Consider the following 72,089-nt stretch of genomic DNA (forward strand, 5'->3'; position numbering starts at 1 on the left):
TACTAAAGTATACTAGGTTATCATAGCTCATACTTCCACTAAAAAATCCTTGGACACTATTCTAAATACGAATATCGCAATTTCATCTCAAATATCAATGACTTTCATAATCTTCCAAAATCGCTGGTAATGAAGAGCACCTAACATCGACAAATACGTTCATATGTCATTCTAAGAGATATAGATCACAATAAGATTGAACCCATCATTTTATCGGAGAGTATGAAAAAACCTTAGAGTTCTATATTTTACTTGATCAAATTTTTCGTACAAATATTCAAATCACTCCACCCTTATTGATTTTTGTACCGAAAATGATAAATATTTAATTTTATTTATGTATCAAAAAACAAAGTAGCAACAATCACTTTATTTATATATTACAAGATGTTATTGGAGACATTGTTAAGACCTGGTTCAAAAGTCTATTTCAAATAAAAGACAAATTCATTATAATAATTATAATGTGGCAACAAAGTAATTTCGGTTTTGTAGAATGAAATAACATAAAATAAACAACACTTTTTTCTAGCTAAGAATAGTTTTTAATTAATTATATATTTTCCATTTTACTCAATGACCTTGTAAAATTCGAAATAAATGGTAATCAAGGCTGTATGGGAGGGGTGGCATCACTTCCCAAACAAGCTCCAATAGTTTTCCAGGAGTTACCAAAGATGTGCGAGGCCTTACATTATCATGGTGCAATAGTAAACCTTTCCGATTCGACTATTCTGGCCATTTTATTTGATTGCTTCATCCAGTTTCATTAATTGTTGACTGTAAAGATCAGAATTGATCGTTTGGTTCATTGGAAGCAGCTCAAAAATACAACACCTTTGAAATCTCACCAAACTGACAGTCTGATCTTTTTTGTTGTTTTCCATCTTTCGATTTGGTTTGTGCTGGTCCATCATGTTTGCTCCATGATCGTTTTTGAACTATGTTACTATACAGGACAATTATTTTCAAGAATGGGTCAGTTTAATTTCAAATATGAAGCTTCTTAAGTAGCCCAAGATATTTTATATGTTTTTCAATTGTTGTGTGCGATACATATAGCGTCTTTGCAATATATCGAAGTTATATGACGATCTTCTTCAATTATGACTTTGGTCATCAACAACTTCAGTTAGCCAACCAGAACGCTGCTTACCCTTGAAGGGAAAATCTGCAGAACAGAATTTTTTATACTAATTCGGACACGTGCAATCAGCATCATAAATTTCACAACAGCTTTCTTCCATTGGAAATAAAAACGTGAAATATGCCGAAAAATGCTCGTTTATGCACTCCATTTAAACTTAACTCAAAACTTTTGATAAAAATCACGCACTACTCGCTTCTAAAGTTACGTCAATGTGACCAGTATCACGTGACAAATGGCAAAGTACAGCACAAACACATGCAGGCTAGTCAAAAAATAAAGCAATGCTCTCTATCAGTAAAAATCAAAAGTATTTAATTGCCAACCTCATAATACCAACCTCGATAGGACAAGAAAAATAGAAACTCCAATTAACATGATTGAACAGTATTTTGAACAGTAGAAAAAAACTACTAACTTCCAAATCGTCAGATAATATAAAACCAGTCATCCTCACAATGCATTCTTATAATTCAATTACAAACTGGTCAGTTCTTCATACATCAACGAGAATATATTGAAAAATTCTTAGCCTACTATAGAACCAAACAAAATTTCAATGTCAAAATATTTTATCACTCAACATATTCTCCTTTTAATTGGATACATTCATTACAGCGAACCGGCAACGTCTCTAGACCCTTAAAAAAATGTTTCTTCTTGCTCTGAAAAACAGACCAGCACAGCTTTTATTATCTCCTCGTTGGAAGAAAATTTACGACCTTTTAAACTTTTTTTCAGTTGAGGCAAGAGATGATAGTCTGACGGAGCCAAATCTGGTGAATACGGGGGGTGTTCTAGTAATTCAAACCCTAAATTACGAATTTTTTGCATGGCAACATGAGATTTGTTTGCAGGGGCGTTGTCCTGCAAAACAAAACACCTGGATAGCTTTCCGCGTCTTATCTCTTTAATTTTTTCCCGTAGAGTGGTCAAGAATGTCGAATAGTAATTTCCAGTTTCTGTTCTACCCTTATCGAAAATATCAATCATGATTACTCCATGGCAATCCCAACAAATCTGAAGCAAGAACTTTTCCAGTAGATTTTTGGAGACGAAACTTCTTAGGTCTTGGAGAACCAGAGTGTCGCTTTCAGCAAGGCTAGATGTATTTGAATCTAAGTTGAAAATTTTTCATTTTATACAGGGTATGTATAAAATGTGTTCAAAGTTCAACTTCATAAATATGAAATTACGTTATTTTTTAATTAGTACCACCCTGTTTTATCGATTTAAATGCATTCAGGGGTGAAAAATAAGGCCAATTCATACATACTTTTTTAAACCTAAACCTCACCGTTATGCAGATATTAAACTATATTTTTAGAGATGCAGGTGAGGACTAAATTTTATGTTGACCCGTTCATTCAAGCACTAAGAAATATTTTTTTTGTTAAGTTATGTAAAAAAATCAAATCAAATTGTATTTACTAACTCTATTCCAGCTTTTAGTCTTTTCCGGGATTTTTGAGGTCTTAAATTATTATTGTATTTTTTAACAAACCTCGTGGTTATAAAAAGCTACTTAGTCTTGGGTTCACCACACTAGGTTCGTAAAACACCGTATGTGTTTATTGAATTTGTAACAAAACCATATCAGTGATTCCAATTGTCCTGCAAGCATGTTATTGCATTTTTGTCTTTGAGGCAAAGAACCAGCTCTGACTTCTGTAACGCGCTAATGGTCGAAATCAAAATTGTCTTCAGCAGGTATATCTGTTAAATTTTGGAAAATCAAAGATATCTCGAAGAGATCAACACTGAAGATACATATGGAAGAGTTTTAAATACAGTTATTGAAGAATCTTAACATAATCTATGTGAATTTAGTTAAGTAGACTTTGAAATGTACCAAAGAAGCCATCGTTAAACTTCAAATTGATAACTGGATAGAGGAGAAAATCGGAATATCTTATTATTGTGGAATTTTTCATTGAGGTATATTCACCTGTGTATTTTTTTATCATTAGGAGTACAGACACACAAAAAATGTACTAATATATACTCGTATTACTTTGTAATAGTGAGAAAATTTGGAGAACCCCTTTGTCCTTTGATGATTTATATCAATATTCACAAGAAATACAATACCTATTTCACTGTTTTTCAGTAATTTTGAAAAGTAACCAATGATTCCCTGTAATAAATTTTTATCACAAGACAATTGAATGTAGCAGTAACAAACCCTTTAATTTAGCAAGTGTGCTGATATAACTAAAAATACAACACTATGCGGTACCTTAACTAACCTTGAAATAATCTTCACAACAAAACCGATTACATATTATCCCTGTTCATTGCATTACACCTCTGTTTCTGTACTTTATCTCATTTTGGCACACTAATGAATACTTTATTTGTTGTAATTTTTGTGGTATTTTCACATTTTGACAAAGTATAATATCCATATTTGATATTTTGAACAGGCATTTCTAAAAACACGTACAGCAACAAATGCGCAATAATAAATAAGTTCTACGGGAATCTATTTCTTTAATCTGACAATCGGCGCTGTTGACGTAGTTTACCGGCCGAGCTGCTACAAGGAAAACGAGTGGAGGGACGTACTTATTCAAATTTGATCATTTACTGTGAAGTAACAACTATAAATGCTGCAAATGTCCTCTGTTGACTTCCATTCTATGATACAACCTATTTTCAGATGCTTTTAAGTCATTTGTATATATTTACGATGTCAGTAATCAATGACAATGCCCTGTCGTAAGATATGCAACTGAAGTGCCATTTATGTTTTATTATTATTACCAATTCTAAGCTCTGAAAAAATTAGTTTCAGTAATATCAGAGTTACATTAATTTTCTGAGACTTTTGTGTACGTAAATGGATAGAGATTCTCTTCAAGCCAATAACTATAGTTATGTCTCTTAATCAAGTTAACATTAGATTACAAGTGGAAAAAATACATTGAATTATGAAAGCTTGCTTTAAATCAACAAATTTCTATATTTTCACAAACCAAGTATCGGTATCATCTTTACAATTCGGCGAAAATTAGATGCTGATACATTTCAGTAGTTTCAATTCACCCTGGACGTTGGTATCCGAATTCTTTGTTTGAAGCTTTGAACTATCAATTTCTTAGTATTTCGCTGATCTCAGTTTTTTCTCCGACCTATTAAATTGATTAATCAAATCTTCTTGCCGAATGTTTAACACATTGAGTGTTTTGATAGTATAGCTTGAATATTAATATTTTTTCTACAGTGGAGTATAATATAATTTTCGTTATTGTGACAATAAATTATCTTATGTCTTTGATAATTTTCGAATAATAAATTGATATTGGATATTCATGAGTTTGTGAAGGTACCACTTTCCACTGGACCGACATGTGTATATTATGAAATTGTACCACCGACGCTACATCCTGTAACAAAGCAAATCTATACCATTATTCCTTCATTTTCTTTACTTCTGGATGAAATTATCTGATTCCTTAATTGTCTGTTATTATCATTGTGTCTTCATTTGTTTATTTTAATTTTGAACAGTTAGGTATTATCTTAACCTTCTGTTTTCTTCGGTAATTTTTCCCCATTTTTTATTATAATTATTCTCAGCTTTTCTTCATATGGAATACTTTTTCACTAGCTACTTTCATCTCTCTACACTCTCTCATCATTCAGTGGGTTGTAATTCGTTCACATCCTTCTACATTTTTTATTTCTCCTTTTAACGCTTCAGTATCATACTTCTGTTTCCTATTTGCTATTCTTTTCTTTGGCGGTTTTACTAACCGCTGAACCAAATGTATATCCTTTCATATTTCTTAGTAGTGCCATGAAATTTCTGTTCATAGAACTTTATTCTTTTTATTATACGCTTCGCAACAATGTCAAGAGATGTTTGATTAGAGACATTTAATTTGACAAAAATGTTGTTGTGAGAGTAGTTGAACTATTACATATGGTACAAACAAACAATACTATTTATATATCAGGATGTTTCTCTGGAAATTGCAATTACGAGAAAAGTTGCATTGTTTTATTAATATCAAAAAATAATAATCATACACACAACCATATATTTATTATAACAAATTATTCTGTAGTTTTAGGTTGATTCCGTTCATTCTACGAAATTTTATAAATGGTAGATGTTACTATTATTTCCGTAAAAAAAACAAGATTTCCACTTAGAATACAATAATTATCAATATTGGAAAAAATATATATTTTTTAGAATCTGATTATTGTTTTGTTCAATTCACCAGATGTTATAAGTTTGTTATATCTTTCTTCAGCTATTTTATCCGAAAAATATAAATTTTCTGTACATTCAGCGTTTCTAAGTTTCACGTCAATAAGAATGTCGCTTAATCTTGCCCGCACTTCACTTAATGGACAATCTAAATCGCATCCTCGAATGGAAACTGGTTTGAAATCATTATTATTTTTACTAAAGACGTTCACGTAAAACTTTCCATTTTTCTTTCTCAATTCGAAATATATACTGCTTGCAAAATCTGGTGGGTAGGGTGGATCGAATGCCCCCAAACTATTAAGAATCATAGCTATATTAGAGTCGTGAGCACTATAGATTTTGTACTTTGGATTGGTAGCTTTCACTTGAAAACTCTCAAAATGTTTCAATATTTCATTTAATAGCGGACCACCACCTGAAAAACAATTTGATAACTTCGATAAATTAAACTATAATTCATGAATAAATTTATTTTGACTTATTTACTAGAGGTTTCATGGATTTAAAATAATACAACAACATTTTCATCAAAATTGGATTGGCCAAAGATATTGATATCTTATTTATCATCACCTTATAAATGCTACAGGATCAAAATTTATTTGAATCCTTCCGTATATATTGTGGTGGTTGCAAAATCACGATTTAGCGATACCACAACTAGCGTCTTCAGATGTTTATTGAGGCAACAGGTTCCCGATAGGACTCCTGTTTATATTCGTAGATTATTCTTACTTACGTTGATTTACTCAGCCTTTCTTCTCTGATTATAATTTTCCAGGAGAATGTTCGCCTGCCTCAGCTCCTGTAGGTTGTCCCACTAATTGGTTTTGCTCCTATCTACTTTTTTCCAATACTTTTTCTGTTGATCTATATATAGCTGATACCACAAAAGGGTTCAGATCAGCTTATTAGCTATTTCATTTCCCTTTACTCCCGTGTGTCCTGGAGTCCATTGTACGGTAACTTTTTTGTCTTGCCTAGCTCGTTTAATTTTTTAGTCAATTCCAAACGATTTTTCTAGTACTATATGGAGAGGTGGGAGATTTAGAATCACTTCTAGTGCAACTGTTGGGTTTGATTTCATGGCCTTGGTTGCACGTATGCAGATCAGTCTTTGTTCTACGAGCAGTTTTATTTATGAATACGAAAGGCTTTCTTTAAGAGAGAGAACCAAGCTGCAGGATCCTTTTATAAACGATGTAATTCGTCTTGATTTAGACTACTTCAATGTTCCTTCAGCTTTCAGTCTTATTCAGTGTCTGTTAAGGGGTAGCTGAATTATTAAATTCCTAATGATAATATGTGTTTCTAAACACTTCAATATACTTGTTGAAAAAACATGTACAGCAGATGACAAAAAAAGCTGCACTTGAAGGAGTAATGCCTGAATTTAGATATGCTGGAGGCTATGCTCTCAACAGAGACCGCCTGGTCAGCAACGATACGTTTGCGACTTGGTTGTCAAAGAAAACTGGCTCTGAAGTGAAAAAAAGGAAGAATGAGCAAAACTGCGAAGAAGGAAGTACTTAACGGAAGAGCTGGTTAACGAGCAGAGGCCAGAGATAGAGAAAGTTTTTTAGTCGCATTGGAATTGTCCAGTATACCAGATAGAACACGAATCTTAGAAAATAAGTACAACCAAACTATAAAAAAACCAAAAAACACACATGCAAACTGGACATTCTTGAGTAAGTCAACCAGTTTTTCAACTTAGGGAGGACACTACGTTTTGGTATTGATTGGCTTAGAAAGGATAGAGTTGAAGACATTCTTAAAAAGCAGAGATTTTCAAATTGTTTTGAGGTCCAGCATATTTTGATTATTTTTTCAAAATTCACATGTATATCTATGACTTTGGCCGTTGATTAATATTATAAAGAAAAACAGAAAGAATATACAGTAAAACCGAATAAAACATAATTACCAGAAAATTCTCTATATACCTCGGAATAGATGTGATTCAATAGTGAGTGTTTTCTTCTTTTAAGATTGGCAGGCCTTATTTTTGAAATATTGAATTTCAAAATAATTATATTTTGATATATCGTATATCATAAAAATGATCAAATTTATTGAGAAATGTTGTCCTTATCCTATTTTGCCCCCTAATTTGAATAATAATTTTATATAAAATTTTTACCCAGACTATAAAATACGTAGACTGAGAGATATAAAATTATATATATTAAGCTTACCTAATCGTTGAAGTTTTGTTGTGTATGAAAGGGATTTAAATGAATAACCACTTATATTTTTTAAGTACTGAGGGAAAACGATATTACTCCAATCAGGTATTTTGAGCCCAACATCAGATTCAATTTTCAAACAATCGTAAATATCACTTGCTTCCGATAAACTGGTTATATTATCTCCTGATTTTTCCGTTAAATACTTATAAATAGGAGCATATAATTTATCAAGAGATAAAAAATATGTAGACGACAGAACATTCGCCCATTCTTTGATGAAATTTGGACAGTCTGGAAAACTTGAAATTACGTTGGCATCAGCCGGATGGATAGGAATCGGTTGCCAATCTAAACGTGGCTTCCATACCTCATCACCTTCTGCTGGATAGAGACCATAAATATTAGCTTGTGCTGACATATGAGTTCTATCTACATCTGTCGTTTGTGCATAAAATACATTTTTGTCATAAATCAAAGATAACCAATCCTTATATCTGTGTCTGGAAAATTGGCCTAATTGATATTGTTGACGTTTTCCTACCTAAAATAGAACATAAAATTGAGATGATAGAAGAAGTCACAACCGATTAAAATATGTTAATGCTAATAAGTAATTGTGAATGCAATAACATTTATTACGGAAGATGAGGACTGGACCGTTATTCCTGACCTGACCTAGAGATCGCGGTTGTTTAAAAAATACCACTATACCCAAACTATACAGTACATGTTTCAAGTTTGATGACTCCAAGGTGATTAGTATTTCTTTGGCAGTCATCAATAAAGAATGTTTCCAGTGAATTTGTAAACATAGAAAAAATTCTGGGTGAGACTACTCCTTTGTTATCAACAGTAAAATATTGGATAGCAAAGTTTAACCGAAGCCGTATAACCTGTGTGGAAAAGCATCGCAGTAGTCGACCAAATGAGGTGACATCTGTATAAATGTTGAAGAAAATCTACAAAACGCTAATGAATGATCGTGGACTGGAAGTGTGCTAGCTAGCAGACATAGTAGGCATTTCAAAAAGTGCGGTATATCATATATTAACTAATTTGAAATAAAAATTTGGAGATGAGAAAGCCGCATTTGTACACATTGGAGAAAAAATACAAACAAGATGTTTCCATCGAGTGTTTGGCAATGTTTCACATAAACAAAGCCAAATTTTGAGGAACTTGACGATTATTATTATAAAAAGGGTATAGAACTTATTTAACATCACTGGCAGAAGTGTATGAAGTTAAAAAAAGATTACGTTGAAAAATAAATATATTTTTTTCCAAAATTTTAGGGTATTTTTGGGCTGGGTACTTCAGGTACCATCCTCGTATATCTGTTCTTGCTATCATAATTTGAAGATTCTACATAGTTTTTGCTTAACAGCCATCATTGTGAGCCTAGCTAAGTGACTTTTTGTGTTGATTGAGCATTTTTGCAAAAAAATACAGTACTCAAAACAAGGTTGAATTTGATAAATAGTGTGGGCCGATCTTTGACCAGATCTGCAGGAAATTATAGAAGTCATGAGTATAGTAAATAGCTCAATTGCTCCTAATTTGAAAGGTCACTTGGATAATAGAAGAACTACGCATTTGCTCATAATCTAATATATATATATATATATATATATATATATATATATATATATATATATATATATATATATATATATATATATAACAACAGCTTTGATAGAGACGTTAAACCTGAATTCATTTTAGTGAAGTTGATCAGTTTTGTGGAATGGGAGAATATATTAGAAAAAAACTTATAAATAACATTTTTTATAGGCAATAATTCCAGTTTTTTCTAAACTATTCTATAAAAACTCAACAATTACAAAACATAGCTAATTGTGTCAATGTCCGTTGTGGTCGAGACATAATAATTAATGTAAATAATTGAATAAATAAATTATTCTACAATATCACATTCTCTAGATTTCATAGTAAAAAATAGCAGTATAGTGGAATACCTGCTTCGATTAAATTTTCATATACAAAAAGTTAATCTTAATCTATTAACTTATAAGAAAATGTTTAAAAATTGAGCTTTCAAAGACCCAGAGCTTCGGCAACTAATATTAATCAAGGTAATATTTTCTAATGTACAAAATATGTGAGTTATATTCTGGCCATTGGTTTATCTTATAACTTTAGTACAATCAAAAATCTCTCCAAATCTCAAAAGAAAACTGAATGACCAAAAGAAATAAAGACTCAGTATACGACAAGAAAAGTAGTCGGTGGGAACAATGTTTAATCGGTGTAAGTAGGCACTTCGGACGGATGTAAATTTGTTGTCGAGGTAATGCCTTTACCTAATATCATGTAAATTTGTCTTGTCGCTGGTGTTTTTGTGTAGTACCAATAACCTAACCTACCTCATCCTAACCTAACATAACCTAACCTAGGTACTATTATAAAAATGTTGCTTCTGAACAATAAAATAGTCAAAGAAATTTGCATCATTTGTTTTTGTCTATCTTTCCGATAAAAAAAACTGGTGGCCAATTCACCAAGAGGGATTAAATAAACCTTTAATTTCGAGCGACCAATTTACATGTTATATTAGTAAAGCAGGTAATATCAGCAACGAGACACTTTAAATAACAAAAATTCTCATAGAATTGAATCTTTTCAGATGATAAAATTAACAACAAAAACTGATTTGGGACTTCTTCTGACAAGATAGATACGACTCTAGATGTTATATATGATACCAACACATATTATTGATTATGGCAGAATTATATAAGATAATAGTATTATATTCACTGCCATCTAATTATCAATTAATGATAACGCTTAACTTTTTGTGAATATTCTACTGTTCATTCAATCTAAACTTTCCGTGCTTCTTCCCAAACCTCCTAATTTGGTTCATCGTCGCAGAATAATAAACTATTGCTGTAGAACGAGGTAGACTGATTTTTCTTATACGATCCTTGTGTTTTTTCATTGAGGCAATTGATTTTTTACGCGTGAATAATTTTCGGTACTAACGTGAGCTGTAACTAACGTTTCATTTGTCAGATAATCGACAAGCCTTTAATTTCTTTAAAAACTTGAGTTTTATTTTCATCGTTCATAGTAAAAACTCCAGTCAAAAATTTGATTTGTTTTTCTTTAATGTTACCTTCAATACACCAAAATAAACACGTGTATTCAACAGAACTATTTGAATAAGGCTATTGAAAGAACAGAAATTATAGAATTATTCTATGGGAGCAACAGAGTAAATAGATGTCATTCAAAGCCATGCGTGTAAACTAAGTGAGGGACTAAGTTACAATAAGCATGAATTACTAGAGAAATAAGAGACATGGTTAGATCTTTTCACATAGATGTTTGACGGAGTACATACATACGTGGGATATGCGTTCATATTATATATAGTGTAACTTTTTCAACTTTTAGATTCGTGGTATCTCAGAAATGCTATTTATTACCGAAATAAGTATAAAGCCGGTACCACACAATGCGTCCAATGCTTCCAATGCTTGGACGTTGGTATGACTAGATGCTTCGTGAGGTCGTCGAACGCAATATTTAGCTTCCAACGTTGGCATGGAAAATCGGTTTTTTGACATTATAACGAAGTTGGAACCAATACTTATGGTACAACTACACACACATCTTGTCCTCTTGTCCTCTTGAATGGTACGTGTTTTGTATCAAAAACCAAAGCTGCCAATATCATCCAGTTTATTTTGAAAGAATTTGTGTGTGGTGTATGCTGTTCATCACTTTTTTGCTACGTTTTCACTTTTTCAGGTATGTTTAGGTCAGGTTGGAACCTGACATGGAACTTTCGTTCAATGTTCAGCCAATATTGAAAGGTGAATGTTGGTACAAAAGTTGGACGCATCGTGTAGTTGCAGTACTGTATCCCCCAAACTTCCTTCCAATGTTCAGCCGTACGTTTGAAATGTAATTGTTGGCTCAAACGCTGGACACATTGTGTAATACCGACTTTCTTATCACAAATAGGATTGATGAAGATGTCAAATGGTAAACGCAAGGTCTCAACCAAAATTTTTTGTTCTAATTTCATAGTAATGATTGTTCACTATAATTTTGTCAAACTATTACAAAAGGACGCAAACAGTATCTATAGTTCCTTAAAAACATCAGGCAACGTTTTCTTGTAGTATGAGTATGTGGTCTCGCGTTCCGTATAAGAATTTAACAGATGAATATTTCCACTTATGGACTTAAGTCATAAAAACATACATAAAAAAACATTTTACAGAAAGATGTTTTATAATACCTATTTCTAAATCGAACTATAAAGTGTAAAAAAATTTTTATTGAAGATATTGTATCCCACTATATTAATTTGTTTGAAAAAACCATTATTCATAATATAATACCCAGAACTGTTTTCGAAAACCGCTTTCGGCGTTATCGGTTAACGGTCATCACTGTGTTTCTTCACTTTGCTTAGCTTTGTACATCCCAACGCGTCGTCGCCGCCGTGTCTGACTCGCTATACGACATATATAAAGATATTAATTACTGTTTGACTACTATAATTATTATATTATTATTTTTAATCTGGAAGAAACATGTATTAAAACATTATCGTAAAAAAAATTGGTCTTATACTGTAGTTTTAATTCTCGATCCGTGGCATAAGTTACAAATAATTGATATGAGAAAATGAGGCGAAGTTATAAAAGGGACTATCCAGAACTTTCAGTATAGGAGTGATTTTTCAGATGTTGACAATAGATTGGTTTTAATATTTGTATGAAGTAAACTGATTTTGTTGTTGGACGAATGTGAAGAAAAACAAATTAAGTAACTAAGGAAAAGTTGCATAAATATTATTCCAAAAGTTCTACATTTCATGGAATGATTTGCAAGAGTTTCTTTGTTTTTAAAAATGGTAAAATCATTAAGTGTAATTACAAGTTGGATGGTGCGGCTGCTTGATACTGATCAAATGCTCGATCGTATTAAATATTTTTATATCTTTGAACATATCAAAGTTAATATTTACGTGGCTATGTCACAGATTAATTTGTCATTCGCCGTGTATTGTTTATAAGAATTCGAAATTCTAATCGAAGGATCTAATAATTTGAAAATTCAAACAATTAAAACAAACTAGAAACTTTCAGATTAAAAAATGAATTTATTTCCTTAATATTTCTTAGCGCTCTTGATATATGAAGTTGCACATATCTATAAACAGATATTTCAAATTCTTCTTTTTTCTTTCATCGCCTTATCCGATATCAACAAGGATATTCTTATCTTGTTTACTGTGTTTCTAAATGGATCAACGATGACACTCCAAACCATTCGCGTAGGTTGAACAACCATAAATGCCGTTTCCTCCCTGGTCTCTTCTTACTACTTGGAAATCATCTAAAAAAACCTAAAAAAACGGTATTTGTCATATGTTGATGTGTGGCCCATATACTCCAGTTTTCTATTTTTTTGCTGTGAAAACGACTTCCTCCTTTTTCCCTAGTCTCTGCATAACCATGTTGGTGATATGCTGAAACCAGGATATTTTCAAAATAAGCCGATATATCCACATTTCAAAAAGTTACAATCTTTAAAGTAGCCTCGATTGTGTTCGAAGCCTATAGAATGCATCAGAAAATGTGTAGCCCTAGTCTTAATTTCAGTTGTAAAGCAATATCTTTGCTGTTGTATGTTGTTAAATGCATCTTCAGCTCTTTCTATACATGATCGTTTTTCTGATACCTGGTCTCATTTCGCGTTTACTGTGCTTCGATATATGTGTTTCTACTCTATCTATATCTCGAACGTTGATCGTTAGACGCACTGGAAGTTGTTGACTTTTGTCAATAATCATATGTTTTTTTGATTTATTCAAAAAAGACCATATTCTTCACTTGCTGCGTATATTTTTTACATAATATTTTGTAGCTCTACATTGTTATTTGCTATAATTACTGTGTCATCGGCATATCTAATGTTATTTATTACTTCTTCGTTGATTTTGATGCCATCTAATATCTCCATCTGTGCTTTTCTAAATATTTTTTCGGAGAAAATGTTGAACAGGAGAGATGACAGAATGCACTTCCCTCCTGACAGCAATGCGGATCTTTTCCTACAATTACAGTGTTTCTAAATATCTCAATAAATTTTTCATATTTGACGTTATTAAATGCCTTGGAGAAATTGGTAAAGCACAGGTTTAAGTCTTTGTTCATATTTATACATTTCCGAATGAGAACCTGTAGGCTAAGATGGCTTCCATTGTACCTAGTGCGCTACGAAAACCAAAGTATGTTTCACTTTTTGCGTATATTCGATTTTGTGTAATTTTGGTAAAAACCATCATTATGTGATTTATCAGGCATATTAGACGGTATGGTTTACAGTGCTTGGCATCTGGTTTTTTGGGGATAGCGATAAAGGTTGAGTGCAGCAGCAGTCTTCAGGAATATTTCCTCTATCATAGATGGTGTGAAAAAAGTGTTCAAAATATCAAGAAACTTTTCTGTTTCGCATATTAATTTCAACATTCTACCCTACAACAGTCAGGGTATAATCTAGGAATTCTTGAAATCATAGAACTGAAACCATATCATATATTCATTCACCCTTTAAAATATTTATCATCTAAATGATTTCGTGAATGTAATATTAATGAGAAAAGCATCTATGATAATATATACATTCATAAAATCATTATCAGTGTTTAGTTTGATTAAACTAGTAACTAGAGATCATATTATAAAGTGAAAAGATATGAAAACTAATTGACATTTAGAAATATTCCGGTTTTATGAATTGGAAAGCAATAAAAATTTGTTGATTTAATTGGAATAGAAATTCCATGAATAGTATTGTTCTAATCACGTGTTTTCTATTTTAGAACTCCAATGCTTTCCCCAGTATACTGTTGCATAACGCTCGATTGTTTGTTCAAAGTGAATTAAAAACTATAACATTGTTCTTGATATGACATCATAACGGATATCGCAAAAACTTCATGTATCGAATAGAATTTCTGTCCACACTTCTATTAAGTAACATTCGTAACCGTCGCGTCGATGTTATTGCAAATCAAACAAATTAATAGTCTTTATTCTACCAATCTTCAATCGAATGGAATATATACAAGTTTATTATTTCTCAGACTTTTTGATCACATGTTGTAACCATCAAACTCCATAAACTCCACTTTTACCAATCATTTGAAGTAATAATTCTGTTTTCTCATTTGAAGTAAATTGTATCTCCAAAAGACTAAATGCAACATATTACTTACTCATTAACGTTAAGTACCAACATATTAGGAACCGTTTAAACCAGAGATATTCAAATTAGTTTCGTAAGGGAGTATATGAATGAAAACTGATTTAAGGAGGTTATGAAGGCCTGAAAATTGACCCCTACTAGTAAATAACATTCAAGATGAAAAGATGTGTGCAATAAATGCTATTTTACACGAGGGCTGCTACTTCAGTTTTGAAATAGATAAACAAAAAAATGGATATTACGTTTTTCAAAATCTTCTCCATTGAGATCAATACATTTTTGAAAGCGTTGCAACCAATTTTCGAAGCATTTTTTCCATTCTGATTGAGGTACCTCCAAGGTGATTCAAACGTTTGAACGTATCAATCGCTTCTTCAAGTGTAGAAAAACATTGACCTCGCAATTTATTTTTGATCTGAGAGAATAAGAAATCATTGAGTACCAAACAAGAAATGTACGGCGGATGACCACCTATCAATTCGATGTTTTGACTGTTCAAAAACGTTTTTGTTTGAACTGATGTGTGAGAGCCTGTGGTGAAGAATTATTAGACTTCTACGATTGGTTTCCCTGATTTTTTCGAATACTTCTGGGGAACAAATGCTGTACTATTCAGAATTGACCGTTCTGTGTTGGTATAGTGGAACGGCGGTCACATATTCAGTTATTCTGAAAGAACAGTCTCTCTCAGAACTCTTTGGAGCGATTGATACCTCCGAAACATGTGATTTGAACATATCAACTGCTTTTCTAAGTGTACAAAAATTTTGACCACGCAATTTATTTTTGATTTACAGAAATAAGAAGAAATCATTGGGTGTCACACAAGAACTGTACGGCGGATAACCTGATTCGATATTTGAGAGCTCACATTATCGTGGTTCTCTGATGGACCCACACAGTCGATATTTGTTTAGTTTCGGATTCATATGCAACGCGATTGTATTTTTTCAGTATTCCTTTGTACCAATCGACACGAGCTTTTTTTGAGTGATTCTTAAATTATTACGGGGTATCCAACGCGAACAAATCTTTTTGACAGCCAAATGTTCATGCAATATTGAATGTATGCGACTGGAACTAATACCAACGATGCCTAAATGTCACGTCACATAACGATATTGCGCACAGCATCGATGATTTCTAGCACAGCTGATTCTGGACGACGTCCACGAAATTCATCTTTTATGGCCCTTCCACTTTTTCGCGAGAAACGTAGGGAGAATTTCTCTTGGGTTCACACTCTCACACAATTCTCACTACAGTTCTCACTTCAGTTCTCTGCTCGATAAGGATGGGCGCTGAAATGACTGCGGTAATTTTATTGTTATGCGCATTTGCATATTATAATTATGCGTATATTAAAGAGAAAATAATGATTAAAAAGAAGTGGCGAAAAATCATTCAAATCGGCAACTCGCTCGTTACTGAGAAACATGCGAGTGTTGAGTCAATAAACCTTCTCGCCTGTTCTAGCCTGTTCTCACGTTCTCGCGCTGTTCTTCACCTTTGCCTGAGAACGCCGGAGAACAGCGCGAGAACTTGAGAAAAATACGTAAATCGGTTCCACATTAGCATTTCTCACATGTTTCTTGCGTTCTCGCGAGATTCTAGCGAGAGTATGGAAGTGCCTTTAGCGGAGTGCGACCTCGATTGAATTCGGCAAACCACTCAAATAGCACTTGTATGATAGCACGTTGTGAGAACGTTGACCATTAAAATTGTCAAACTTTATTATGACAATATTAGATATGACATATTCACATCATTGTTGCCATAAACCAAAACTTGAGTAGCAGCACTTTTAAAAGAGAACGGAATGGGTTACTTCTGCACACAGTGCTAGCAAGAAGCTCCTGCTAATCAAGATTTCTAGTTCCAAATATGTTAAAACTTGTATGAGAAAATCATGAGAGCTTGGACAACAACTGAACAAATGTGGAACAGTTATCTATTTTGCAATGTTCAACAAAATTAATTTTCTGTTGAAGTATTTCAACTTTATTGAAACAGAAGAAAGAAAATCGACTTTTATGGGTGGAATATCATGTAGAAACAATAAGTGAGCTGAAAAAATATTCACAGTCAATCAATTTGTTGAAATACGCAGAAATGCTTTAAGACGATTTTATTCATATCATATGAACACATTACACAAGTTAACTACTCAAATTTTTAATTTCACAGCAATGTTAGAATTTAATTCGATATTGCAAGAAAAGTTGATTGTCATTAGTTCAAAGAGAAGATTAAACAGAAGCTCAAACAAGACTATCAGAATTTCTTATTGCTGCGCAACATTGAATCACAATATTTTTAACTGTAAAACATTGCTTGCAAATACTTTATTACTATTTTATCACAATATTTATCAAAATGTATCCACAATGATCATGAACATAATTTCATTAGTGTTGAAATTACTGTCCATCCTAGTATGTAATTTCGAATGGTGTTGCGGGTTGAGGACTCAAAATAAAACCGTCCAAGAGATTTTTAAAATGCCAACGTTTCGATTTTTTATTTATTCTAAAACATATGGTACAAAATAACTCAAACGTTGATGAAGATAAACAAGTAAAAAATTCTGAAATTAGAAGTGGAATAATAATCAGAAAAAATATAAATATCTATACAGGTATTGATCGACTGACAATGGGATCAGATTAAATTTATATTACAAATATATGAAGTTTGAAAACGCATATTTATCAAAATATTTCAACCATACTTACATTTGTGAGTTGTCCCGGTTCTAATCCATCCCAAAAAGTTATATTTGAATATGGATCATTGGTATAGAATTGAACTGGCGTTCTCTGTCCATGTCTAAATATCTGAAAATAGGATGATAATTCTACTGATATTGATAATGTTTTATACAAAATACTGTCATCTATTACAAATAGAATCTTATTAAAGTAGGTATCTGAAAGTTCCAATTACAATATGAAAAAAATTATCTTAATAACGATTAATAATATAATTCTCAAAATGTCTATTTTATCACTAGCATTTTTCAATATTTTTCATTCTTCGCTTTCGTCTTCACTTACTAAGTACCACTTTCTATTCATCTAAAAAGTAATCTTCCTAACATCTCGTCCATTGTTTATTCTCTTTCTTTTATTCATTACAATATTTTTACTTGTTGTGCTCATATTCCAGCTGTCTCCATTCTATATATTCTAATCCTGAGTGTTTTTATAATATTATGGATACATTCCATCTTTGTGACTCTTCCCAGATACTTCATCTCAGTTTTTGGTCTTTTGTTCAATATCTAGGAGTCGAATGTCAAGTTCAATTTACTTATTGTTAATGTAAGCATAACTGAAAGATTGTTACACGATAGGAAAAATGAAATGAGAAAGAAATGTTTCGGTAAATGTCAACTTTATGAAAGCCCACAATGGAATTATGAAAATATAAAACTGATACTTGATTATTTGTGTACAGGTAACAGAAAAGTGAAAAAATAATGAAGATATCTGTAAAACCTCAAAGAAAAATATGTGAAATAAACTCGTGAGCTTAGCGGAAGCAAGCTATCTGTACTTGGAGAAATCTAATAAAATTGCAATAAAATATGCATATTGAGCGTACAAACAAGAATCTATCGGCAAAGTAGAAGAAGCTACATTACATTCAAATAAAATTCCTGATTTTGATAAATAAAGTTATAGTAAATACTACTTGGTACGAACCGTGTAACTAGCGCCCTCTTTGAGAGACAGATATAGAAACAAATCATTGGATCTATCAGCTTCCAAAACATATTTGTATAAATTTTCAATACAATGTTGCCAGTGTTTGTGACACAATCCTAAAAAAGTGTAGAATTGTTATTTTTTCAACACCTTCATGAGGTGTTACGAAAATTTTTTACCGAGCAAACTCCTAATATTTTCCAGTTTTCTATCTATCCTAGAGACGGAATCACCTTTTTTTGAAACACACTATATGTTGAAAAAGTAATATTTAGGATAGAATAGATATCTGCCACAATTGATCTACTGTTGAACCCATACAAGATTCTGATCCTAAACATCAAGTGAACAGAAATCGAAGAGAAAAAATTGATAAGGTAGAATGGATATTAGATGAATCGAACTACCGTTTATATCAGATCTTTCGCTTTTTATTTTCTCTATATATTGACATACATCACTTAATAAATGGTATTTTGTATAATATGAGTTTAAAATCCTGCTATTTATGTTATAAAACCAGATCCTAGTCAGAGTCATATTTATTGCGTGAATAATTTAGTAATTTCATATTCATTTATTCGCACTTACCTGAACAACGGCAACTAAATTCTTGTTGGCCGATGTAGAATAGGTCGTTCCACAAAAACACAATTTTAATAAAACTAACACCACAATAAATTTGTTTGATAAAGCCATAACTGTAGAAGAATATCGGGTCAACTGGTATATTTAAAATGTGGCAGTGCTCTCAAATGTTTATTAATAATATGATCCATGCCAATTGGCCTTTGACTTCTTATCGTGTATCATAAATAAATACGAGAAACTAACTGTTTTTGTTGTCTTTCAATATTTTTAATAATAGAATTGGATTATAACAAATATTTATCTATCGTAATTTCTGACTATTTCTATTACATTTTTGAAGTACATAGCATTTTTGTACATAATTATAGCAAAAAGTTTTCAAATAAATGGAATATTTGCTCTGCTAAATTGGTCAAAAAGAAGCGTGTGAGTACCATACGAGTGGCAATTGCATGTTGATTGCGGTCTTCCCTGAAATTTATCTTATTCCTTCTAATTCTCATTTTTTAAACCATTCAATAAAGTATTTATATTCTTTCGTCTAAATTTTCTCACGTTTACTTAATTTTCTCTTATTTTGTGTAACTGTTTCCTCTTTCTCTTTCCACTGACATCTTACCATCTCACTACATTCTCTTCCGATTCATAATTCCTAGGTGGAACCACCATTCACTTTTTGAGTATTTACTTAAAAAGTTACCATTCTCTGCGTTCATAAATATTCCACAGGGTATTGTTAGATTTATACCCAGGTGAGGATTGTCTGCATGAAATGGGACTTGTCTTTAAAAAAATTCTTTAACTCATTCCTTTCGAAGATATCACTACCATGTAGTGTATAAATATAAATGAAGACTTCTTTCCATTTAATATATATATTAGGTTTTGCAATCTGTTGAATTCATTTCAATATTTACACAAACCCATCAACTGAATCAAGTTTTTTACACGGTTTAGTCTTTATTGTTCCTGGCTACTGTCCAGTAGATTAACCGCCAGATTCTTCGGGTGTAGTTCCGACCAGCTTACATAAGTTGCGCTGTATTCATGATCTCTTCTTCTACCGTAGGAACTTTTAGGTCCCTACGTATCACATCATTAGACATAAGCAAGGGGTATTAAAAATCTGTCTTAATAGTTTGGATTGAAAACTTTTCAGTATATCGATATTGGAGTTACATTCAGTACCCCATAATTACATTCCAAATTGATTTGATGATTACTTTGTAAAGTAAGAGTTTATTACTTACACTTAGTTAGAAGTATCTTCCGATCAACCAACACGTGTTGCGGAGTTTTAAAAAGAGGTGTGTTATTTGGTCCATATGTGTTCCCTCCACGTAATCTTTAGATCTAGATGTAAACCAAGGTATCTATCGTCATCTGCTTTTGGTATATATTGATTATTAAGGTTCATTGCAGTGAAAGTGTGAAGGTTACATTGATATTCTTAGATTCATTGACTTTTGTACGCTATCTATTAAGCTAATATTGGATTATGTTCATATAGTTTTTCAGATATATTGAGGCCATAACCGGTTCAGTATGGGATGAAACTATTTCAGTCTCATCGGCGTATGTAGCAACAGCTGAGTGTGCAGTTGTAGAGAGATCAACTGTGTAGATCAGGTTGAGTATGGAGCCCAGTACACTACCTTGTGGCACTGCAGCTATTATAGGATGTAGGGATGATAGGATAGGATGGATAACTAACTTGGAAGTACCTGTCAGTTAAAAATTCCACCGAAAAGAAAATATTTTTAAATATATGCCCTTTTTTGAAAATGGTACTGTCAATTGACACAATTTCTGTTACTGGAATGACGAAAATACTAATATATTTCACGAAACACATACCCAATGTTCTCTTAAAATAAATGTGATGGTAGGAATTTGTAATAGATGGTAGGTACTCCGAAGATAATCTCTTTATCCAATAAAGCGCACCTTTACATTACATACATAAATAAAGCGGTATTATGTAACTACCGTTTCAAGGAATTGTCCACAACAAGCCTCAAGAATTTTACAAATTCAACGACATCAATGGTGGTGTTAATTGATAAAAAAGGCAGCAATGTACTTTTATGCGATAGAACTTTGGTTTTAGAAACGTTGAGACAGAGAAGATTAGAATCGCACCATGATTTAAGGGTGATTAGGTCACTAGACATGGTCCTATAAAGTGCCGTGAGATTAGGGTTGCTCTAAGAGAAACTAAGAGAAACTCGTTTCGTCTGCAAATGGACAAATTTCATCACTGATGACTATATAGGCGATGTCGTTCAGAAACAGAATAGAAGAAACAGAATAAGGCCTGGTACTGAACTTTGGGGCACTCCACATTCTATTAGCTTGCAAGAGTACATCGTTGTATCAACCCTTACAAGCTGACTTCTGTTAGTAAGGTATGACTCAAACCATGCGAGAGGCTTTTCCTTGAAACTGTAGTACTGTAATTTTTTGATAAAATATTAGGATCAACAAAATCGAAAGCCTTAGAAAGATCACAAAAAGTCGTACACTTCATTTGTTCATTTGTTACTTGAAAACTCAAATTGATGGGTAGTAAGTATTTTATATTTAAACAGAATTGATTAAAGCCTGTTTTTTACCAATATTTCTATGGTCTTAGATAACATGGGAAGGAGTACAATTGGGCGATAATTCGATGCTAAATTTTTATCTGTTGCTTTATGCAGAGGTATAATTATAACCGTCTTAAGGCAGTTGGGAAAAGTGCCATTTTGAAATAAAAAGTTAATCAAATTAGTAAAGTGATTTAATGTGCAATCGGAAAACATATTTAATGTAAGTCCATAAGTTCCAGATGAGTTTTAATTTTTGATGTGCTAAAACTCCGGACATAAAGAAGAAACTATGTAAGTTAGCGCAAGCATCAGGAAATATGAAAGAGGGTCATGAGAAGGGGTTATAGAATTTGATAAACTTTTGCCTACATTCACAAAGTAATTATTGAGGTTCTCAGGTGAAGTAGAGATTATGCTGGATGAAGAATCCTTATTTCTTAGATCATTCACAATGGACAATGTTTCTTTAGAAACATTACAAGAAAAAGAAGCTTTGGCACTTTTATTGTCTTATGATAAGTTGTTCCGTATAGTTTAGCGTAATTTTGAACAAGACGCTATCCGAGAATTTTCTTATATACGAATCGCATGATCTTTGTAGATATAAGTAAACCTTTAGTGGACCAGGGTTTATTTTACTAATTTTTAGTACGTCTGAGTGGAAAAGAAGTGGATGCCAGAATAGTTAGTGATTTAATGAATCTAGAATGTTTTCATCACCAAAGAGAATGTTGCAGTCAGTTGTTCGACAACGTTGCTTGAAGTTTTGAGATATTTTTTCCGAAACGATACGGATTAGTTTGCGAGAAGAATTTTTAATATTGGATTCAACCGAATTAACGACAGTACAGTCAGTGGATTCAGGATCATACGATGATACAACAAAGTCTATAGTACTAGAACTGGTTTTAGTTAATCTGGTTGGTACCGTTATATGGATGACCATACCAAAAGAATCAAATGTTGACTGAAGACATTCTTGACCAGTACACTCACTGGAATAACCAAAATAGAGATCGCCGCATAGAATTAGTTTGCTTTTTAGCAGTAAGGACTCCGGTAAGGTCAGTAGTTTGTGACAGAAAGTATGCACGACAGCGTTTGGTGTTCCACAAATACAAAAAATATAGAGGTACTAAGTACCTAAGTCTTTTGGGGAACTAAATATCTCTATTTAATGCTCCTGGATTTCTTTTTGTGGGGTTGACTGAGTGCTAAACTAAAAGTACATTAATGCAATTTGGTCAATTGAATAAATATTCTCTATTTGGAAATAAAGGCTTGTAGATTGGAGGGAATTGACAATTGACTAATATCTCTCTTATAACAATAATCGACGTATACCGATGATAAAAAGACCAAAAAGACCCCCTCTACAAATATTTAAGAAATGACTGTCATCTTTTAAATATTTTTTTATATCTTTGAGCAAGAAGCTATTCAATATTCATTTTCTGTAAATTAACATGTTAGTCGCCAAACAGCCTACTGGAAATATGAACTATCATTGATAAAAATTCCTTATCAGCACTGCTCCACCACATAACTATTTTTTTAATTTAGTAAAGTATCTAATATCTAAGAAATATCTTCTAGCTGACGTATGAATACCTAATTTTTTCCAATATTTAAGATGTTGACATTTATGGTTATGCTTTCTGACTGTGATTGATTAACTCGTGTAAAGGAATGTAACTGAATTGAGTAGTGCTACTCTCGACAATTTTTTTATAAAATCTCTTACTACTATTATGCCTTTCAATCCATGGACAAATTTCACGGATATTTTATAATGATATTTTAATTTACACAAATATATTTCCCTACTACGATCGTTGTGAATTAATTCTTGTATTCTTTAAAATCCTTGATAATACTATCATACCTGTTTGCCTCACTCTGTTAATACCACTGACCCCGCATCTACTGCATTAAATTTTAACCTTTCTTTATTCAATTTTTCATCTTACCTTATAATATACAGCATATACTTTTCATTGGAATAAACTTGTTCATTGATATTTTACATCTACAAGTTATAAGTAGTGACATATTTTGCAACAAACAAGAAGTGCTACGGAAAAATGGTCAGTTTTTTCCAAATACTATTTATAATTTGTTTAACAAGGACGGTTATTACAACTTTTCATTCTAATGAGAATTTAGTCGCAGTAGTTCAGGTAAGTGATTAAGTTAATTTGATTATTGAATGTTGCACGAGGTTTTTGATTTTAATCACTATTTAGAAACCGTGAGACGGAAGCTATAAAACTCGTTTTTGAAAACGTAAGTGAACAGATTTACATAAGCATGCTTATGTTCTACGATTAATATTTCTGTATTCTATTTTTTATCAATTTTTCAATCTATAGAATCTGTATACAGAGTGACTTATGTATGGAACACCTAAATTATCTCGGAAACAGCTTGTGCGATTTTTATAAATTTTTGTATACAAGGGTCTTATGATATGGCCGGTACTATTTTGTTATTTCAAATATATCACCCTGTATATGATTTTTTCATATTCATATCAAATAATGGACGTGGAAAATTGGGTTATATTGAATTCACGTTTCTTCTCAGGATTTTCGCTTGAGATAATTATATAATTTGTCCAGCAAGAGTAGAAAATTGTTTCTCTGTTGTATCTCTCATTCTTGGGTTCAGTTGACTGCTCTTTAATCAATTTGTTATTGATATTAATCTTTATTTTCAATCGGATCTTACAAAATGAAGCATTATAATTAAAATTAATTATAAGAAGCGCTCAAAATACGCGGAATTTCACAAACAGCTAGACATTGCCTCGTGATGTTTGAAATGTTTAATGCTGAACTTTTCAGAATGTGTTGTTATACGCGTCATATTTCAGTTTTTTAGAGATACTTGAAATATTCATCCTGGTCAATAAATGGAATTAAATCACATTTTTATGCGATGATTTTCTATGACTCTCCACAAGGATTAATTAAACAGCAGAATTGACGATCAACTCGCCTCGACTTTTCGTGATGGAGTTCTATCCCGAGCCACCATTGTTTGCTGGATTTTCCAATTCAATCGTGGTCGTCCTTTGCCACAGGATGAATGTTCTCCAAAATCATCTGTTGTGACAGAAAATGTCAATGCTGTGCATAAACTAATAATGCAAGATTGTCACTGGACATTCTGAGAGATTTAGGCAAATTTGGTCATTTCTTATTAGTTCCACTGACACATATTCAATAAAGCATGAACATTTGGTTGTGAAGAAGATTTATTCGCGTTGGATACCGCATAACTTGACAATCGTTTATAAAACTGCTCGTGTCGATTAGTACAAATAAATTCTGAAAATATTCAATCGCGGTGCTTCAAAAAACATCTCAGATCGTAACAGGTGACGAATCATGAATCTATGCAAAAAAAACCATAACTGAATAGAAATCGACTGTATACAGGGTGAGTTGTTTTCAAGTTATCAAAGGCAAAGTTTTGATGAACTCTCAGTGTACAGTGAACAGTAACTGAACGTTTAATTTAGAATTTGTTGTGATTGTTAGTGTCGCAAAATGCCAGATACTTATTCAAATTTAGAATATGCAAATATAGTGTTTGTTTATGATGTCTGTTATGGAAATGCTACAGCTGCTGCTGAAGAATATCGTCAACGTTTTCCATACTAAAGATATCCTGATAAAACGTATTTATTAGAGTTTTGAACAAATTGTACGAGACTGGATATGTCAGCACTGGTAGATTTCCACAAAAAAGGGTGATAAACACACTCCACGAACAAGGCTTATATCCTCATCACGTACAGAGAGTACAGCTCCTACAACCACAAGAATACGCTAACCGTATGAAGTTTTGTCGGTGGATAAATAATAATCATCGTGTTGTATCTAGTATACTCTTTACGGATGAAGCTACATTTACCTGTGATGGCATTAATAATACTCGTAACTATCTGGTATGGTCGGACGAAAATCCCCACGCAACAGTCGAAAGCAATTGTCAACATCGGTTTTCTGTAAACGTGTGGTGTGGTATGGTTGACAGTTATTTAATTGGTCCTTCCATATGGAGAATCGTCTCACAGGAGACAACTACCTAAATTTTTTACAAAATGAATTACATGGCCTACTAGAGGATCTTCCTGTAAATATTAGAATGCAGATGTACTATCAGCACGATAGAGCTCCTGCACATGTCGCTCATCAGGTCAAACAACATTTGGACGAACGTTTTCCGGGGCGTTAGATTGATCGTGGAGGTCCCATTAATTGGCCTGCAAGATCTCCAGACCTCTCACAACTAGATTTTTGTTTATGGGGTTGAATAAGAAATGAAGTCTACAAAATAAAAGTGGACACACGGGATGCACTAATCAGACGAATTGAGAATACTGCAGCCCATATTAAAGAAGAAAGAAATGAATCAATCGGGAGAGCAACAAACGCTTTTCGTAGACGAAGCAGAAAATGTTTAGTCAATGGCGGTATTTTTGAACATATTGAGATAACGCTATGATTAAGAAAATTTTCATGTGATAATTTGTTTATTTGTTAATATGCTATAACTTGAAAACAAATGAAAATCGGATAAGAACATATTAGTTTTTTTACATTATTTTCACATGTATAATACACTCTAGAGTTTGGTGCGCTCCTCCCGACTCACCCTGTAGACCTTTAAAGACTAGTCAAATTCAACACAAGCTAGTCACGCACGAAGCACTTCGAAACAAATGGATGCTTGGTTTTTCGGAACAATAGACAAGTCTCCACTGTTCCATTAAAACAATGTTAACTGGTTAAATATGAATGGAATTATTGGTACACCAAAATTTGTTTGCCAGAAGAAGAAGAAAAAAACAGGGAAACAATTACCAGAAGACGAATCATTCCTCACGACGACAATGCGAGATCTCATACATCATTCCAAACAATAACTTTTTTGAACAGTGTGAAGTACCAAAACAACATTTAAACAGAAATTTCACAGATTAATGAGAAATCGTTGATTGATTGTCTCTTAACTGATGAAAAATGTCTAGTTGTCGAGTGTGAGGATAATATGTTTCAGTTACAGCTACTTCACCAAAAGAGTCCATAAACTTTCCTCAAGGATATGGAACGAAAAACATTCAAATTAGATGAACATTATTGTACTTGTACTATCATGTGAGCTGCAGATGCACACAATATGATTTGAGCTTAAGATATGATCCAAATAATCGTTACAGGAATCCCTAATTCACGACTAGCATTCTAAACGGATTTTTTGAGATTCAAAGGAACGAATCTCATACTCACCTTTTTCTGTTTATGTATCAATTGTAACTGTTAGGTTAAATGATATAAATGTAATATACAAGATTTGCCACTTAGAATATTGATAATTTCCTCATTAGTTTTAATCCTAGACGGTTGACCTTGAGTGATTTATTGAATAACATAGTTGAGAACTGTAGAAATACTTCGTTCAAAAATATGTCTCCTTTAAGTTTAGTTTAATTTAAAAGTCAAAGATTTTCATTTCTTAAAAATATTCGGTATAGATATCGATAACTTTGTGGAAGGATCTACTTTTTACGTGAAGATAGAAGACTCGATCTACAAGTCAAAAAACCACGGATCAGTTACGAGGGCTGCTACTTAAGTTTTAGGATATAGCTACACTGATGTGGGTATGTCAAATTTGACATTGCCGTCATAAAGTTTCACATTTTTAATGGTGAACCTACTTAGAACGTGTTGTCATATGAGTGCTATTTGAGTTGGTAACAGATACTTGAAACATTCATCTTGGTGAAAAAATAATTTTTTACGAATTTCGACGTGAATTAAACCAATAACAGTGTGTCGATCAGCTCGATTTGTCTTTTGGTGATAAAGTTCCGAATTCGAATGTGGCCGCACTTCGCTACAGGATTAATTTCTTAAAGATCGTCCAAAATCGGCCGTTGTGCCAAGAAACACCGATGCTGTGCGTAAATTGATATTGCAAGATCGTCATGTGACATACCGTGAGATTTAGGCATACTTTGCATTAGTTTCACTCGCATACATTGAATATTGCATGAACTTTTGTTTGTCAAAAAGATTTTTTCGCGTTGAATACCGTTTAATTTGATAATCGCTGCAAAGAAATGCTGAAAAAACTGAATCGCGGTGCTTCATGAGATCGTTCCACTAGACTAACGAAGAACGGTATATTCTGAATGGTACATCAATATTTATTTGTCAGAAGTATTTGAAAAAATCAAGGAAACCAATCATAGAAGACTAATAATTCTCCACCATGACCAAGCAAGCTTTCACGCATCAGTACAAACAAAAACGTTTTTGAACAGCGAAAACATCGAACTGATGTGTTACCCGCCGTACAGTCTTAGTTTGGCACACAATGATATCTTCTTATTCCCACAGATCAAAAATGAATTACTGGGTCAACGTTTTTCCATCCTGAAGAAGCGGTTGATGCGTTCAAATCAACTGTTTTGGAGGTATCTGTATCGGAATGGAGAAAATGCTCCAAAAATTGGTTCAAATGCATCCGAAAGTGTATTGATAATAATGGAGAATATTTTGAACAATAAAGCCATATCCAGTATGAATATTTGTTTTTATATGTGTTTAAGGAGAACTTTCTGAACCTCACATAATCTCTAATTGTCATTAGAGTCAGAAAACTGTCTAGTAAATTGACATTGTCTTTTATTCCATTAGAGGGTTTTTCTATAGCTTATCTAGAATGTTTCAACAGTTATAATTCATCCAGTAATCTAATATCCTGATACTGATTTTACAATAGTCAGTGAGATTTATTTCTGTGTCCTATTTATTAATATCCAAAGGTAATTTTATAGGTAAGACTTGTTTTGTGATGGAGAAGAAGTAAAATTGCCTTATGAACGTAAATTGTAATAAAATCTAGAATATGAATATTTCATCACTTTTCAACATAATCACCATTAACATTTAAACAAGATTTGTCCTTCCTTCATTAAAAAACCCAAACTATTCACGCATATTTCCTTCATCTAGGTATTTTGCCTTGACTATAAATTCAACAAGCTGCCAGGTGAATATTAGCAAAATTCATTTGCATTAGAAAAAAGAAAAAAAAATTATAATCGGCATATATAATCATATGATAGTCACGTGAAAGAATCTCATTGAAAATTTAACAAATAAATTCATTCTATACTAAAATTCATCATCAAAATTTTTATACTTTTCAAATAATAAAAAAAATCTCAAATGTATTTTTTACAGAGGTAAGACCGTAAGACAGCGTAAGAAACACTTTGTGTGATTGATGCATTTGAGCGTTCATAGTCAAACAAATAAACTGACGATTTTAACATAAACTAACAATCTTATCACCACAAACCATCAAATGACGACGATTTTTTGTTATTTTATTATCAAATTATCTTAAACTTTCGATCTAATAATTATTGATTCAATACAAATAACATTACAGTATATTTATTGATTTTGTATAAGTTTCAAATTATATACAAAAATATTTATTTTTTCGAAACTAAGTAATGTATATGGGACAGCACTAGGACTACTGTTCTGAAAATTTGCATGCATGAATTTTCCAAAATACTACTAAAATAATTTCAATTTTCTGAAACTTCTAATTATACCGTAAGTGGACCCAAACTTCGGTATTTTAAGAGGAATGTGATGGTTTTTATTAAATCTTTGGAATTTACACAAAATTTCAATATAACCTTATAAGAGGCATCGTATGCCTAAAGTCCACCATTTTTCAATTATTTCACATTTTCGAAATTTTTGGAGGCATGCAATCTTGTTTTGTTTGTATATTATATATTATATTTGTATATTAGCTAAACAACCGACAATTAGAAACCATGAGGATTTCAATTTTTTCATGTTTCTACTAAGACCGTTAATCTGAGATATATGGATTTACTAACGAAGTCCCCTTAATTCAAAGCGTAGAATCCAATGGTGAAGACAAAATGGGGATTGCTATTCAAAAAAACCAAGTTTTCAAAGTTTTTAGATAACGAAATTCGGCACCATTTTCTAAACACCCTATATAAATTTTTGTCAAGGTTTTCACACATTTTGAAAGCTGTAAGTGTTATTTGTCCAAATTTCGAAAATATTAGACCTGACTCACTTAAACTTAGAAATATAATTTTTTTAGTGTCCAAAAGTTTCGAAAATGTGAAGTAATTAAAAAATGGTGGACTTTAGGCATTCGATGCCTCATATAAAGCTGAATTGAAATTTTGCGTAGATTCCAAAAATTTATACCATAGCCATAGCATTCCGTGTAAAATAAGGAAGTTTGGATCCACTTCCGATTATAACGGAAGTTTCGGATAACTGAAATTATTTTAGCTGAAACGAGTATTTTGGAAAACTAGAGCAAATTTCCAGAAGCTGTAAATATGTACTTATATTAGAGTAGACAATAGGATGGTCTTTAATTTTTATCTTCCCTTTCTATAGAAAGAGTACCAATGAAGCGGTTTATTTATTTTTCAACAACATAAACAAATTTGTTTTGTTTCTGCATAAGACTTTTTGTCAGGACAGCACAACAAATACTGATCAATATATCTGCTACAAAGGATAGAGTGAAAGCGGGATAGACGCTACACTTTTTGAAACAAAATTGCAATAACTCTATTTTTTTTAATGAAACAAAATGAACTTCAACTATTGTGTAACACAATCCACTACATGAAAACAAAAACACTTTCCTTGTATATAAAAAAATTGCTCATCAATACAGCTGACGATTATTTTTTTTTTTTTTCAATGAGATTGAAACAATAATTCTATACATTATGCAAATCATCGAAACATATTTTTTCCAACGACTTTTTTATGTTTTTGTTTATTTAGCTCCACCGCTATCGGTGCAGCTGACGTTTGGAACAACTGTTATATATTAGAGGAAAACTATTATTGTTATGATTTTCAGCCGCTATAATGAGATGAGAGACTAGCGAAGAGTGAAGAGCCTTGAACTGAAATCAGACACGATTCCTATTTCAAAAATGACCCATTCATTAAACACTATAGTGAATTATTATAACTCCCTAATATTCGTAGCACGTTGGTTATTGATATACCAATTGGCATGAAACGGCAGTATTAGAAGAAATATTCTCTGTTTGTAATTTATAAAACAGCCTAATTAATTAATTAATGCATAATTCAATAACTTTTTTATTTGTTTCAATCTGTTATTTACAGCTTTTTCGACACGGACACAGAACACCAGTTACGTTTTATACCAATGATCCTTATTCCGATAAAATATATTGGGGAGGTCTCGGCGAGGGTCAATTAACAGGGGTAAGGATATATGATTTTTGAGTACTTTTTTCAATTTATTTCAATCTTTGTATTTCAATTTTTACGAGGATACTAATAATATATCGAAAGAAACCTGCAATATTCAAACTGAGAAATTGATTTTGAGTAAAATATTATTGCTAGAATTCTTTGAAAGGGGAAACAAGTCATAAATTATCATGTGCAGCTTTAGAATTATCATCATCGAACAGTTTCTAACATTCAGTTTATAAAAAGGAAAAGGAAAACTACATTAAACATTTTCTTCTTCTTCTTTGGGTGCCCTCTTCTAACGAATATTGGCGATAAACCCAGCAAAGTCATTTCTGTCTCTGGCCCTTCTTATCAGTGTCTGAGAGTCTAAGCCGGTCTACTCGCGAATATTCTTCATCCAAGAAGCCTGTCGTCTGCCAGAACTACGTTTTCCCTCGATTTTTCCTTCGATCAGAAGTTGCAAAAGTATTTCTCATTTTCCTAGATATGTACTAGATACGAGGTTTTTCGAGTTTTTGTTGATTTTATAAGTTCTCTTCTTAATTAGTGAAATGGGTGGTACACAGAATACTCAGTATCCTCCGAAAGATCCACATTTCGAAACTCTCTAAGCGCCTTAGTGAGTCCAAGTCTCCGTTCCTTATAATAAGGTGCTGTATACATAGCATTTCACCATTCGGTACCGGATTTTAGGGTCGAGTGCTCGGGATGTGAACAATTGTCTCATATTTAGAAAGACATTTCTTGCTTGCTCGTTATGTGATCTTATTTCTATATCTGGGTCTATATATTTCGTAACATCACAGGTATTTAATTTTCTGGACATTTTCGATGATGCCACCATTTACGTTGATAGACATGGGATGATGGTAGGAGATAGTCATGGATTTGGTCTTTTTGATGTTGATGTTAAAACCATGATCATCTGAAAGTACATTTATAACGAGGACAACATATGACGCATACAACATTGGACAGAGAGACACCATGACAATGTTGGGTTTTATCTTGGGGGAAGTCAAGGTAATGGGGGCCCCTCAAGTTTATTTGCTATCACAACCCTCAATTCTGCTCAATAATTTCTTAAATACAGTAGACACAGGAAAATATACTCTTTTATAGTTCAACAACATAAAGTTCATAAGTCAAAAACAGGAATGATTATGTGGCTCCCATTATTACACCCTGTTTTTTCTAACGTAATATTCACAAACCCTTTTATTCTTCCACCCCCGTGCAAGCTTTATATGCCCAATTCCTGCAAAAAATACATCTTAACCAGATGTCATTATTTTTCTCTAATTCTTCCTCACTCATATTTTCACCCGAACTTCTGTTGTCTGAAGAATTTCCACGCTGTCCTGATTTTGAACGTCTTGGTAACTTTACTCTCTTTCTAAAAACAGCAGCCTCCGCCTTTCTATTGGTTTTCTTCTTTGCAATTTTTTTATTTGCCTTTTCGATTAAACAGTCCTTGTTCGGCGTAGAAGTTATTATTACAGATATTTGTTTCTTTAATCACCTTTTAGTTTCATCTTTAGTAGGTTTCGACGGTCCCGGTAATGGTACAATTTCTTGAAAAGTAGCTTCAAGAACCACATTGTGTTCTGGTTGTTGATTGGATGGTTGCGTATGTGGAGGATTCCGAGTTTGTTCTGGAGTGTTTTGAGAAATTCCTTGCTGTTGTGGTTCATTGGGATCCGTAGATCTATATAGATTGGATGGTGCGTAGTCCTCCACAAAGAATATTTCAGGATTATCAGGCCAGATACTTAGAATCCCTTAGCCACTTTTTCCAAAGTAGCAATTCTCATGTATGCGTTATTGAAAAGCTCAGCTATTTCAAAGGGAGTTATTTTTTCATACGCATGATTTTTCTAATATTTATCACACTGCATTAATGTGATGTGAAGTATGTGGGAAGATTTCCAAAAGAACGATTCCGTTAGCTTTAAAATTTCAGGGGTTTCCCTCGTTATCTAAACATGCTGCCCCTGAAGGACCTTTTTTTGAAGCAAAGAATTAACTTGTTCTCTATCATAAATAAACACTGGGGAACATAAATCCCCGATACACTGAATGCATACTTTTATGTTTCCCGTTCTTGGAGGAACTTGCTTTAATCCCCTCTTAGCGATTATTTTTCCAGGTTTCTGTGAGGTAGAAGTGCAAAAGTTAAATTGCGTTTCAAAAAGCCACGATGCCATCCATCATCTGCGTTTTTCTTATGCTTGTTAAACGGGCATCTCAAATAGTTTGTGTCTGCATAGTCACATTTCTTGACTTCTTGTCTTGAAAGTCCATAAAATGACTTTGAAAACTTTATCACGTGTTTTGCAAGTTTTTGTTCTTCAACTTTAGAAAACAATGGGTTACGACCTAGATTTGGATCGTCGTATTTATTCGCTTGTATCCTTTTTTGTAACGTGCTGATTGGTATGTTAAAAGTTCAAGATACCTCCCGGACGGACCGACCATTTCTTATAGCAGTGACAGCAGCCGTAAGGTTCTGTGGAGTCCAGAAACCCTTATTGGTTGTCCTTTTGTGCAATGTAAGCATCTGGAAAGATGTTAAGCACATCACAAAACATAATTACATAAATCGGATAATGGTGGCCGGCTCGGATTACCCTTATTTGAATGGCTATCATAACCCCCCCAAAAAAAACGATCTTCGTTTCGGTGGCCTCAATAAAAAGAATGATGAGAAAAGATATTTACCTCCAGTCACGATAAACGAAACCATCAAGAACAACTCTCCACAAATTTTTCGAATCGTACAGACTGCAGAATAATTTACGGCACATGTTTTTTTATTGTCAACAATTGACGGTGATTGGAGTCGCACATCGTCAAGCTATCAGTAACACTATCATGTTAACAGAGGAAAACTACTTTCTTGTCTTGATACATTCAGGGTGTTCTATATACCAGAAAGTCTGACTTAAAGCAGACCGCTTGAACACGAAGTAATGTGTTAACAAGTAAATGCATTTCCTCTGCTAAAAAAATGTCTTGGTTGACTTATTGTCCATCAATATTACTGAAATAACAAATTTTCGTGTCTCTATTTTTGATTTATTTGGAATTCTTCTTCTCGTAAAAACTGAATTTATTTTTGTAGTCTTCTAACTTTTATATATTTTAATGATTTCTTCAGTGACATATATTATATTTTAATCATATTTAAACTCACATTTTCTGCCGCTGTTATTGTCCGTTTTATATTTTTTTATCCAATTTTTAGGAAGGCAAACGTCAACAATATCGCTTGGGTCAATTTACACGAGAACGTTACGGAGGCTGGTTACCTCAGAAGTACGATAAGTCTATATTTTACGCCAGAACAACTGACGTGGAAAGAACTCATATGTCTGCATTATCCAATTTATATGGATTATATCCGGCAACAACTGACGATATATGGCATCCATTCTCTGATTGGCATCCAATCCCTGTTCATACAGCTGATCCCAAAGTATTCAATACTTTCCCGTCTTTTTCATGTAAAAGTTATTATATAGAACGGTCAAATTATTTGGCTAGAAATGAATCGTTAGCAATTAATGAGAAGTATACTAAGCTTTATCGGTATATTTCTCAAAATTCAGGCGAAAATGTAACCAGTTTGAGGGAAGTACATAATGTTTATGATTGTTTGGCAGCTGAACACAGCATAGGTTTGCCATTACCGAAATGGGCCAAACATATTTATCCACAGCCGCTGTCGGATTTGGATGCACTATATTTTGACTCATTTTCACATACTGTCAAGTTGCAGAGATTGGGTAAGTACATTATTTTTGATATTGTGAAAAATTATTATTGGGAATATTCATATATGAAATAATATCTGATGGAGCTAGCTGGCGAAAAGAAAGTAGGAGATGGATTTTTGGATCCCTGAACATAGGAAGCATGAAAATATTGAATTCAATCAAAATATCCATTAATGACGGAAGGAATTTCGAGAGTTGAGCTGTCTGTAATTAACTTTTAAATACAGGAAGAAAGAAGAACACTACTTAATTTACTTCGTTAATTTCATTGTTACTCACCTTTTATGTTTTTTATGGGATAACATTATATATCCTCTTCTCTTTTCTGATATTTTGAGTTTGACATCTTACTACGAATAAGTTAAATAAAGTTGGTTATTGCTAGTCGTCTGCTAAACGGAGGAATAAAATAACTTAATCGTCTATTAAATAACTTAATCGTCCGATAGTAAGTGAATTGTTTGAGAAAACACTTTGGAAAATAAAATGCAATATTCATTACAAGATTTTAAAAAGGAAAAATTGAAAAAGCTGTTCTGTTAGGTGTTTTTTTTTAACGTAGCGCTTCTGCGATAGGTCCAAAGTATAGAGCTACTGTAAATTTATGTAAACTTGGCTTATAAGAAAGATAACCTAACCTAACCTATTTTTTTGCCCTGAGGCACGGTGAAAGCTGATACTCCACGAGAGTAGTGTACGCCAGGAGGAGAACAAATTGTCATATCATCGGCGTAACCTAACATAACCTTACCCAACCTAACCTAACCTAACCTAAATAAATAAGAACATAAACCTATGTGTAAAAATTAAAAAAGTTAAAATATGTACATAAGTATAAATGAAAACTTAAAAGGGTGTATAATTATAGATAAAAGGTTAAAATAAATGTATAAATAAAAGGTATTTAAAAAATTGTATAGATAAAATAACTCCTTTAACTAATTAAATTAAAGAAAAATAAATAAATAAATTAAAAAATAAAATTAGTTTGAGGCGGATACAATACGTTACAAAAATAAATTAATCACAAACACAAAACACATACGACTTATCCGTCACGCTCTCTATCTATATCTTTTTTTTTCTTTTTTCTTCATTACCACAGTTACGGTTTCAATGACCTGGTCGTAGACTTTTTCACTATTGATGGCAGCAGACATCATGGTCTTACAGTCGAGAGTGCCGTTTTTTTATTGGATACTCCAATACCACGTGATGCGGGACCTCTGGCACACCGCATCGGAGGCATAGGTGGTCTCTGGCTTTTTTTCCGTATGTGAATTTTTTAAACATGGACAGGGCATGGGTTGTTTAAAAAAGTAATTTATGCGGCGGTGTGCACATTTATACCCCGCCTTCACGTCTGGTATTAGAGTCCTCGTCCAAGCAGCCTTAGAACCCTCTTTCTGCCATTCACGCTGCTATTTTTCTAAGCTTTCATCTCTTTCTATATTTTTAATTTTTTATATTATCTCTGAATTGTATACTCTGACCTAACCTAAATAATTTTTAGTTTTAATCAATTTAATTAATAAAACCTGCATAATTCGTGAAGTTTAAAAATATTAGTATATTACCCATCGAGGTGGGAAAAATTTCATCACTGTCGAGAGATTAGATGTAATAAATGAGTGAATAATTATAAATAAATCTCAACCAAGGCGCGAAGCGTTAAGTTTAGCTACGATCTCGAGACAGGAATGAAACTTCCTACCGAGGTTTGTATTGTATTCTATTTACAACCATCATATTTCAATCAAAACTGATAGATCTTTTTACATTTAAGAAAAATTACCAGGCATTTTTCTCAGAATAATCAAGCAGGTACCTATATTGTTACTGTTGCTATGTGGTAAACATCTTTCACTAATATAAATTAAATTCGCTAATTATAAATTGAGAGAAATGCCCTTCGATAGAGATTGATGGATTGTAACCCTCCAGAAATAAGACATTCGGGTTGGTGCCAGATAAAAGTAAGCATTACTACTTAAAAGCTATTCCTATATAAGTAGTGCGAAGAAAAAAAAGGTGAACAATACCAGTTCCGAAAGTGTACTCTCAGCATAAAAAAGCCGTCTTTGCCACTTTGTGAGCAATGTACAGTATGATGCTACAAATTGAAGAAAAAAGTGTTCTTTCGAAACATGGGAAACTGTCGGCCTTCCTAAAACTACAAAATGTGGACTTCAGGCCAAAAAAACGAACGTATTTTACAGGAAATATTTAAAGGATTTTTCAAATAAAGCTCTAAATGAATATCTACCGATAAAGGTAATATGTTTATGATCTTTAAATAAGTATTTTTTTTTAAATCGTGTTTGAGCTTATAGTGGAATTAGTGGAAATGAAAATTTTTGCTTCTTTTGAAGAAAAAATCTCGGTTGAAATTCCAGATTCCAGAACACATACAAGTAGATAATTTTTCATGGCTGCTCCAGTACGGGTAAAGATCATTCGAGACTACATGAATTTGAGTAAAAAGATATAAATCTATAGATTTTTTATCCAGCTTAGAGGAAAAATAGTAAGAAATCAACCAATTGGGCACAATACAATAGCTAATTTTCCCCAAAAAATTACTACCTTTTTGAATTTAGAGGATTCGAGAGGCTTTATAGGCCACGCTCTCAGAAGAACCACCGCTACGTTAACTTGCCAACAGCGGTGCAAATGTACTCTAATTAAAATGTCTGGGAGGATGGAAATCTAGTACTGTAGCAGAAGGTTATGTGGATAACTCAATAGAGAATAAAACCAAAACTGCCAACATGCTGTTCCAATATGCCATGTCTTCTGAAGCTGTTGCAAGTAGTTCACAAACCTTAGTCATTCAACAACAAAGTAATTTGTCGACCAAAGAGGTAACTGTTGGAGACGCCAGAGCTGGTACTGGCTTAAATATTTCTATAAACGCTCATAATAATTAAAATTTAACTATTAATTTCAATAAGTAGTTTGTTGTATTTGAGTTCATTGTTAGTTTTTATTATTTGCTATTAAATAAGTATTATAATATTTGTCAATGTGTTATATTTTTAAATATAAAAACTCTTCATCAAGAATATATGGGAAAAATTTTAACGATCACAATATTTCATAGGGTGGAAAATGAGGGCGGAAAGTAGAGGTGAGTAATACGACACTTTCTACCCTTCACTGACGTGTTGGTAATGACAGCATTGCATATGTTGTTGAAAACAAGAATATTTTTTCAATCGTGTGGTTTTTCTTACGTTGGTTAGATCGATTGTTACATACTGATTTTTTTTCTACATTTATTTTTTGTTTTTGAGCTGAGAAACTAATTTTAAATTCTGAAAAAGTGATAATTACTAAGATCTGCAGGAATCTATCAGATTTTCTTCTAATTTGAGAAAAGTAGCGGTAACACGCATGTTATTCATCCAATAATCGGACGACCAATTCATATTATTAATCCGTTTAGCAGAAGACTAGACACTTCGAATAAAGTAAGATACTTGCTTGTATCTGGAGGAAACCACGTGAGACTCAATTATAGCTCATGTATCTTAAATATTTTTAGATTGCCATAGTACGAGGATATATTGATATCTAGGTAGCCTAGATCAGTTCCATCCATAAACAAAATATTGTGTTACCATAGCAACCAACAATAGCTTAGTAAAAGTTTTAGTATAAAGTTTGACGTCGAAAAAGTAAACCAGAGTTACGTAATAACTTAAAAAAAAGATGTCCACGAAATAGTGAAAATCGAAAAATTGGAGTATCGAGCCATCATCAAGTCCCTGTATTACTGTTAAGAGCAAAGCAGATTTAGGAAGATATGCTTAATACCTTGGTTGATCGAAGTCATGCGACCGTGAAAAATTTGGCTGCAAGCTTTAAAAGAGGTGAATTTCCTATTGAAGATGATAACCGGTCGGGAAGGCCAGTTTCTGTATCAGTTCCCGAAAATATCGATGCAGTTCATGACATGATTTTATCAGACCGTCGAATTGGGCTAAATCATATATCCGAAGCACTGAATATTTCATACGAACGCGTTCATCATATAGTTCACGTCAATTTGGACATGAGAAAAATTGCTGCAAAATGGATCCCCAAATGATTGAATGTTGACCAAAAGCGTGCAAAGGTACAAGCATCGCGTTCCATCTGTGCTCGATTTGAAAACGATGTAGACTTCTTGAGCCGAATTGTTACTATGGATGAAACTTGGCTATATTTCTACGATCCAGACACAAAGCAACAATCGATTGAATGGTTCACCAAGACCTAAGAAGTTTCGTCTCCAAAAATCTGCTGGAAAAGTTCTTGCTTCATTTTTTTGGGATTGCCATGGTGTAATCATGATTGATATTTTGGCTAAGGGAGATTACTATTCGACATTACTGATAACTCTAGGGGAAAAAATTGAAGAGAAACGACGCCGAAAGCTATCCAAAAGTATGTTGTTTTTGCAGGACTACGCCCCTGCAAACAAATCTCATGTTGCCATGCAAAAAATTAGTGATTTAGGGTTTGAATTACTAGAACACCCCCTTTATTCACCAGATTTGGCTCCGTCTGACTACCATCTCTTTCCTCAACCGAAAAAAAGTTTAAAAGATCGTGAATTTCCTTCTAACGAGGAGGTAATAAAAGATTTGGAGGTCCGGTTTACAGAACATTTTTTTATAGGTCTAGAGACATTGCAGGTGAAATGCTGAAATAAATGTATCCAATTAAGAGGAGAATATGTTGAGTAATAAAATATTTTGACATTGAAATTTTGCTTGGTTCTATAGTAGGCTAAGAATTTTTCAATATCTCATAATACTGAGATTTTTAGACGAAAACTACTAGCAGAGTTACTTCGTTGACAAATGTTTTTGATATAAATATCATCAAGTATTAAAAATTCTATATTTCTACTTTCTCTTTCAGGAACTGGTACTCTACTTTTCGAGATTCTGAAGTATTTTGACGACATGACAAGAGATCCAACATCATCCCAAAAATTTCAAATGTTTAGCGGCCATGATTACAACATAGCTGGTGTTTTAAATTCCTTGGGGGCTTTCAATCCTCCACGTTCCGTACCTTTTGCGAGTAGTATTTATTTTGAACTAAGAAAAAATAGAAATAATACTTACTACGTGAATGCTTGGTTCAAAGAACAAAGCAAACTCAAAGGAATCAGGATCAAGGGTTGTGAAATTGATTGTCCTTTAGATGAAGTAAAACATCGATTGAGTAAAATTTTAATCGATGTGAAAACTCTGGACTTAGAATGCCAAGAAAACTCACAATTTATTAGTACAGTGGCGAAGGAATTTTACGATGCATTCAATGAAGAATTTAATTCAAAGTCTAAATCGGATAAACAAAAGAAAATTTAAATAAAATTAGTCACTTGAGTATATTTATAATCATTTCACTTAAATTGATGAATAGATAAATTGACATATATAAATCATAAGAAATATATTTATTCAGAAAATATCCTTTCCGTGGATCATAAATCAACCATCTATATTATAGATATTTATATGGAGAAATCTATAAAACATTCTTGAATTCTGATTTACACTCACACGAGTAGACTAATTTGGTGATCCATTGGTACTTGAGTAGCTTTGTATCAGTTGTAACAATGATTTTCACTCCAATGATATTCGTACTACTCTATCAATTTATTTGCAATAGATACTGATTGTCCTTTCTCTTTTCCCGTCTAACCTATTCCGTAACATTCTTTATATTTCAGAGATCTCAGACAATGAGTCTGAGATTTTGTGTCTTCACTAAGTAGGTCATTTGTTTGTTTCCATTTTTTGGATGCATAGATTTGGAATTGTTCTATCTAAAAATTGGTACACTGTAATCTACCTCGTAACAATCAAATTCATATGAATACATACAGAGTGAGATTTATGTGTGGAACGCCTCGATTATCTCGGAAACGGCTTGTACGTTTTTTATAAATTTTTGTGTACAAGGGTTTTATGATACGGTCCGTATTATAGTGGTATTTACATTGTTGTCAGATTTTTGCTTTTTCCGGAAAAATAATGAGCTTTGTTATTTCAAATGGATGACCATATAGTTTTTCGCTTTTCGAAATCCTTATCATTTTTCATCTTATGTTTCCTGAACCTAAATGCCATAATTTCGGATAGCTACATTTGCGTTATCACCGCCAAAGTTAAAATAATACATTTAGGTACCTATGACTGCTACAATAACAAATTTGACGTTTCAATAAATCATTATTGTTGAAGTTTATTGAAATTCACAATGATCCTTTATCTGAAAAAGAACGGTGATGGGCATAGAAGTCAAGAAGAAACGTGTAATAATTTATATCCCAACCGAAATCCCACAACAAGATCTACTGTCAATAAATTAGTAAAAACGTTAAAGGAAACTGGTTCAGGAAAAGATTTATCCAAATCAAGGCGCAGAAAAACTGCATCAACTGACAACAAATCTTAAAAAGTTAATGCCCTGTTAGAAGACGATCCACACTTGAGTACTAGACAAATATCTAGGAAACTTGATATTTAGCAAACATCCGTAATGAAAATTTTACGTGATAATAAATTCCATCCATACAAAGTAACGTTGGTTCAAGTGTTGTCTGATGACGAAGCGTGTGTGGTGATGCAATACCTAAATAATGTGATTCGCAGAAAATGGATTGGAAGGCGTGGTTTTATCGAATGACAGCGATCACCCGACATGAATCCTTTAGACTATTTCCTATGGGGTCACTTAAAAAACATCGTTAATACGATGATTAGGTAATTGAATGAAGTTCATTTTTTAAAAATAAAACATCAACTAAATGACGGCCCTCTCGAAGAGGGCGAACGCAGATTTGTGAAAACTCTTGTCAATTGATCTTGGGTGATTGCTGACATTTACTGGCAGATATTTTCGTTTAGCTGACTGATGTCCCTCGGATTATTCATGTAGACTTTATGTTTGAGTTGCCTCTACAAAAAAAAATCAAGAGGCTCAATTCAAGGCTACGTAGGGGCCAAGGGACATCACCTCTTTTGGAAATTAGTCTCACAGCCGCCATAGAGTCATTTGATGTTACAGGTCACTCCGTTTTGTTGGAACCAAGTTCTCGTATTCGCTATTCTTGAACTCGCAATTCTTGAGTCAAATATCCCTCTAACATCGCAACATTACAGTCGGTGTTAACCGTTATGTTTCGTCCTCGTGAATTTTCAAAGAAGAAAGGGCCAATAATTCCTTTGCTTGAGATTGCTGCCCATACCATGCTTTCGGACTATGCAGTAGTTTTGGATGTTGCATTTTTGGATTTTTTTCGGTCCAATAATGACAATTTTGTCGGTTTACGAACCCATTTAAATGAAAATATCCTAATCTGAAAAATAGGATATTGTCAAAAATAGTAAATCGACTAAGCATTTCTTCAGCAAATGCCAACCTTGTTCCAAAGTCGGTATCTAATAATTTTTATATAAACTGGAGCTTATAAGGATGCAGTTTAATATCCAGCTTCAAAATTTGTTGTAATCTTCGTCGCGACAAGTTTAAAGCCGCCGATCGCCAATATTGTCTGTGGTCCTAGACGTTCTTGGACAACCTTTTGCTGGTGGTTTAAACGTGAAACCGGTCTCTTCAAAACGCTTAACCAATATTTTAATCAAATTTCCACTCGGAGCTTCATTAATGTGTCTTGATCAATATTCTAGACAATTCAGTCGCCATGTCAAGGCGTATGAAAGACCGTTCTCGTAAAACGCGCGAACACAAAAAACGCGACGCTGTCGGTCCAGTGACTCATGGCTACTAAAACTTCTCGAGTGCAACTATCCAACCACGCTAGGCTCCCTCCGCCCAAGCACCGTTTACCTCGCGAAAAAAGATGCAATATGCACGTTCTACGGCGCCACCCTATATGTAGGGTGGTCCATTTGAAATAACAAAGTCCATTATGGAGACACCACCATAATACCGGCCGCATCACAAAACCCTTGAGCTCTAACACTTAAAAAATCGTATAAACCGTTTCCCAGATAATTGAAGCGCGTTCCCTACATAAAAATTACTCTGTGTACACCTGCTTTATGATAAGAAAACTTTTGGATCAATCAAACTTCAATCCAATATTTACCTGTTCGACTTTCGACTGTTTAAATAAATTTAGTTAATATAAGAACATAAAAGGTTTACGCATTAAAGAGATAAATTTATAGCACCTAAATGGCGGCAACACATTTTATAAGTTCTTATAAAATAAGTTGCGTTTCTTAGCATATCCTTTGAACTACAATGAACTTTAGTAACTTTTCATATCGCATGGATATATTCATTTACGTACATTTTTAGTCGATACTATTAATATTTTGGTTTTTAGCAAATTAATTTTGTTTTCTTAATTTTCACTTATAAATAGTTATAAGACATTAGATATGAGATATAAATTTGAAAATATCTGTGTCACAAGAATTTGTAAACAAAAAAATAGAACTTCGACAATTGAATAGGTAGTCCGTAGTGACCAAAACTCGCCATAAAATAACTAAACAGATAAAGACGATAATAAGTAACTCACAGCCTAAAAACGGAGTGTTGCCAGGTCGCAAAAAGTCGTGATCAATCATAGGAAACTCATCTAAAGTAAACTAATTTAGTATAGGTATAAAAGCACAGAATTGGGAATAAACTAGACAAAATGGAAAGTAACTCTCCTGAAATAGGTAGATTTAAAAGAGAAAAAATGAAGACTTGAAAGTGAATCAAAAATCGCAAGAATACCACTAATAAAATACGGCAAAGGCGATAAATTGGATATGATAATAGAAATGATGGATTTTAGGAGGAATTCTAGCGAATTTGAGAGAAACATTAAAAAACGCATTAAAATTGGAAAGGAAAATAAAATGCTACAAGAAGAAACAAAAAAAAAGACATCAAAGAGCATCTAAACAGTTTTACTTAACAAGTAGTATATGAGAAAAATTTCTAGACATAACGAAAAAGATTATTTAAGAAAACTAATGATCTGAAAATTTTTGATAAAAAAAGGAAGGGCATATAAATGAGAGTAATGATACCAAAGAAGTGAATAGAACAAAACATAAAAATAAATATAATAGAAAAATAAATGCTAGAAATATGAATAATAATAAAAATAAATAAATGAACAATTGCGTTGAACAATGAAAAGTATAACAATGAGCTTCGAACAGTTATCAAAGGAAAGGAAAAACAGGTAAAAGAGATGATAAGTGATAAAATAAAATAATATACTATAAAAACTATTATTAATGCTTCTAAATGTCCTTGATTTTAGATGTTTTCTGTTTTAAAATTAGTTTTTATTGATAATTTTTGAAAGAAAGATGGAAATACATTAGAAACGGTAAATATATAAACACAAGAATAAAGAGAATCAAAATGGAATTATTAGAAAGAAAACTTTTATAAGAAAATAACTATTTATTAGAATATTACTGGAGAAAATTGATGATATAGAGAAAAATGTACTGATCATCAGACACTCAACTACTGGAGTCAGTTATAACGTATGATTAGGAATATGCAAGAGTGAGGTAACTGACGAAACGAAAAATAATAATGAGGACACAATTATAAATATATGTACATGAAATCACATGATAATAGTAAATACAGAATTAGATCACAAATAAATATGCATAAATTTACCAGCAATACATTCAGGATACAGGATAATCCAGATTTCAAAATTGAAACAAGACGTCCATTTGTAGTACAAGAAATGTTCGATACCACATGTCAAGAATATCTCAGTTTACATCCTCCTTTAAATATTTTTACATGAGAGAAACAGTGCACTTAATCGTATGATTAACTGACATTTTACATTTAACCCAATCTATCAAGTAGTTTACTGTCCTAAGTATTTCCAATGGTTGTGTATCTTGATTATCAAGAAGTTCCAGTATCTCGTTGTTTATGTGGTTATGAAGTCGTTCTTCGAGACCTTCTGCAACCTTCTTTATCTCTTCTTTGACTGTTTTCATAGTTCTCGGTGTATATCTTTATTGCAGACATACCACGAGGCGTTAACTATATTCCTTGGTATTCCGTTTCGGATTCTTTGCACGCAAGCATAACTACTCTCACTTGTACTGCCCCATAGTTATAAACCATAAGTCCATAAGGGTTTGAGTATTCGTTTGTATACTAGCTCCTCATGTTTATAAGTTGTGAGCATTTCTCTAATAGCCAAATGTAGTTGTTCTTATCTCAGTTTCAGTTCCTCTGTTTTCTTTTTTCTATGTTCCTGCCACTTTAGCTTCGTCTAAGATGTGGTCCTAGATATTTGTATTACAGTATCGTCTGCAAATATAGCCAGCGTAACAGGGATGTCACAAGTATAGTTCAGAATTGGTTCCAAAACTCTGCCTTGAGGAACCACAGCTGCAATCAGTCCAAGCTCTCTGAATATTCGTGCAACTCTGACAGGTTTATTAGCAAGTGAGTATTTTCTGATTTTTAGTAACAAAGCCCTTTCCCACTCTTTATCATATACTTTTGCAATGTCTAAAAAACAGCTGAGCAAGTTATATTTTCTTTGAGAGATGTTTCTATTATATTTGTTGAACGATTCACTTGATCTATTGTAGAGTGCCTGTTGCGGAAGCCAAACTAATGGGAATAATTAATAATGATATCGATCTGTAGGATTCTACATTATACACTGGTTTTCCTGGTTTGGGTATCATTATCACTCCAATTGTTTTCCACATTATTGGTAGGTATTGGAGCCTAAATGATGCACTTGTAAGGTTTGTGAGGTTCACAATGGCCTTTGCAATATTTTCCTGTTATTAAGTAGTATCCCAGGAGTTTCTTGGGGTTTATGCTCTTCTTGGTAATTTTCATTAACTCTTTAGAAGTAGTGAACTTTATTTTTTCGAGGCTTCTAATATTTTATCATTCATCAATACTCCTATCATCGTCACTAACATTTTCATCATTATTTTCCATGTCAGTAGTTTGGAAAATATTCTCTAAATATGAAGCAAATGCATTTGCCTTTTGTTGATGATCACGTACCCAAGATCCATCTTCTATTCGAATTAGCGGAATCTGTTGAATTGCTCTATTCAATTTTTTCGTACATTTACGCAGTAAATAATCGGTGATTGGTCATCTGTTAGTTCACTTAGATATTGTTTTAGGGATTCGTTTTCATTTTGTCTATTTCTTCTCTTACTTGCTGTATAAAGTTGTTTAGTTGGTCTTTATTTTCTGCAGTTCTTGTCTCCCACCACGTTTTTATAGCTTTCCTTTTTCTTTTTGTTAAAAATAAACATTGAAAATGCATGAAAAACTATGTGGTTGAATACAATCGATATTAAGGCTTGTAAAATGACTCAATATCTTCGGAACCATCCTGACCATTGTTTTAGATCGTCAACAACTATATTAGTTGAGGCAAAAAATGTCATGTTATGTCATGTGAAAAGCTATGTGAGTCATTCTCTAGGAAATATAAACATTAACGTACTACAAATATCGGTGGCGATTATCAGTTATTAATCTTTTGAAGTTTATCTGTCAATCACCATTAAGTTATAAGACACAATCAACAACAATAATTGTTCAATTGTCATTAAAAACTATTATAATAAGTAATTATAGTTTTTAAATAATTGCGAAGTGAGTGGAGGTAAAAATGTTTGGATACGTTACATGAGTGGTGAAATAAATCTCTATTGGTTACTTATAACTCTTATTATGTAATATTATGTAGGTTCAATTCATAACTTATATTTTAATCACCGTACTGCAGTGCTAAAGGATCAGCGGCTCCGTTCCAGCTATTCCAACATGTGATACCGGCCTTTTGATTTATGATAATTATTATGTTCCATCTAATGTTACTTAATTTTACGTTGACAAAAAGTATTTTTAGTAGTCATCGAAACGTTAAATTATTTACTTGTCGGCACCACTGTATCATGTTAAGTCATTACGTTTAGTTATAAAGTTGAAAAAATATATATTACACGGATCAAAAATACGAGGCATCGCATTACAATAAACGCGCAATAAAATAAAAAGCGTGCCTCCATTAATAATAAAATTAATGGGACCGGTATTCAAGTTCGTAATCGAAGAAATTACGCTAACTAGAAATGAAAAATTTGACAATTATGAGACTCCCCACGTAGAATGGATTCTTTTTCACTTCTTCCTCGTTATTTGAATAGCTCGATAAACTTATAAATTAAAAAAAAAATATTATGTTATCTTCATTATGTTATATACAGTAGAGCTAAAACAAATTTTTTGTTACTATTACTATGAAATATACATTTTTCGAAACAATTTGGTTAGCTATCATGTATTTATGGGCGCGGGCGCGAGTATTAGAATTAAGGATGAAGAGTATGTATGTAATATAATAATCGAAATTCGAAAAACTACTCAAGAGTCATATATTTTAAAAAACTACTGAACTTAGTATGGGGCGAAAGCTGCTATCAAACTATTTCTCGTGCGTGCCTAACCTCTAGAAGTAGTGTAACTCTGCTAGAGTCGACTTAGACATCGTTGGAAATACATTCGATGGATTGCCGTGTCTTCGAGTGAGATGGTCAACATTTGGATCGAAATTGTTTGCCTTAGGTTCGTGTAAAGGTCAGTTTTGCTCGGTGAGACTATTACGATGATCATTCAACGATAATCGTTGAGCACTATTTTTTTGGTATTCTCATGGAACTGTTTTGATCCGAACGACTATCCTTAGAATCGCAGACGGTGCTCGTATGTCTTGAAAGTCATTCAGAAAAAAGACTGAATCCAGTAGTTAGTCGTCAACGATATTTCTTTTTGAGGAGATCACGCGAATTACTACTGATGGGAACCATCATGATCTGTTATTCATATATTTAGTGATACAATGTGTCCCTTATTTTACCTTCCATTAACGTATCGCCTAGCTATTATTCTAATAGTAGAATCACTTACAATATTACGAATAGGTAACTATAATTTCATTTACTATAATTTGTGTCCAATAACATTTGGTAAGTAAGATCGATTGAAAATAATAATTGCCAATAGACATTGTTGAAAAAAAAACATCCAGTTGACAGAACGTATTTATGAGCAAGCCCTGTCTCAAATTCTATCGGATGAATCATTACTTCCGCAAAAACATCGAACTTAAAGACATTAAACAAGAAGATCCTTGAGAAGTCAAACTAATAAATATCAAACACATCCACTTGTTACGAACACGAATCGTCGGCAATCATCCAATTGTCCAGAGACTAGACGAGAACAAACGATTGGATTGCCATTTTCCTTTAAGAAATAATTATATTAAATTACCAAAGCCAAGAAGAAGTTACCAGCACCTACCTAATCAATATCCAGATTGAACACTTGAAAAGATCATTAGCTCAAAATGTACCACTGGAAGTAAGAAATACAAGTTACGAAGCAGCAAATATTATAATTGCAGAAAATTTGCCAAATGTGTCTACTGCTACGAAAAAATGTGTGTTGAGTTTAAAGATAACAATAAATCAAAATACTATTGTAAAAAGTGTCATACATTTTTATGCCTGAAACACGTTAATATTTATTATGATCAATAATCAAATTAATTATTTTTGCTATCATTCCTAGTTTCTTTCAACATTACTTTTTATGTTTAAAACAAATACATCATTAGTTGGTAAAAAAATATTTTTAAAAATAGAAACTGATTTTTAGGCATCAAAATGTAGGCATGTACAGATGTGTGAGAATATGAGAATAATATTTTTTATTATCGAACTGTATTCACACCTACGAAGATATTCGAATAGTAATTGCAAGGAAAATATTTTTGGATATATATAAAATTACATATTTAGTTATCGGGTCTGGTGAACCCTGGATAACCTGGAATTCCTAGAATAAGACAACTCGACAGTTAGTCGAGTCGTGAAAAATTGTTTTATTAGGGCAATTGTTCGAGATACGATGATCGAAGGATGATAAATGTCTTGGGTGAAAGTCCAGCTGTATTAAGTGTTTTTAAATATTTACGTGGGAAAGTGCACATTGCGTGGTAGCCACGTATTGATTGATTACTGATTTGACTATTGGTCTAATATTTGATACGAATGTAGTTTCTTGGCACCGTTTTGTATTTCTCTTAAACAGTTTGCAAGTCTGTAACGCTTCTTGCAGGAAAGAAATAATATATTTTCTTACTGTTGAGTAGCTTTTCCATTAAAAAGTCAAAATGCCTTGGTATAATACATTCAACTATAATCCCCGAAAAAGAAGAAGAATAATAATCAATTTTCACGACTTTTGATCTCGAATATCTAAGAACGTTCACACCTGACCTCATATGACTTTTCAAACAAAATTTAGAGTACAAAAATCGAAAGTTATACAAACTTATTTCGTTTCATACCGTAGTTGACCTGCTTTTTAAGCTTAAGTGACTGCACTATTTCAATGAAGCACTTATTAGTATACAAGTTGAATAAAAGTCGTTCCAATAGCAGCTCCATATTTACAGTTTATTGCCAATTCCCACATAAGAATACAATTATAGATTGACAGTCGACATTATTTTTAAAATTGTTTACTTTTCACACATAATAAAAGTATGTTGACTGTGGGAAATATTTGTTCAAATTACCAGTAATAAACGTTGAGTGGATGAATAAACACACTTTTAAAACTCATTTTCAATTAGGTGTTATACAAACACTTGTGAAGGTGCAGTACGTTTATTGTCAACTTTAATATCTCTGTGATTTAGGTGAAGCATACAAGATTGTTCTCATAGGAAAATCTTGGAATTAAATTTGTTTCTATTAAACAATTTTTGTCGAAGATATTTATACCATTATGATAAGAACTACAACTGATTGGTTACGAAAAATATTGAAATAATAACGAATATTACCCATTAAAAAAATCAATATTAAAACATAATGTGAGGAGATCAAGTCTGTAGAAAAAACATAAAAATGGAAATTATGGGAAAGGTAATGATATACATATGAAATACAATGCTCAACAGAGATGGTCTTCAATTCAAATTTGAAGAGCCCGTATAAACGCAATGGTAATGAGTAATAGAAAATAGGAGATATAATATGAAGAAAAATTGAAAATAAAACCAGTTAGAGATCAGATATATGAAGCACAATTGCGTTACAGCCATACACCTGACGGTAATCTGCCGTAGGATTAAATTTGAATAAAATCAAGTACGTCATTATAGGCTTTATCTATCAAGATACGCACATTCTAAATGTTCTTCAGGGCACAGAGGACTCAAAGTCCTACAAAAGCATGTGATTTCGTGACAATATTTGTATAAGAACATTTTTGGTTCTTAATATGAGCTAATTTTCTTTCAAGATATTTATTTAGTACTATAAACCGAATTTCATAAACATTCGGAAAGAAATTTGTCGATATTAACATACCCAATGGCTTGCAGTTGCACGGAGGGGTTTGTAACGACTGACTAGTTTCAACGTTAGGCTTGAGACCCGAATTGAAGACAACGTCTAAGAGCGTCACTATTTGGGTCATGTAGTTGAACATTCCCCAGCGAACGCTAACTGGTGCCATCCTTACTTCCAACTGCGAACCACTGGTCAGGTAGAAACCTAGCGTAGTAGCCAATAATGTAGATTCCGGAAGTAAATGAGGTGTGTAAAATATATCGAAATAAATTATTTCTACAATTTACCCCTGAAGTAATTTCGAAATTTAATATCTCCAAAATGTATTCCGCCGTTCTTCGAAGGAGATAACAACTACTTTCCTGGCTAATGCCTACACCAATATTGAATTACAGTTCCTCTGAAGAGCGTGATGTCAATCGACATTTTTGTCCATATTATCATCCCAATGGCTCACAATTACAAGGTTTGTAATCATGATCATTGATTTAGATACTAGCCAGGAAAGTAGTTGGTTTCTCCTTTGAAAAACGGCAGAATACATTTTCAAAATATCAAATTTTGAAATTATTCCAGAGGTAAATAGTAGAAAACGTTTATTTTGAGATATTTAACACACCTCAGGTACTTCCGGAATTCTAACTGACCAGTGGTTCGAAGTTAGAAGTGAGGATGGCGCTAGTTTACCAAATAGCGACGCTCTATGACGTTATCTTCAGTTCAGGTCTCAAGCCCGAACGAAAGTTGTTATACCACTCTGATGAAACGTAATAACGTCGAAACTAGTTAGTGGTTGATCTCCTTAAAATTGCAAGCAATTGGGGATGTTAGTATTGACAGGTCGATGCACACCTTGCTCTTCAGAAGAAAAACAATTCAATATTCGTCGATATACATTGCTAATATAATATGAATTCGCAATTAATAACTTTTTCGCAACCAAGTTTATTTTTGTAATCACAAGCTCCTTAACGAGCAACAATTTCAAAATCTTTATTCGAATGCTATAACTGTCAGCGATGAATCTAATAGAGACTAGTTTTTATAGTGGTAGTATCACCCACGATGTGGTAGAAAATGAAGTGTATTAAAAGATGGGATAATAAACGACGTTCTAACGAGTTGTCGTAATGAAGACGTTTGGTAGAAGGTAAGTTTTCAATCGTTAAAGTCTTTAATTGCTTTCTCAATTAGGTAATATCTTCATTGGAGCACTGAACATTTTACGTTGGTAGTACGATGTATTATAAATTTAAAGATTTTTATAGTATTTAAAAAAGAAAGAAAAGGAAATAATTCATTTAACTTCGATGCAATACTTCAGTACTAAGTTTTAAATTCCTAAATGTTGATAGATTTTGTTCCCTAAACAATATTTTAGAGTGAACTAGAAGGAAGCGTAATAGAAAATTTACGTGGGAGTCATGGTGGTTAAATGATAAAACCATGTCTTCACATCCGTCTTCTGGGAAACACAGTTTTTTGGCATTGCTACACGGTACTGTGGAGCGGCATCCTGTAGCTGAATACTGCTTTTGTATGAACATTTTACATAGAAAGGCAGTCCAAAACACTTACAAAGGTTTGAAAAAAACCGAATTAATTAATTCAAAGTATGATTCCATTTACCTATACATTTGTATAAGCCCATGCTTTTAATTTTCCTTTCTTAGAAAAAGGATCATTTTGTCAACTAGTATTCTAATACCTGAAATAACACTAGAAGTATTGTGTAGGCTCCTAGATTTATACGCTATATTCACTTATATCATTCCGAAAGAAAAATTCATTCTACAATACTGAAACATTTCACTTTTATCAATGTTTTGAAGACATTATATACCTGGTGGTGTTCCATTCCATTCCTAATTGAACTGCATACTTTCCAACATCGTATTATTTACTTAAAGAAAAAATTGAAATGTAGAAAAATTCAGTTGGTCAGCCTACAACTCATCAAAACAAAACAAAAAAAAACTATAATAATCGTTCGGTGTGGGCACTTTGCACTTTTACACACTTCTTAGAAAGTATACTCAATTATAAGTTCTGATTTCACAATTTTGAATGCCGATAACCGAGAAACGAGCGTTCGTATGAAATTTTTTTTGTTACATTATTTTACGTCATCTACTCACTCCCGAATGTTTCACATAATGTCCCGGAACACCTTGTCCAAAAAACCCATTGTGGAAGTATACAGCTATAGTGAGACGTACGGTGGATAAATCTGGGGAATTAAAGCTGATCTGAACGCCACGGAAAACAATTTTTTGGAGGAACTAAAGCTAGCTTGTATATGGCCAAAATAACATTCTGAATGTTTGCACTAAATACACCTTTCAATATATAACTGAGAAGTGAGAGAGGAAATACCTCACTCAGAATGTTCAGAGGAGGAGTCACCAGCATTAAGCTTAAACTTCTCTCAAAACATGTCCTAATCTGTGATACGCTTCAAAATAAAATACCGAACAAGTTTAGGTTCGAGAAAAACATCATCTCAAAATTAAGTTGTAGAAGTAAATAAGGCCATACTACAAATTGACAGAAATATCATCAAATGATATAATAACGCTCCAGAATAGCAGACATAATGGCAGTAGCATGGTAAGATGGGAAAGATTAGAAAACCCTTATAAATAAATATATAAAACTCACTCTGTATATTTATATGCTTTATTATTTAATAATTTTATTGAAAAAAAGTTGATAATGAATGTGCCTTCGGCAAGAATCTTCAATCGATAATGAATATGCCTCCGGCAAGAATCTTCAGTCGATAATGAATGTGCCTTTGGTAAGAATCTTCATCCAAGGTTAACTGAAATGTTTATTTTTATCTACTACCTATTTCGCATTTTTCATTTAAGTTCCTTCAAACATGAATTATTTGAATTTTTGATCATATCATAAATATGAATAATATTTTAATTCGAACCGGCATTCATTTAATAACAAATAGCAGTACCCGTCATTACTTGGAGCCGCTAACCTGTCATTCAACTCTTCAAATGAATGTATGGTATCTACGGCAAATCACTAAGGAGATGCGACTTTCTTCCCATGTTAATATCCCGGGAAATGAAAAAACGGCGCGTTTACACATGAAAAACATTCCATTAAAACCGCTAGTGAAATGTAATGTAGTGTCACTTGAAATATTTGTGTGGTCGTTTTACTTAACAAAACGTACTATGAGTGAAATTCTTCTGTTCACAATTGCAGAATCTGTTTGTATAAGGGACAATCAAAAACTCTCTCAACCAACAAAAGTAATGGTCGAAATCATGTTCACTGCTCTTATACATTCGGAGGAAGTGATAGTCAAAATTTTGATTGATGTGCACTAAAATGTGAAACCTCTTTTCTCTGTCCTGCATTTGTATATTCCAGTCACGTACACCCAGATTTTGTATATCTTGCCCAATCTGATCTTCCCATTTATTTTTTAGTCTACCATGCAATATTTTTTCGTTGGGTCTCCATTCTGTAATTTTCCTTGGATCTTGCCGCTTTTCCATTCTTTTGATGTGTCAATACCATTGTATTCTGTAATTGTATTTACTATATCCTCAGTTACTAATATATTCTTAATTTCATAGTTCATTAGTCTTCTATACTCGTTATTTTCAACTTTCATGGGTCCATGAATTGTCCTAATTATTCTCTTCTCATAGGTATATACTTAGTTGATCTTTTTGTCTATATTTATTATTCTCATAATTTTCGCGGCGTATGTATCTACTGGTTTTACCGTAGTTTTATAGACTCTTAATTTGGTTGCTCTGCTAATTCTACTGGTCTGCATTATAATTTTGTACTTATTATATGTCCTATATCCCGCATGAATTCTTTGTTTTCTTCCATTTTTTGTGTCATTTTTGTTGTTTATTGTTGTTCCTAAGTACTAAGGAGTCGATTACTTCGAAGCTTAGGTCATTTGTTTTCACTGTTTCTTGTTTGTGAACTTCCTTCTTCCTGTCAATTTCTATAAATTTTGACTTTTTCTGATTTATTTTCAATCCTCGTTTTCCTGCTCCTCTCACAATTTTTTCCAATGTATTCTCTTGACTCTTTCGGTCTCTTTCTAATAGAGTTAAATCATCAGCATATGCTCTTACTTGTATTGATTTATTATTGAAACTTTCATCGATACCACATTCCCTTATTATGTCTTCAGCTGCAATGCTAGACAATACCGCTGAGAGTCCGTCACCCTACCTTACCCCAGCATTAATTTCAAATTCCTCAGGTGGTCCGTTTTTTGTTATTACCCTTGCCATAGAATTTAGCATAGTCATTTTCACCCATCGAATCAACTTTTGAGGTACTTGTAGTTTTTCCATGTCCTTCATATTTGTCCTCCTGTTCAGATTGTCGAATGGGTGTTTGAAGCTGATGGAAAGCATTTGCATATTAATGTTGTGCTCATAGCTTTTTTCGATCACTTGTTCTAGAGTATGTATAGCATATACTGTTGATTTTCAGTTGTAGTTTAATTTCCTCAAATGTTGATATAATTTCACATTATTTTCATTATCATTAAGCCATTCTATTTTTTATTTTTAATATCTTTGTGCTCTCTTTTCTTATTTTCCTATATACGAGGCATATATTTTAAGTAAGTACCGTTTTGGGATTCCGCCGCCGCAAACTCAAGGTTGACGTTCGCACATGCACGCTGGTTACCTACATCTCTTGTCTACGCACTGACGCCATTACAGTTTGATTCTTCATTGTGTTCGTTGTTTACTGAGTTTTTAAGATGCCTCCTTCAATCGTGAGTCCCGCCGATTGTTAAGTACGGGCTGTTATACGATTTCTTAGTGCTAAAGGTGTAAAACGTATCGATATTCATCGTGAGATCTGTGAAGTTTACGGACAAAACATTATGAGTGATGGAATGGTAAGAAAATAGGTGAGTGCAGAGTATCGTTTTGCTTCATGACAATTCCCATCTACATGTGGCTAATCGGACCGAATATCTCATCAAATCTTTTCAATGGGAAACTCTAGATCACCCTACCTACAGCCCTGATCTGGTGCCCAGCGACTACCATTTGTTCCTGCACTTGGTCAACTCTTCAAGACGATAACGAAGTTAAAACAGTTGTGATACAGTAGTTAACAAGTCACGGAAATTATGTAGAAAAGTAGAATTATTGCGATATCTTTGCACTTCTTTTTTTAATTCCAAAACAGTACTTACTTAAAAAATATGCCTCGTATATTATGATCATCTTATTTCATAGTTCGTAGCCATTCCAACCTAGCTTCCTCTTCTCTTTTTTATTGTACATTCCTGTTCAAACCATTCGTTATTTCTTCTAATACCTTTTGTACCTTCATTACATTTCACTTTTCGTAATCTCTTTCCATTGCTCATCAATAGTATCTTTTTCTTTTGCAGTTGCTTTTCTTTCATCTTGTTCACTATATTTACCATTCTTAATTCCAATTTTGATTATTACCAAGTGATAATCAGTCTCAACACCTGTCCCTCTGCATGATCTTGCATCTTGTATCATTTTTGATCTTCTTTTTAATATTAAGACGAAATTTTATGTTGTCGTTAGTTTTTCCGTGTAAGGTGTGTTTTCCTGCCAATCCAATATTATATTTGTTATTTTTAGTTCTGTTCTGCTGGAAAATATTCCTTTTTATCAAAATGATGATGTTCAAAGTATGGCACTATCACATATAAATTAAGCTACAAAGACTTGAATATATGAGCTCAACAACTTATTTTGGACACAAAAAAATATTCAGCTATATTTCAATAAAATCACAGTAACACTTGTGTGAGTGGGTAATTTTTAGCAAATTTTCTACAAAAATATGGGATATAACTAGCATTTTATCCATCCGTCTGTCTGTAGCCGCGACATCTCCTCACGTGTAGCGAGCTTGAATTTTTTGCATTTAATTTATGTATAGCTGTAGATGTTCCAAAACGAAAGAAACTTTGGGTATTAGGAAAAAATTGATTAAAGTAACCAAAATGTGATCCCATTGGCGAAATGACCTCGAATAACATGAATTGACGTAAATCGACATCAATCGATGTCAATAAACATCAGTCAACATCAAATGTGAATAGACGTCAATTGGCTTCAAAAGATTCAAGTAATTTGAGGTCATTTTTCAATCCATAAATCAATTATAAATAGAATTTTAAATGAATAATGAGAACAAAATTATTAAATAAATAGAATTATTAATATTTTTGTCTATATGTCTATAATTTAGATTTTTGTTAATATTTACTGATTGCTAACGGTAAAAAATGCGCTATACTCTTTCGCCCCGACAGTGGGACGATTTATTTATTTGTTTCTCGGTGTTTTCTTATCAAACTATACAATAAAAAAACTTGGGATTTACCACTTCAATTTTTAACCAACAATAGTGTTATTAAAATCGCCAATTTTGAATTGATGTATCTCAAATTGGAAAAAAATGCACTTGATATGTTTATACATATCATTGCACTGTGGTTTCATATACTTGGGTTGGGAGAAAAATTACATATCAAACAATTTATTATTTATTTAGTTCATTTACAAGAATATTGCTACATATTTTGCATTATAAGATTAGAAACAAAATGGAATTGAAGAAAGATTTCTTAAAAAAGGAACTTCTCAAAAAGACATTTAATCAATAATAAAAGTTTTTTCACATTTGAATGAAAATCCAAATCTGTTACATTAGACATACCATCGAGGTAGAAGATTTAATGTGGAACTCAAATATTATAAGGGATGTTTCATTCATTGATAAAGTTAATAATTATTCATTTGTTGTTGGACGAATTGTCTTGCAAACATATAACAATGTAGGAGAATGAATTGAAAATAATGAATAATAAATAATTTTTGCATACGAACCCGAAACTAAACAACAATCGACTGTTTTACAAAATGAGCCTAATCCAACAAAATTGTTCGCTCACGAAGCACTTTGAAGCAACGTAAAACGGACAATTCTAAATGGTACATCAGTATTCGTTTGACAGAAGTGTTCGAAATCATGGAAACCAATCGCAGAAGACGAATGTTCAATCAAAACATGGATTTTTTTTGCTTATTCCCTCAGCTCAAAAATAAATTGCAAGGTCAACGTTTTTCTACATCTTAAAAAGCGGTTGACGCGTTCAAATCACATGTTTTGGTAAAAATCTGAATGGACAAAACGATTAGAGAATTGTTTCAAACGCATGCAAAAGTGTATTCACCTTAATGGAGAATATTTGAATTAACAATAAAGCTACATCTAATAATAGATATTTGTTTCATTCCTCCCTCCCAAAAATTAAGTAGCAGTACATAAGCTGAAGTACTTTCAACTTCCTAAAACACTAAGAAAAATTTATAACCCAGCAATTAAGAGACAGCTACGTTCATTTGAAGAAACATAATAAGGACTTTCACGAAATTCATTTCATTTGTGGGAAATAGATTTTAAAATTATATGATGAATAAGTAAATTATCACACTCATTTGTTAACCCAGAGCTTATGTTTTCATTTGATGAAGCAGGGTAAACTGTTGTGACAATTGGAATTAGGAAGAATCCACACATTTTTTTCAATAGGACTTACTCTAAAAAGTCGACGTTTTGAAGAATTGTTTAACAAAATCAAGGATGACCCTCTATATCTCAACTGGAATACCCTGTATACATTATTATCATATGTACAAAGCTGAGATTAAAACATCGCTAGCTCCGAGAATTTCTCTAGAAAAAAATTAGTTTTTGATCTAAATAGCATTTGAGACTAAGAAAATTTATTTTGTAAATTTACATGAACTTCGGTTTCAATACAACCTCAATTTTTCATTGGAAAGTTTTTTAAGATCCGGAAATTAATGGAAAATACAGCAAAATAGCCAGCAGGTACATGTTGGTATTTTATGGTTGATTCATTGTGTAGATACCCACATAAATTAAAAAAGAATCTCATTAAAGGTGATTGAGTTGAGAAAAAAAATTTGAATCAAAAGATTGTGCTAAGCAAAATTACGTAATATACGTTTTTTTATGTGTATATTATAAATTAAAAGAATTTTTGTCGGCTCTGGTAGAAAACACCAACCATTATTCAGTTAATTAGACCCTTGTATGCTTTACGTTCACCATACTTATTCGACGTAACTAAATAATTAATTTCTCGTTAAAATATTCGACACATGTCAAATATAATGAACCTTAAAACTCCATTATTTCAGCTTGAATACCTTTTCTCCTTTGTTTAATTCACTGATAAAGATATTTTGTATTCCGAACGGTGTTGTAAATTTATGGTGTTCAAATTATAATTAGACGACAAGACAATTTACGTTAACATTTTTTTAATTAATTCGATGTGAAATACAACGACCGCTCTGTAGTCATCTGAAAATAAGTATTTGTTAAAATGTTCATGACTTGAATAGAGACTCAAAGAATTCTAATAAATTTCTCTACAAGATAAACGTTAACTATCTTTTATTGTGGCATATTTCAATAGTAATATATCGCCCAATTAATTTAACAAAAAAAACTGAACAGCGATGATAAAATAACTGTATTTAATCTCTTCCTAGACAATTTTTACACTTTCCTTCGGTTTATTTTCACAAATTACACCCAATCCAATGCACTCGTGTCCAATATCAATGTTTTTATGATTTTGTGTTGAAGAAAAATTCTACAGTATTGTATTTTCAATTTATTCTATTCTTAGATATACAGGGTGTTTCTACATTGCTCTGACAACGCTCTACCACAAAGAGATCTCAATAAATGATTCATTTTGATATAGCTTACGGGGTCTAGTTGCTGAGGTACATGTTGTTCAAAATTTTGAATCAAAATAAAAAATTTGCCATAAATCAAGAACGTCTTTGAATTTTTGTTTCAAATTTGGTGACCAATATGCTCCTTAATAAAATAATATTTTGACCTAAGTGAACTTTGGAAAAATTCAACCAGTGGCGTGCTGTCATATTTATCTCCCTATTTTTCTCGCCACTGGAGCAAATTATTTTATTTTTAGTTTGAAAACTAATAACCTTTTATGGGGCTAAATTGAAACGGTGTTGTATGTTGTAGAAATATGCTTTTAAACAAGTCACGTTTGGAATGAAGAAAATCCGTACTTTGTTCGTGAAAGGGGATTTCAGCATAAATATTCGATTAATGTGTGGGTGGGTATGATTGGAGATTGCTTGATCGAGCATTATATTTTACTTTCTGGAAGAAATGGATGGTTAGGGCGGACCCAATTGTTGGCCTCAAAGATCACCTGACTTAAATCCTATCAATTTTTTATATGGGGCTATATGAAGTTGCGAGTGTACGAAACAGTCATCGAATCTGAACAAGATCTGATAGCTAGAATTCAAAATGCGGCAGAAATCATATTCATATTTATTCTCAAAGATAAAACGGTGTAATAAGTATATTGAAGTAAGTGGCCAACAGTTTGAACAACTACTGTAATTTTGTCAATTTTGTTATTGTTATAATATAGTAAATTACTTACGTGCTTGCAGACTTCAGTGGCGTAAAAAATAGGGGAATAAAAGTGACAACTAACCTTAACAGCGCGCCCCTGGTTAAACTTTCCAAAGTTTGTTTATGTCAAAATATTTCTTCATTAAGAATCATATGGGTCATTTGAAAAAAAAATTAAAGGCGTTCTTGATTTATGGCAAATTTTTGATTTTGATTCAAAATTTTGAACACCCAATATCTCAGCAACTAGGCCCCGTAAGAGTTGGGATTCCTATATCAAAATGAATCATTTATTGAGATCTCCCTGTGGTAGAGCGTCAGCATATCTTATGTTATTAACTGGGACTCCATTTACTCGAATCCCCACTTTTCTTCTGCTAGTGCTTCCGGGATAATTAGGTACTTCCGAATATATATTTAAAAGTATTGGTGATAATATGCCTGTCTTACTCCACGTTTTATATGTATTTCTTCTGTTAGTTCTTCCTCTATATTTATCTTGGTTGTCTGGTTATGATAAAGTGTTTCTATTATTTTGATGCCTCTGCAATCTATTCGTTCTTCTTTTAGTATTTATATCAATTCTTCTTGTTGGGCTATATCAAAAGCCTTCTCGTAATCCATAAAGCTCGTACGAACTTCTTTGTTAATATCAAGACAGCGTTGAATTGATATATTAAAACTGAAAAGGGCATCCCGAGTACCAAATCCACTTCTAAAACCACATACCCTCCTCCAGTAAATAAATCGTTAATTTACAAATAATGTGTATTACTTCATCTTGAGATGAATATGTGAAAAAATAACTGCCTAATGATAAAACTAAAGTTTGGGTCTCATTATTACTCCTAGCATATTACTTCCCGAGTTTTGTCTAAATGATTATTCCTTGCATAATAGTTTCTAATCTTCCTAAAGTTAATTGATTGAGCTAATAAGTTATCAAATATTTTCTGGTGATTTAATTATTTTTTCATATTAAGTACCTTGGGTACAACATTTCTTTAGTTTTTGCTCGAACGTAGAAAAAATATTGTATGGAATACAAAATATTGTATGAAATTGTGTAAATAGTATTGTTCATCTTCGGCAATAAATACTAGCTTTTTGTAATTGCTGTACACATAAATATCTCTTGTTGTGGATTGATGGAATTGAGAATTTGATCCAGTTCTTTGGACGAGGTGAAGTTCTAAACCGACATTTAATGGAGTTAAGAATATTACGATAGAATTTTATGAAAAATAACAATGAAAATCCAGAGAAATTCAAGTGAATTGTTGTCTGATGAATGTTACATTAAGGATCCTAAAAAAAATGCTGTGTTCCATGGAATGATATGTAAGTAAATTACTTACGTGCTTGCAGACTTTTGTTTAGAGGCAAATTTAAATTTCTATAGTACCGTTTATTTTAGCTCCATAAAAGGTTATTAGTTCTTTAACTAAAAATAATGTCGCAATTTAAAACAAAATTGAAAAAAGAATTTGCTACAGTGGTCTAAAAAATAGGGGGATAAAAGTGACAACCCTGACAGCGAGCGACTGGTTTATGTTTTACAAAATGGTCATATGAACACAGTTATAAAAATCCACGCCCCTGTACAGATCGATTGTTTACTGAGAATTTGGTGAAAAACTAATGCAGTAAATATTTTAACCCAACGGATATGCAGTATTGGACATGAACGGTTGCATATGGAAAAGCTACCTACAAAGAAGGTGCCACGACTGATCAATGCTGATAAAAAGTTCTCTTGGAATGAATATTGAACCTAGTCGTCGATAGATGAAACTTGTATAGATCATTTTACTCTACAAACAAGAATACAGTTCAAATAATGGAATTGAAAAAGGAACTTCACCAATACTATGCTGATTTTCTGACAAGTCTTGAAGTTAAACTTGAGAAAAAACGGAAAAGAAGTGGAAACGGCTTGGTGGTGAATAATTTCAAAGAAATAGAGAGGTGAAGACGAAGACAAACGCGTATTCTGTGAAACATTAGAAAGATTCTTTTCCATCCATCTCCATTAATCAAATCGATATTTTTTGTATTGTTGTTTAATCGAACACTAAAAGAACATATGCAATACATGGAATACAAACACAAAGTACCATTAATAAATACTTCAATTCCACTACTTCCACATGATCTGAATTAAACTAAAAACCGATTTTGCACTTTATTCACAGTTGTAGTTTGTTGTCCAATTTCATGTTTTTATATCTGCACATGTTTTACCAGTGTAAAAATACAATTATGTCATAATTACTCGATAGTAATGTTTATACATATTACAATATAAACTAGTAATGAGCCTTTGTTGTTAAATAAATATTTTCCACTTGTCTGCTGGAAGGGGATTTTCCTTGTGAGTAATAACAATTATTCTAGTAGTAAAGATAAGGCGTTTGGTTAGAAGTTCAAAGCAAACAAATAATTAACGAACTCAACCTCAGGCATACTATGTAATTAACAATAATAAAAAATTTTGCAATATACTTTTTTCATCACGGTGTTATTTGTTGACCTTAAGTTTATAACAAAACATATAGCCGACGGATTTAAAATGATGATTACTCTATCAAATATTGAAGGTTGCTTTTTGATCTTCAAACTACAAGAAAACTGATAGCAGTGTAAGTTGTATCGAATATTTGAGTTGATATTTATTTTCTATTTGAACAATGCTTTATTGTTGATATAAGTAAACCAGGGTCGATAATTTTTTAAACAAAAAAAAAAGATAGTGGGATGAAACTTATTAGAAAAGATATCAAAAATGAAACTTACAATAATTTACAGGAGGTCGGGTAAGGAAGTAAGTGAGTTTTTAAGGGTAAAAAATTTCCAGCAAAACTACAAATCCTATAGGAAATAGTCAAATGGCGAAGTTGTAGGTAGTATTATTTAGACTTTTACAAAATTATGTGAAAATTTTGGAAAACCTAGTATTTGGTTTTTTATTGTCATCTTTTACAAAACAATTTTTCCACCTATGTTTGCTTTTTCGATATTAAGGCAAAATAAAGTGAAAAAATTTTTGAAACCAAATAAACTACAGTATATTTGGGACATAAAAATTAAAGTTTCGACCAAATTTCGTTAAGTAAAAATTTTTTTGTAAACGATAAAATTAAAAACTACACACTCGGTTATTTCAATTTTTCTCACAACTTGCGAGGTTATGTGAGAAACGTTTGAGAAAAAAAGTTGTAGTTCTTCTCATTACCTACAACTTTGTGATTTAATTTTTTTCCATGGGACTTGTTTTGCTGGAATTCGAGAAACTGTTTTTTACCCTTAAAAACTCATCTCTTTCCACATACTGACCTCAATCGTCCATAAATTCATTTTCAAGCCAGAACTGATGTTTCCTGATAAATGGGGTCTCAGACAGAAACTTGTCGATACATCTGATATTGTTCCACATGTTAATGGAACTTCTAAAACAATGAAAAATTCATGATGAGTGAAATACCATTTGAATTAGAAGTGTTTATATATTTCCTGTAATCAATTATTATTGAGCAGTTGCGCTACAGAAAATATTCCATAGATGTGAACTGAAGGCTACAAAATTCGTTGAATTAATTGAGCATTATAATATTCATGGAGACATAAGTTCACTATGACACGTCTAAAAACGCAATGGTCATCACAACATTGGATGCCCACAATTTCTCTAAAGACACCCACAAAATTCAATTGGAGTTATGGTTATACTTGGAATCAAAAAGATATTTTACGTGTAGACTTTATTTAGCCCAGAAAAAAATTAGTGTATATGTATACTGCGTGAACTCTACGATGCTTTGAAAACTAGCGCTTGGTACATTTTTAAATTCGAATATAGTCCCTATATTGACGAGAGTGACAATTCACTTCAATCAACAGCAGGAACAATGAAAAGGGATGGCTTATTCACAGATATGATAAAATGCTTCAATCGTCAAGATGATTATCTAGAGAAAAAATGTATTACATATTATAGTCACTTCTATTAGTATTAGATTTTTTGGGTCTATAGCCAACTGATGTATTTTACAAATATGCAATGAGTTTCGAAAATTGACTGATGTCTACGACATTACTTACCATTAGGGTGCCTTTCAGTTGTCAATAAGACCACCAAAGTGTTGAAGACTTTCATATTTTGGATTTAGTTAGATTAAGCTAGTAAAACTAGTAAAAAATTTCTCAGTGAGAAGATTCATAGTCGCTGCAGTTGCCGATTCAACAACATCTTCTGGTGTGCAGTTTAAACTTTCTTCACTATTACTCTCCATCACTAATAATAATACTACACTCCTGTTAATTAGACATAAAACGGATTTTCTTGAACGAATATCAAGAAAAAAAGTGTAAAGCTTATCGAAGAAGCGAATTTATATGAGAAAGAAAGCGTTCACAGCCCACTATTTAAAAAAAAATTATAATTGCGTAAAAAAATGACACGTTACGACACTTTTTTTAACGATTTTTCACCAATTCTGAAATTATATGAATGCAATGAATGAAAAAAACGTAAATATAATAAAAAATGTAGAAAAAAATATTTGTAGCATCTATCTTTTGAGAATAGCTTTCTTCTTTGTTATGAAAACTTATTGCATCCAATGCATCCAATGCATCCAGCTATTTGAAGCGATACAGTATAAATTCTTATTGATTGATGTTAGTTACCTTTCCAAAAGAGTGAGATTTTAAGGGTAAAAAACGGATTATCTCGATTGCCAGCAAAACTACAAATCCCATGGAGAAAAGTCCCATGTATGTGAAAAATTCAAAAAGTTTTTGGTTTCTTATTTTTACCTTTCACAAAAAAAAATTTCACGAACTTTGGAAAATCTTACCTTCTTATGTCCCAAATACACTGTATTCTATTCGTTTTGAAATATTTACTTTTCAACCTCATTTGGAATTCGATATTATATATTATAATATCGAAAAAGCAACCTCTTCAGAGGATATTATATTCACTTCTATTAAAGTCCACGAAAAATTGAAAAAAAATATTCCTCATATCCATACTTTGAGGATAGCTTACTTTTTTTTTGTTCTAAAAATTGATTGCATACAATGCTCTAACTGGACACCTTTTTTTGAAGAGATAAAGTATAATTTCTCATTGATTGATGTTAGTTACCTTCCTAAGAAACACACAGCTCTCTATCATTACCAAATTATTTCATAAATATCATATAACTGCTGTGTGACAAACATTAAGGTTTTTAATAAAGGATTATTTGGAGTACTTATTAACTTATTGAACCATTCGGTGATGGATGTATGTTTCACAAACTTTTATTCTACCTGATTCCCAAGCTTTCTTGAAACAGCTTTATTGTTAATGTTTAGGAACCTCAAGAAAAACGTTAAAGTAATTTAATAGGTCCATCGTTTATATCCAAAACCTGCTTTATGTTTAAGAGATCTTTAAATGATTCGTGGGAATAGATGAATTAATGTAGTTATTGAAATTTGTGAATATGGGAATATTGAATGCAAAAATCCTTCTATTTCAAGATATTTTACTTTTATAATATTAACTCTGAAACATCTGAAAATCACATTTTTAACCTTCTTCAAAAATATATTTTAGTATTTCCTAGGGGTCATAAGAGAAGGTATGAGTTTAAATAGAATAAAATCGATAACATACATCTAAAATATATTAAGTTTAGGTAATAGGTAGTTAGTTCTCTCCGATCCTTAACACGGTAAGGACATAATCCATAATCCCAACAGTTAATATATAATTTCAACTTTATTATATATGTAGTATGATGGTCTATCTATCTAACTCATATTAACATTATAACACATTTTCTATTTTCTTTTTAATTCAGTTGATCGATTCGTAATACAACATAGGCCAATAAATTGATCAGAATGTAGTGTCATTGTAATATTGGCACTTTCAGCCATATTCTTTCACTGTGAAGTAATTATCAATAATGGTACAAGTAACAATTTTTATTATCATATCATTTCCACAATAATATTTTCTTACTAGTTCAAAACTAGTCCATTTTCAAAAAATTTCTCTTTGATTCTGATAAGTCATTAACCGCATTTAAATTTTAATTTTCTTCTTTGAAGAAATCATATTAATAGTTGAATTTGCTTGCATTCAATGGGGGTTCGTCGTTTTTGAAATTATCTGAGACAGGTTTCACAGTAAAGTGAATTTTGTTGATAAATTTTGGTACAAGGAAATTTTTATTCAATCAGAACTATCCCATTTTAAAAAAATAGTCTTTGATTTTGATAAAAGTCATTAACAGCATTCAAATTTCAATTTTATTACTTGGAATAATTATATGGATACTTGGATTTGCTTGCATTCAATGGGGGGATCGTCGTTTTTGGAATTATCTTATACAGGATTCACAGTAAAGTTGATTTTGTTGATAAATTTTGCTGACAGGAGATTTTCATTTTTTTTATTTATTCAGAACTAGACCATTACAAAAAAAATTGTCTTTGAATTTAATAAAAGTAATTGACAGCATTTAAATTCCAATTTTCTTCTTTAAAAGAATTATATGGATACTTGAATTTGCTTCTATTCAATGGGGGGTCATCGATTTTGAAATTATCTTAGAAAGGTTTCACAGTAAAGTGGATTTTGTTGGTAAATTTTGGTGAAAGGAGATTTTCATTTTTTATTTATTCAGAATTAGCCTATTTTCAAAAAATTTATTAAAAATCATCAACAGCATTTTAATTTCAGCTTTCTTCATTGGAAGAATTATATGGATACTGAACTTGCTTGCATTTAATGGAGGGTCGTCGTTTTTGGAATTATCTTAGACAGGATTCACAGTAAAGTGGATTTTGTTGATAAATTTTGCTGAAACTAGATTTTCATTTTATTTATTCACAACTAGCCCATTTTCTAAGAATTTGTGTCTGATTTCAATAAAAGTCTTCAACAGCATTTAAATTTCAATTTTCTTCTTTGAAAGAATTATATGGATAGTTGAATTTGCTTGCATTAAATGGGGGTCGTCGTTTTTGGAATTATCTCAGTAACACAGTAAAGTGGATTTTGTTGGTGAATTTTGGTGGAAGAAATATCTCAAATAATGCACCTCGTACATATAAATCTGCAACTGTCTTAAATGATGAGTAAAAAGTGGTAAATTATAATTCTCTACTGATATTATATAATTACTGAGTAGTGGCTTGTGAGGAAAACAAAATAGCTAGAAAAGAGTTCTCTTGTGATAGTAGACAGTAGCTTTATATAATTGTTTGTCTATATAATTGTTCTTTGGTGAATATTTTGACCACCTCAATAAAACGGTCGAGTAAAATGGTCATATTCAGGAAAAAAAAATTATTTAAATAATGTTTAAACGTGTTTCTATTGTGTGTACCATTCAGCTTCCGAAAATTGTTATATAAACTGTTATTTTTCGTTAATAAAGCTAGTTGGGCTACTAGGGTTCTACATCCCAAGCACAAAATTATAATCCTCTACATCACATAAACTAGAAGAATATTTTGGTAGCGTCTTTTCCGTCACCGATAGACAAGACTCGCTTAATGCAACTTATAAAAAATATTTTAGTTTGGTTCTATGTTTACAAAATTACATAATTAGATAAATTAGAGTATCTCGAATTGTATAGACTTTATATTACATTATAATCTATCCTCATATTGAAGACATCCTACGACGTGTAAGCACTATCCGCGAGAAACCATAGCGATACTTTATTAGATTCGGAGTCACCTCTTTAACTATGTTTCTGAAGGATATTAATATTCAAGCAATTTTGAGAAAAGCTCGTGAAAGAGGAGGAAATTTCCGATAAAAATTTTCAAACTTTCGGAACTCTGTGTCCATTATATACAAGTTTAATTTAATGTTGAAAATAGGGCTCCACGTGTTTGTTACGGCAGTCGCGCGCCGACGCTAAAAAAAGTTCATCAAAAAAATTATTTTTTATAACATATTTCAAAAATTTGCAAAAAATTCTAGTTTCTTCTCAACACTTGAAAGAATCGAACCCCGTAGATAAAGATGTGTAATCATTAGTTTTGAAAAAGTTATTTAATTGTTAACTAACAAATTTTTACCTTATCTATGTTGCCATAAATAATGCGATGAAAGATATATATAATTGGCCTTTGTATTTTAAACTTTGTGGAGCCCTTTTGGTATAAACTTAATGAGTTCCTGCGATAAAAGTTTATTAGTTTGTCAATTATTATTTCTTATAATTATTGCAAAATTAAATATATGGAAAAAGGTCGTTAAATTTGTTTTCAAATCAATATTATCTATTATCTTCACATTTAACGAAGATAATAATTAACATGGGTTATGAATTTTTTACATAATTTGCTTATGAAATTGCTTTAAACAAATAGAGAAGTTCAATATTTTCTGAAAACTTTTTTTGCTTTTTTGTCGTCTAGAGGAAAATATGATTTGAAAAAATATTTCTTAATTTTAGTTTATAATTGTTTAAAATCATTTTTTTTATTATTTTGATTTAAGTTAAGTTAATTAGTTGAGAAATAATTTTGCTTTTAAAAATCATAATTAAAACTTTTAAACTGTTTGGTAAAAAAATCATAATTAATTATTTAATTATTTAATTATCATTTAATCATCATTTTGTTATAAACAAACATAAGCAGAGAAAAATTCTCACAAAATGCACGTTTTTTGGCGTATTTTTCATAATAGAATAATGTCAAGCCACAAAATTGAAACTGCTAGCTAGAGTTCAATTTATTAATCCTTGGGTCCAATAACATTTTTTTTATATATGACCACACCGTTAAAACTTTTTGTATCTTTTATTTGGGTGGAGTTGGACAAATGTCGCAGTTGGTGTATTATGATAGTGGATTGTCACGAAGTTGTCAATTTTATGCAAAAAAAAATTAATAACCACATTGGGGATCCTGTTTTAGTCAATTGTTTTTGTCAAGTGATTAACGAAAAAAAAGATTGTCAGGCAAAAATAATGGATCACTTGACGCGTCCGACAAGCCAAATATGTCGGATTTATTAAAACAAAAAAATTATTAACACATAGCTGATTCTAACAGAATCAACCATCAAAAATGTTTGCCATAACGTGGTAACCTTGTCGGACAAATTGTCAATTTCCTGAAAATCTTTCATTAACAACCACATATGTCATATCGATTTTTTAATGTTTCTTCACATATGCAATGTGTATAGAATCGGTTATACAACAAAAAGCTTTTCGATACAATTTAAAAGAAGAGGACCCTTTTTAATTATCAACTATCTATCGATAATGGTGTTTTTTACAAAAAAAAAGAAAAGATAATTCAACATTTTGAACAATTGTATCAAAATGCTTTAATGCAGCTTTTACAAATACACCGAAAGTATTTGGCTCTAGATATGAAATATTCTTAGTCCAGTCATCACCAATTAGGTGATTACCTCGGAAAATCGACATACCCAGTATGTTACCACAAGAAAATTTGTATTTTTGTATCCTAAAATTATTGTCCAAATTCACATATAATTGAATTGTCGCCAGTTTTGTAGTGAAAGGTCACAAAAATAAATTCTTTTCATATTTTTTGCAAATATCTCGTTTTCTTTGCGTTTCACGCTATTTATATTAGATAAATAATGTAGAGGATTCAATTTCCTACAACTTTTCTACCTAGCATTTTTTATACCTCCAACTGTTTTCGGTGTATGGGGCGTAGAGCGCGTGGTCAGAGATTATCTAAGGTTAACTGATAGTTCCGATCAAAAACTCGTGATATTAAGGTTATAATTTATGAATAAATGTATAATTATAATTTTTATTAACTTTTAGATTGATTTGATTTGTTACATGGAACTAAGAAATTGTTAAGAAAAATACTTCTCTTCTTGTTCATCTTCTTTTTCTTCTTCTTCTTCATCATCGTCGTTATCGCCTCTCCACTGCAGAGCTTCAATTTCCTCTTCATTACCGTGTTCAAATACATTTGTCTCCGAATCAATCATGATTTCTGGGTCATAGGTTCTATCATCATTAATATCGGTCTCATATGGTACAACATTGAGACAAGCTTGTTCATTACACTGGCCTCAAGCTGAAGACCACTGTAACCTTGCGTCAGTTGGTGTAGGTGGTAAAATAATCATGATAGGCTCCAGGAATTCGTTACGCTATCTTCAACTCCAATCATGGGGTTCTAGATCATGCCCTAACCAAGTTTTAATTTGATAAGAAACGCGATTGAAATGTTGTTGAGCTGCTCCACTCGTTGGCGCACAGGTTTATTCGACTTTATTTACTTGACGTTTATTGCATAACGGAGATGATCGATATTATCCACAGATTTTGGAACATTATAAACTGCTAATAAGGTTTGCATTCCTCTCTCAAATAATCTCTGAAGCGGTCAGTTTTGTTCTTCAAATGCTGCAGCAAGTGTGAGAGTTCTGAATAAGATAAACTCAATTATTTTCTACTTCAAATCTATTAGCATGAATAAGAATACAATTACTTCTTCTTTTTCTTCTTCTTCTTCTGGGTATTTTGCGTAGTCGCCTGTTTTATCTTCGACATCCTTGCCTCCTATGCTGCATCAAGGTTGTCACACCACCTTTTCTGGGTCGGCCGGTAGTCCTTCTGCCCAATGGAGATTTATCGCACGCTATCTTGACTAGTCTATTGTTGTCCATATGACTTATATGCTCGTTCCATTCTTTCTTTCTTGATAGAACCCATTAATATAATTACAATGTAATAAAGTATGTCCCTACCGAAAGAGATTATGAGTGTTATTGATTATTTCATGAATTATAACAAAAAAGATTGAATTTGATCTAAAAATGGATAACAAATGATAATATAGCAATGAATTATGACCTAATATTACGATTTTTTGATCGGGACTACCAGTTGACCGCGCTCTACACCCTCTATTTCGAAAACACTTGAAGGTATGAAAAAATGTTAAATGCAAAATTTGTAGAGATTTCAATTAATTCTGTCGATAATAAATACAAACCTATAGAAAACGAGATATTCACAAAAAATATAAAAAGAATCGATTTTTGTGCCCTTTGACACCTGACTTCAAAGCTTGCAACAATCCAATTGTATGTGGGATAAACTGGATATGTCGATTTTCCTAGGTCGACCCCATAAAATGACTGGACTATCTAATCTATCAGGGATTATGTGTACCGATTATGAAGTTTAAAGACCAAAATTGACGTCGATAAAGTTCGATACGCTTCATTCCAAACAAAAAAATGTATAAAAATAAAGATTAAAAAGTTAGCAAGAAGGCGACAAACGGACCTCGACGTTGAAGAGGCGAGTGGATTAATATCGATAGCAGTTACGAGTTTTTCTGGTTCGATTGCGAGTAATGTCCTACATTTCCAGAAATATCTATTAATTGGGTAATATATTGATAATTACATTGAAAATTCGATTCAATAATCTGTTTCATCTTTCAAAATTTCGTATTGTACTTTCAGATATTTTGTGAATTGATTGAAATTTTGATTTAAAAAAAAATGGAAAAATCACATTACGAATATTTTACTTCAAAAGCTTCATAAGTTACAGGTTCCATTTCTAATGATAAAGTAGAGTTCCTAAGAATTCCTAAAACGAATTATCTGATTGTGATGACGATCAATTACGAAATCCTTCAATTCTTATTTATGTTAATAAAATAATTAGTTCAATAATATTATTTTCTTTCAATTTTCTGAACAATATTTATTTAATAATTGTAGTCACCTTTACAGTTTAAGAAGGTCGATAGCCTATAAGAGCTATTTTTTTTGTAGATTTGCCCCAATATTCTTGACAGTGAGTAACATTTTTTATTTAAGGAATAATTATATGTCAACTTCTATTTTTTTCAAAAAAATAGGTGTGGAAATAAGAGATGCAGATACCGTATACACTTTGCAAATATTGTCCGACTGACGATTTGCCCCAATATTTCTGTCGGACACTTAGATTATAATCACTTACTAATAACTCCTTTTTGTTGGAAAAAGAATTTTAAATGAAAGATTCGCAGGAAATTGGCAGTTTTGGTGAATACAACTGCGTATATGCCCCAGAAAAAATGTGAGACTAGGTTACCACATTATTGAAAGAAATTTTTATTATAAATTCTGTTAGAATCGATCGTGATTTGACATGTTTGGCCTCTCCAATGCATCAAGTGACTCATTATTCTTGTCTGACAATTTTTTTACGCTAATTAAATGATAAAAATTATTGCTGAAAATAAAATGACCAATGTACTTATTATTTTTTTTTTTTTTGATAAAATTGACAACCT

At 32.2% G+C, this 72,089-nt stretch overlaps 2 protein-coding genes across 2 annotated transcripts; one reads left to right on the forward strand and one right to left on the reverse strand.

The window, feature by feature from the left end:
- Window positions 1-282: 282 nt before the first annotated feature.
- LOC130440560 (prostatic acid phosphatase-like) lies at window positions 283-19,308 on the reverse strand. The gene is made up of 4 exons (XM_056773810.1): window positions 19,123-19,308; window positions 17,557-17,658; window positions 7,571-8,105; window positions 283-5,787 (listed from the first exon to the last, which is right to left on the reverse strand). Exons 1-4 carry the CDS (start codon window positions 19,228-19,230, stop codon window positions 5,348-5,350), a joined length of 1,185 nt encoding a protein of 394 aa, XP_056629788.1. The 5' UTR covers window positions 19,231-19,308; the 3' UTR covers window positions 283-5,347.
- Window positions 19,309-23,609: 4,301 nt separating this feature from the next.
- On the forward strand, window positions 23,610-40,280 carry LOC130440559 (testicular acid phosphatase homolog). Its single transcript, XM_056773809.1, has 4 exons — window positions 23,610-23,893; window positions 30,956-31,057; window positions 34,299-34,839; window positions 39,742-40,280. Exons 1-4 carry the CDS (start codon window positions 23,798-23,800, stop codon window positions 40,194-40,196), a joined length of 1,194 nt encoding a protein of 397 aa, XP_056629787.1. The 5' UTR covers window positions 23,610-23,797; the 3' UTR covers window positions 40,197-40,280.
- The last annotated feature ends 31,809 nt before the right edge of the window (window positions 40,281-72,089 follow it).

The sequence above is a fragment of the Diorhabda sublineata genome, chromosome 2 (genome assembly GCF_026230105.1).
Source record: "Diorhabda sublineata isolate icDioSubl1.1 chromosome 2, icDioSubl1.1, whole genome shotgun sequence".
Lineage (NCBI taxonomy): Eukaryota > Metazoa > Arthropoda > Insecta > Coleoptera > Chrysomelidae > Diorhabda > Diorhabda sublineata.

Bases quoted from the DNA above. Each gene is read 5' to 3' on its own strand.
- LOC130440560 (XM_056773810.1), bottom strand. From the start codon at position 19,230: ATGGCTTTATCAAACAAATTTATTGTGGTGTTAGTTTTATTAAAATTG. The intron at 17,659-19,122 runs GTAAGTGCGAAT...TCCTATTTTCAG, and splicing joins ATTTAGTTGCCGTTGTTCAG to ATATTTAGACATGGACAGAG. The intron at 5,788-7,570 runs GTAAGCTTAATA...ATTGTTTTTCAG, and splicing joins AACAAAACTTCAACGATTAG to GTGGTGGTCCGCTATTAAAT.
- LOC130440559 (XM_056773809.1), top strand. From the start codon at position 23,798: ATGGTCAGTTTTTTCCAAATACTATTTATAATTTGTTTAACAAGGACG. The intron at 31,058-34,298 runs GTAAGGATATAT...TCCAATTTTTAG, and splicing joins GCGAGGGTCAATTAACAGGG to GAAGGCAAACGTCAACAATA. The intron at 34,840-39,741 runs GTAAGTACATTA...TTTCTCTTTCAG, and splicing joins TGTCAAGTTGCAGAGATTGG to GAACTGGTACTCTACTTTTC.